The sequence below is a fragment of the Malus sylvestris genome, chromosome 17 (genome assembly GCF_916048215.2).
Source record: "Malus sylvestris chromosome 17, drMalSylv7.2, whole genome shotgun sequence".
Taxonomy (NCBI): Eukaryota; Viridiplantae; Streptophyta; class Magnoliopsida; order Rosales; family Rosaceae; genus Malus; species Malus sylvestris.
Genome location: NC_062276.1, coordinates 22,930,579 through 23,002,667, shown reverse-complemented (window position 1 = coordinate 23,002,667; position 72,089 = coordinate 22,930,579). Strand labels below are relative to the sequence as shown.

The 72,089-nt window shown below is 39.7% G+C and overlaps 3 protein-coding genes and 3 long non-coding RNA genes across 6 annotated transcripts in view; 4 read left to right on the top strand and 2 right to left on the bottom strand.

The window, feature by feature from the left end:
• Positions 1-110, top strand: part of LOC126611217 (uncharacterized) — a 5,950-nt gene extending 5,840 nt beyond the window's left edge. The window contains exon 2 of the long non-coding RNA XR_007618742.1: positions 1-110. This exon is cut by the window's left edge and continues 5,195 nt beyond it. This is a non-coding gene — a long non-coding RNA (uncharacterized LOC126611217).
• A 2,772-nt stretch (positions 111-2,882) lies between these two features.
• Positions 2,883-3,805, bottom strand: LOC126611216 (uncharacterized). Its single transcript, XR_007618741.1, has 2 exons — positions 3,528-3,805; positions 2,883-3,428 (listed from the first exon to the last, which is right to left on the bottom strand). It is a non-coding gene; the product is annotated as an uncharacterized LOC126611216 (long non-coding RNA).
• Positions 3,806-35,893: 32,088 nt separating this feature from the next.
• Positions 35,894-36,676, top strand: LOC126611215 (uncharacterized). Its single transcript, XM_050279411.1, has one exon. The coding sequence runs from the start codon at positions 35,981-35,983 to the stop codon at positions 36,488-36,490; it is 510 nt and encodes a 169-aa protein (XP_050135368.1). The 5' UTR covers positions 35,894-35,980; the 3' UTR covers positions 36,491-36,676.
• A 19,735-nt stretch (positions 36,677-56,411) lies between these two features.
• Positions 56,412-56,859, bottom strand: LOC126611218 (uncharacterized). The gene is made up of 2 exons (XR_007618743.1): positions 56,803-56,859; positions 56,412-56,706 (listed from the first exon to the last, which is right to left on the bottom strand). It is a non-coding gene; the product is annotated as an uncharacterized LOC126611218 (long non-coding RNA).
• Positions 56,860-56,873: 14 nt separating this feature from the next.
• Positions 56,874-58,386, top strand: LOC126611214 (uncharacterized). The gene has a single exon (XM_050279410.1). The coding sequence runs from the start codon at positions 57,808-57,810 to the stop codon at positions 58,354-58,356; it is 549 nt and encodes a 182-aa protein (XP_050135367.1). The 5' UTR covers positions 56,874-57,807; the 3' UTR covers positions 58,357-58,386.
• A 13,586-nt stretch (positions 58,387-71,972) lies between these two features.
• LOC126609858 (sulfite exporter TauE/SafE family protein 3-like) overlaps positions 71,973-72,089 on the top strand; it is a 12,031-nt gene continuing 11,914 nt past the window's right edge. The window contains exon 1 of the mRNA XM_050277789.1: positions 71,973-72,089. This exon is cut by the window's right edge and continues 284 nt beyond it. The gene's annotated coding sequence lies outside the window, so the exon portion shown is untranslated.

Below are 72,089 nucleotides of genomic sequence, written 5' to 3'. Positions count from 1 at the left end.
TTTTAGGGGAAATTTACACTTTTTTCGATTCCGTACGGGTTAGTAAACATGTATCAATTTAATGGGAGCTTAACCTATGGATACAAAAACAAAAAATACATTTCAAGAACTCCACTAGTTTTGAAGCATTTCGAAGAGAGACAAAAGTCGAAACCACAACAAATCTAGCTAAAAAATAATCAAATCAAATTTTAAAATTTCAATCGTGCCCTTAATAGACTTGTCCAAAACTACACCACTCATAAAAACGTCAATTGACTTTAGATTTGTCAAAATTAATTTTTGCAAGATCAATTTTATAATGTTTTTGCACATTTGCCAGAATAGTTTCACAATACATGCACTTCTGCAAGATTAGTTTAAAAATTCTAGCAATTCTACAAGATCAGTTTCAAAATTCATGCATCCAAATTATCAAACCTCAAAATCAAATACTTTAAGATAATACTAGAATAAAAGCTAAAATAATTCTCATAAAAAAAAACTCATAAATCTAGGTAACAATATGAAGAAGAAGAGAATGAGAGAGAGAGGTCAGAAGGAGGAGAGAAAAAGCGAGACAAGTATTGAAGAGAAAAGAGGAGAAGGAGGGAAATAAGGAGATATAAACTCATCTTCAACCATAGAGGGGTAAAATTGTGAATGAAAAGGCAATTAAAATAACAACTCTAACATCACCTAACACATGGATAATGTTGGAACCAAATTCACGCACTGTTGAGGACGAAGGAGTTATGCAAGTCCGACCACATGTAAGAAAGCAAACAATCGTAGTCAGACTTTGAGTACCAGCAGGATATCGGCCAAAGGCTTTTCGTAGTCAAGTTAGTAAGCAATATTAAAACTAAAGTAGGGGGCAAGAGAATAAGCAAAGATTATGCATTATGCAAATGAAGTGCTTTATATGCGTTACCAGAGTTATGCCCTAGATGACAATATTTATAATAGTCGGGAGAGAGAGCTTTTAGGATATGAAATCCGTATTGAACTGGGACAATCCATGAGGATATCTAGGATTTGATATAGGAGTGGTTACTTATGGCCATGCCAATATCTAGATTGCAGGAATCTCTAAGAATATAGGAAACCGGTCTGATCCCCAGTCAGATTAGGTTATCGTGTCTTGCAGAACAAAAATAGTTAACTCAATGAAGTCAACTGACTTTGCTTACTTTTCTAGAGTACAACAGAATGTGGTGGCATCGTTGGTCCGTTTTGAGCAGCTTAATTTGATTGGAGTCGTTGAATTTATGACTCGACGTCTAAGGTGCACATATTCCGATCCGCTCTACTTTGGCCCTTCAAAATTCATGGTCTAGTAAATACCCCTAACTATAGGATGTACACCTAAAGGCATTCTGAGCATCTCTATGAAAGCGAATATGCTGATTTCCCAGTAGAAAGCTAAAAGCCTCTCCCAGAAGTAACTGGAGAGTTTTCTCGTATATAATCATGTTGTCATTCGTGGGAAAAGCCATGAGATCTAGTATATGAAAACTAAAGCCGTCGTCGAGCTTTGCTCGAATGTGTATTAGATGACCGATCTTCTGACCAGGTTTTCTTCCTTTGATCCCCGCTTGCTCGTGCATTACGCTCCTCATTAAGGTCTGTTGTGCGTACACGATTGGCATATGAAGTCAATCACTAAACCGATAACTAATTTCAAATACTTGGCTTGAATCCTTTGGTTAGCTTCTTCATCATCTTCTCCTTAGAGAGAAGCTAAAAGAAGTGTTATAGTCTAGTGAAGCGGGCCATATACTTCACAACTGTATTAGTGCCCTACTCGATAGTAGCGTACTCCGCCTTGAGCTCATTTCGAAATGATTATGGGAAATCTTGCTTGTAAAATGTAGTATGAAAACGCTCCCAAGTAATGGATCTCACAGCTGCTAGTAAAGAACGAGTAATCTACCACTACTAATATGCTTTACTTGTCAATATATACACAGCAAGGTCCACCTACTCCTCAGATAAACAACACAAAACAGTGAAAATTCTAGCAATCTAGTTGATTGAAGACTCAGCTGCCCGTAAATCAGTAGTACCATTAAATGAAGGTGGCTTATGAATGTGGAACTCTCCATACAAAGACTTCCCTTTAGGAGAAGTTGCACAAACATGGGCCTGCATAAGCTATGACAAATCCTCAATGGCCCGGAAAGCCCCATCGGGTTTATCATAATCATGCCTAGCCTCCTAATCAGTACCAGAAGCTTTGTCATCGTTAGGAACATCATCCCCAATCGGCTGGGTTGCACCGTGTAAAGTCGTCTTCATATGTTTGAAGAATGAAAAAATTCAATGTAAGCAAATAAATAAAACTCGAGTCAACTCATGCCAGGTCTAGCTACCTATGACCTACCAAAGGCTTCCTTATTCTAATAAAAAGGTATAAGAATTCAATACCTAAGCTTTGATACCACTAAAAGTTGTCATACCCTGATCCCGACATATGTCTAGGATCGACACATGACGCTCGATTGTAGGGGGTGTGAGGAATACATACAAGCTACCCAAATACAAACTGAGATAGAAATTCATAATAAAAGTAAAGTGGTGGGGTCTTTATCATAATATACAACAATTGTACAACAAATGCAATCACTAGGGTAATATGCTCGCAACCTCTCAAAAAAGAAAATCCAAAAAAAGTACGAGGAAAGATATAGGGGTAACCTAAGTATTCCAAGCTCTCTAACCTCTAATTGCTACCCCAAAATCTCCTCGCATCTACTCAGACCTGTCTCATGTACAATCACCCCCTACACTATGGGAATGGTGCACCGGGCAAAGTAACAACAAGGATAAGCTGCGAAACTCGTATGATTGACAATAATCCGATGTATATGAGAACCATAAAACAAGTCCATAGATCACAGTTTACAAACATCAATCATAAAATCATATTTTATAAAACCATAAACAATCCGCTGACAATCCCGAAAGAATAACACATACATCCATCAGCCTTTCTAACTCAAACCACAAAGGTTCTTAATCTATAGTTCATAAAAGCACAGAGAACTAGGGCTAGAGGGATGCAGTTCGACTAAAGCATACTACTCTTAAGCTTCCACATTCTAGACCGACTTCAAGGAACAAACGGACCAACAAAGACAAAGGATGCGATTACAGACCACTTAACAAAATCTTACACAGATCAGGTTCCGGACTATTTAGCGAAATTCGACAAAGACAAAGGATGCGATGTCGGGCTATTGCCACACGTCACCGTAAGCCACTATTGGCCGACCACGAGCCGCCTTATGCCATCACTTGTTCTGCTAAGCGTGGGATAGTCTTGATGGGAATCTCAGAGTTTATACCTGAGGGTCCTAACAAAATATTCCCCTTCCTTCAACCTTCCTCCGTCATCGGTTGTGTGGACAGCAGCAGTCGGAATCTGGCAATTTTCGCTGGAATTTCTGAGAATTTTCAAATGCTTATAATTGTATCATTTTTCAACTAAATTTGACGATTCATATACCAAAATGAAGCTAGAGAAGGATAGAACACATTTATACCTATTTGAAGTCCAAAAATTGGCTGGAAACTATCTGAAATAGATGGGAAACTCTTGGCCCATTTTGAAGCTCACGGTTCCTTAGTTAGGTTGTTCACGAAACAAACCCCATAACTGGGTTTGTGGGGACAAGATTAGCACGATGTGATGTTTGTTCATTGATAAAACGTTTAGAAATGAAGGTGGTGTGGTGTGTTTTTCCACGGTAGAAAGGGAGAGAGTTCAACAGATTTTGAGAGAGTTTGAGAGAAGATATATGAGAGTGACCGAGAGAAAATGAGAAAGAGTGTTCAAGTTGTTTTTTGGGAGTAGGCCATACGTGGCTCACAATTTAAGATCAAAAAAGGATAACCACATGTGCCAAATAAATGGTAAATTACCAAAATGTCATTGATGTTCCAAGACTTGAGAATCTTCGTTCTAGCTTCGAATTACATTCCGCTTGCGCCTATGTATTCATATCGACATGTACTAACCAAATATGCCAAGAAATGTGGCAAAATATGGAAGGATCAAATACGTCCATGTAAAACTCTATCTAGCCCAACATAGGCATTTTCGTCATTTAGCATATTTCGATAAATGATACACTGAAAATAAAAATGCGTCGTGGCAACAAAGAGATACGAAATAGAAAATCTAAATAGTGAATGAATTTCACAGCAAGTATGTCTTCTAGTTTCTTAAACTGTGAGAGGATAAAATTCGGTTTTGACTCCTAGGCCAATATCAATCATCCAAAGAGATGATGTTGCATAAGATAAGCCTATGATGGGTAAACTAACGAGAAAAGTCCACCAAAAACATGATAACCATGTGTGTGCCATGACTCTTCATTCGCATATAGCAAGGAAAACGTGTCTGACATTGCACGAGGAACCACTAAGGAAGAAGGAGCGAAAGACATATCATTGTACTTGTTCTCTAAGTGTCAGAATCTTAAAAATAGGGAAACAAGTCAAAGAACAAGGTACGCAATCAAAACCCTTGGTTAAAGAACATGAATTTAATTGACTGACTTGAGCGTTGGAGTACCTTTTGCAGGTACCCCCACCTAAACGAAGTTTTAGAGAAAGCCTGTTCAAGGATGCCTCTGACGAGGGACTCGGCGAACATGTGGATTACGATCAACGAACCTGTGGAGGTATTTCTTCATGTAGGAAATTTCGCACAAACAGTTGGCGCCGTCTATGGGTAATCTCTCACAAAATCAAGTTACAAACATTACTAGATCCACACAAGAAGTTCTAAATCATTCTGGAGACGCAGGCACTCGATCAAGACACTCAAGGTCTCAATCCCAAAATTATGAACCCGGTCTCGCCATGGAACAATTTAGAAAGCTAATGGAGGAATTGCGTGAAACAAAATAGAAAGTAGAAGAACCTTTGAAGAAGGCTAAAGCGAAAAATGTAAATGAGGACATGATCGGGACCAAGAGACAACATGCAGAAGAAGAAGATAAGGATGGTAGCTCGAGTAGCTCGCCATCCAGCAATCGTGTTGAGGCACCAAAAAATCGGAGCGACGTTGATCATAAGGAAAAATGATCTAAGAAGGTAAACATGTTGATCTGCAAGAGTAAATTGAAAAATAATGAAAGGATATAAGCCATAAACCTCGACAGAAATTGCCTTGGAAATGGTCATCGCCATTCACAAAGGACATTCTGAAAGCTAAGATACCTGCTAAGTTCACCCAACCGAAGTTCAAGCTGTTTGAAGGTATGATCGACCTAGTTGAGAACACTTACCACTTATAACAGTAGATATGCTTGAAGAAACGATGAGGCCCTCCTATGCAAGTTATTCCCCTCAAGCATTTAGGGATCATCTTCAATTTGGTTCAGACAACTGAAACCGAAGTCTATATGTAGTTTCATGTAGCTTTGTGAAGCATTTATATCTTAATACGCCTACAATTGGAAGCCAAGAAAAGATGTTACGATCTTGTTCAACACCAAACAAAATGTTGGCAAAAGCCTTAAAAGCTACATGACAAGGTTCATGGAAGAAATGTCCACCCTAGAAAAATGTGATTCTCACACTGCGCCTTTGGCATTTTGAGATGGGGTGTTACCCGGAAAGAAGATGCATAGGTCATTAATCGAAACTCTACCCCTAGAATGAGGAAGGTGATGGCTCGAGCCGATGGAAACATTAGATTAGAGGAAGAAGAACTTATCCAGTCAAAGTGGGCCACCATCATTATTGCTACACCCCAGGTGAGTACTACTATGCCTATCTTGAAACCCACGACACAACCGAGGTAAGAAGGAAGATTTTCATGTGATTTGAAAGATGGTTTTGTTGATAGACCCATACCTAATTGCCCATACACCAAGCTCATGATGGGTTTGGCCAAAATCTTCTATAAGAATAAGGGAAGGGAATCTTTGTGCACTACAATCGAGTGCTACTAGAGAAGTAAGACATGAACAAGATGTGTGCTCTTCACAACGACTTTGGCCATACCACTAGCGATTGTCGAAGCCTGAGGAACCAAGTGGAAGCCATGCTGAAGAAGAGGATATTGTCACAGTATCGCTTAAAATTGAGAGATGAACGTAAAAACAACGAATGACTTAAAGTAATAATAGGAAACATTAGAGTAGATGAGGGGCTATTGAATATGAATGCTATACATGGCGGACCCTAATCCCCAAAAGGACGTATGGTACGCTCTTGGTAGTAAAGGTAAAAAGCCGAGAAGTCTAGGCGAGTGCACAACATAACATCAACCCCTAAAATGTCTACAGCACTAGAGAATCCGGGGTTATCTCCTTTAGCTAAAAAGACCTTGAAAGGATTCGATTCCCTCACAATGACATATTGGTTGTGACCCTACACGTTGCCAATTAAATAGTGAAAATGGTAATGATTGACGGGAGGAGTAGTATAGTTCATTCTGGAACACCATTAGGAGGATGAAATTTGACAAGAAAGAGATAAGCTAAATCCAACCCCCATCTATTAGTTTGAAGGAACTAAAGCCCGACCCATTAGAGATGTGATTCTTCCCGTCACTACAGCAGGTAGGACTATTTTCATCATTTTCATCGTTATCGATGCACCGAGTGTGTATAACGCTATTATGGGAAGGGATTGGATCCATCAAATGGATAAGGAAACATCAACTAGATGTCAAGTGATGATGTGTTTATCAACCGACGGGCAAACGACAATAGACATCAAAGGGGATCAGTTGGAGGCTCGAAAGTGCTACAACATGGCAATGGGCATCAAGGCAGCAATGAAAGCAGATCAAATCACAAGTTCGCATAAGAATAAATCTATAGCAATTAGTAGAGGGCTCACCACTACAGGAATAAGAAAGTGACGATCAAGAACCTCTGACTATAGAACCACTGAAGGCAGAGATTTTGGATCCAACCGATCTTGAGAAATGAATATGACAAGGATTGACCCAGAGGTGGCATGTCATTGGCTTAATGTTGATTTGAGTTATCCTGCACACCAACAAAAGTAGAGGAGATTAACGTTAAAGCAAAATCAAATTATCAGCGTAGGAGTTGATAAACTCCTTGAAGTTGGATTCATTCGTGATGTTTGGTGCCTAACTTGGGTTTCGAACGTCATGGTAGTGGGAAAGAAAGATAAGGGAAAATGGCGTGTGTGTGTAGACTACACTAATCTAAATAGGACATGCTTGAAAGGCTGTTTTCCAATTCCAAAAATTGACCAGACAGTGGATGCTATGACTGAGTATGCACTCTTGTCTTTCTTAGATGCTTATTCCAGTTATAACCAAATTCATATGGTAGTTATAGATAAAGAAAAAACTACTTTTATCACTGAGCATGGATTATATTGCTACACGGTAATGTCTTTCAGACTCAAGAACACTGGCTCAACTTATCAGACGCTAGTGAACAAGATGTTTAAAAATCAGATTGGAAATACAATGGAGGTCTAGATTGATGATATGGTCGTCAAAAGCAGCAAAAGTACCAACATATGGATCATTTACACAACACATTCAATGTAGTGAGAAGATATCGCATGCTGCATAACCTGGCAAAGTGTGCATTCGATGTATCTTTTAGGCTGTTCTTAAGGCACATAGTGAACAATCGAGGAATTGAACCAAATCTAGGGAAAGTTGAAGCCTTGTGAAACATGTCAGATCCAGTAATGTCTAAAGACATTCAAGTGTTAACTAGGCAAATCGTGGCCCTTAGCCGTTTCATCTCATGATCATCAAACCAATGCAAACCTTTCTTTTAAGCCATTCTAAACATGAAAGGAGATGTGTAGGGGCATAAGCAAAGGGAGGCTTTCGAACAGTTGAAGAAGTATCTCACAAGCCCGTTGGTGTTGACTATTCCAAAGAAAGAGGAGCCGTTGTGCTTATACCTAGCCATAAATGAAGGAGCAGAAGGTCCGGCTCAACGACCCATATTTTATGTGAGCATAAGTTTAATTAATGTAGCAAAGAGGTATTCAACCATTGAGAAATTGGTGTTGGCCTTAGTAATCGACCGATCATGGCTATTTTATCCAAACCATACTTATTAGGAAGAATTACTAAATGGGTCATCGAACTTAGTTCTTTTGGCATAAAATACCGACCTCAGACTGTAGCCAAAGGTTAGGTACCTTGTAGAGTGCTATCCTTGTGAAAGTTTACAGGGTGAGTGCGAGGAAATTACAAAAGTTAACCTAGAGAAACTAAGTGGGAGCTATATGTGGATGGCTTATCCAATCAAGTAGGAGTGGGGGCATGGATCATTTTAATTTCTCATGAAGGGATAGACCTGGAGTGTTCAATTCGGTTGGATTTTCTGGCATTTAACAATGTGGCAGAACATGAGGCCATGATATTGGGCCTTGAACTCGCGAAACAATTAAAGATAAGCCGCATCATCATGCACAGTGATTCGCAACTCATTATCGGCCAAACAACACAAGAGTACGCAACTAAAGATGCTAAGATGGAGACATATCAATAGTTGGTAAAAAGGCTGGCAAATGGATTCAAGTATTTCGAACTGAAGCAGATACCTAGGGAGATGAACGAAAGGGCGGACCACCTAGCATGCACTCTGTCTGTAACGCAAGAAAACCTAAGGGTAACTAAAGTGGAGTGTTTATACTCTCTGAGTATTGGAACTGTGGAACCAGATGTGATGTAGATAGATGAGCAAAAGTCAAGACTTGGCAAACCGTTGCTAAAGCAAGCTCAAGTTGAAGATGAGGACTGTTGGGTGTCGCCGATCATAAACTATATAAAGAAAGGAATCCAGCTAGAAGATTCAGTAATATATGCAATCATTAATGACACATTCTATAAACGGTAATTTTTGGGACCTTACCTGAGGTGCTTAAATCCAAGGCAATCTGAATGGGTTATAAGAAAATTACATGAATGAATGTGTGGGAACCACTTTGGAGGAAGAAGCTTAGCACATAGAGCATTAACTTAAGGCTACTTCTGGCCATACATGGCTTAGGATGCAAAGCAGTATGTAAGAAAATGTGATAAATGCCAAAAGTACACCTAGGTAGGACCTTTGCCACAAGCAAAGTGAGCCATGGACATCGTAAGCCCGTTGCCGAGGGCACTTGGGAATAACAGGTTCGTCCTTCTCGCCATAAACTATTCATTAAATGGGTATAAGTAGAAGTGTACATTTCTCTTACACAAGATGACGTAGTAAGATTCGAATAGCAAGACATTATATGCTGGTTCGGCATACCAAAGGCAATTGTGATGGACAATGAGACAAAGTTCAATAATCAAAATTTAGGAGTTATTGCACAAAGAAGGGGGTCATATTATAGTTCTCTTCCAGAGGTTACTGCAGGGCAATGGTTAGCTGAGAAGACAAATCGAATGATTTTCGCTTGCTTAAAGAAAAAATTGGAACAGTACAAAGGAAAATGGCATGAGAAGCTACCCAATGTATTGTGGGCTATCACACCATGAAATGGAAGCCAATAGGTGAAAGCCCATTCTTCCTCGCTTATGGCACTGAAGCGGTTATCCCCACGGAAGTTAGTCTGGTGATTCTACCTATGATTAGAACATTAGTTGTGGAAAATGGAAAGACTGATCAGCAGCTAGGCCATAGCCTCGATTTAGTCGAGGAACATAGAGAGATAGCCGTACTATGACTTGCGAACTACCAGAACCAAGTTGCCACTTACTTTAATAAACGGGTCAAATCAAGAAGGTTCAAGGTAGGTGAATGGGTATTGAGAAAGGTCATGGAAAACACAAAAGATTTGAATGCAAGAAAGCTTTGATGCATATGGGAAAGACCATACGAGGTGACCGAAGCCTTTGGAAAAGGGAGCTTACAAACTCAGGCATGTTGAAACTAGTTGATATGTGCCATGCCCTTGGAACACAATTCATTTGAGAAAGTGCTACATTTAGCTTTGCATATTTATATCTTCCATAGTTAAATTTCTATTTCCAACAATGTTGAAGGGTGAATCCCTTTTTGTCTTCATTGCATGTCAAAGGGTGTATCCTTAGATGTCTTTTGACATCTTCTTATTGTATGATAAATAAAGTTCGCATTTTGTTCGTATCTTCGACTAAAGTCCTAAGAACTAGCTGAGAACATAAACCTAAGATCAACGGTCAAATACCCTAGGCCAAAATTTGAGGCCAAGGACTGAAGATAAAAATAATCAAAGACCGAATCAAGATCGAAAATCCAAGATCGAATGGGCGAAGACCAAATCAAGAGAAAATCTAAGATCGAGCGAGATAAGAAAACCCAAGATCGAATGGGCAAAGATCCAATCAAGATCAAAAATCCAAGATTGAATAGGTAAAGACCCAATCAAGATCGAACGCCCAGGACCGATCAGGCAAAGGCCTAATCAAGATCGAAAATTCAAGGTCGAATGGGTAAATACCTATTCAAGATAAGAATTCAGGGTCAAATGGTTTAAGAACGATAACAATGGGGTGAATTGATAATTTTTGCAAAGAACAATTTTCCTCCACATATATGTCATGTGTTTGTGGAAGAAAAAAGGGCATTATGTGTGCAAAAATAAAGGCTCAAGTAGTGCTTGGGACGTATTCTTTTTCCCAACCGTACAGGGAAATATCTTTTATTAACAAGAGAAGAACCTCTTAAACGTTCGATACATAACGCAATAAAAGTCGAGAATGAAATAAGCACTAAACATACTAGTCATCTAGTCATCCTAGTAGAATGTGAAAACAAAGGTATCATCACTACTAGATATCCTAATAGCGGTTGGACCTAAGGGCCCAACTTATTACAAGCAAGATTAAATCTAATCTAACGAGATGGGGATATTATCCCAATTTATAGAAGAAAATGTCGCCTTAGCCTTGGAGTGGAAATAGCAAGTGCCATGTTTAGAACCATCATGTATGCCATCTGAGTGGGCAGCGAAAACGTAACGATTGGCAGCCATTAATTCCCCTGTATGATGATCCATCTGGTGTTTGGCATGCTGTAAGTATCCTTTTAGAATCTCACTTTCATCCAATAACAGGGAGTAATCAAAGCATCAGGGACAACATGGGTGGCGAGGGGGAGGTGCGCGAGAAGGACCCGCTTCATCTCTTACCTAAGGGCCAGAAGAATGAGCGATAGAGACAAGCTATGCCTGCTGAAGCTTCAGTCGTCGGAAAAAATGGAATTTTCTAGCCAAAACAAAAAATATGGTACAAAATCTAGCTCATTCTTCTCACCTCTCTTTCTCATCCCCTTGTTCGAAATCGAGGTATGAGGTCAACCCAAAACCCATCTCATCTCTTCTCACCTCTCTCTGGACTTTCATCTCTTCGAAATCAAAGCTTAGAGATCTGAGCTCAACCTAGAGCTCATAGAGCTCTTTCCACATCCTTCTCTTCCAAATGAGAAAAGTGATGCAATGGCCTAATGATTTTTAGTATTTATATGTGGGTATTTTAGTAAGGAGAAATTAGGATCCCATCCCTATTTTTTCTACTCCATTGATTAAGACCTTATTCATTTTCAATTTTTAATCAAGGTCCTTAAATTTTAATAAGGTCATTAATTATTTCAACTATATTATGTCAAGATAATTAAATTTTTTTTCTTTTCAACTAAATTGTATTTCTAAATATATTCATTTAGTGTTAGAAACGTTACATTTGGTATATTAATAGCTATGGCTAAACTTTGTATCATATATTTATATTTTTAGTTTGTACCCATTTTTAATTTGCAACCCTTTTTTTAAATTATACCAATTTTCTTTTCAGTTTTTATTTGTACCCATTTATTAATTTCTTTTTGTGCCCATATTTTAAACTTTTATTTGTACTCATAATTGTTTAACCTTTTATTTGTACCCATAATTTTTTTCTAATATATCCATTTTTATTTAAAAATTACCACTTTGTTAAATGCAAAATGTACCAATTTTTTTCGTTTTGTAAGTACCATTCCTATTATGTAAAATGTACCCATTTTTTAATGTACAATCTATTTATTTATTTTTTAAATCTAAAATGTACCCATTTTATTTTTTTATATAAAATGTACCCATTTAATTTATATAAAATGTGTCCCTTTTTTTGGTATAAAATGTACCGATTTTTTGTATGTGAAATGTATATACATTTTTATATAAATGTACCAATTTTTTATATGTAAAATGTACCCAAATTTTATTATATAAATGTACTCATATTATTAAAAACAAATATCTAGAATGCACCCATAAGCAATTTTTTTTATTTATTTTTTGTTGAAACCCATAAGCAAATTTCAATAATTAAATTGGTGGTGTAAATGAAAGAATAATAATGGTTTGAGTTATTACATCTCTTTTATTATTATGTTATTTATGTGGAGATGGACTTCAATCTAAAACCTAAAATGCATAAGGTTTGAGTCTATAACAATTAGTGACCAGGGACCGCAACTAAACTATCCCTTTTAGTAATTTCGGTTTTGTGCATGGTTGTGCATAACCGGTTTGTCCTATTTTTGTCCCAAGATTAAGAAAATATCTTATTTCTGGTTATTTCCCTTTAATATATCACTGCCTTGTTTGCAGCACATTAACACACAAATTCTCTAGCTGCGTGCAGGGAAGATGTTCGCTCAAGCTTGAGTTTATTCCTATTGACCAAGAACTTGAGCGTACTTTATGAGAACAACGGAGGTAGCAAGTGTTTCAAGAAAAACCATGGGTTCAATAATGGTGGAGATAATCCTCCACCACTGCCATGCCACTACTATAACCAAGGCTCATACGTGATTATATAAAACCAACGGAGTACAACGTACAGTCATGCGTTGTTTTGGCTCCAATTGCGCAATGATTTGAGATTTGCCCACAAATCTTTCAATTGTTGCCTATCTTATATGGGAAGGATAAGGAAAATCCATACCATCATATCAAGGCATTCATCAAACTATATTCCACATTCACTTTCACCAATGTTAGTGAAGAACAAATTTGACTTCATTTATTCCACTCTCTTTAAGGGATAAAGTGAGCAGCTGGTTGGATTCTCATAAAGAACCAATCCAATTATGAGGTTCTCTTAGACAAAGCGATTTGGACAAGCACTTCTTGGATAATTTTGTCCAAGCTGGTTGGATTCTCTTTAGACAAAGCCATTTGGTGTTGGAAACGAATCAATCCAATTTTGAGGTTCAATTACGGCAAATCGCTACTACTCTAAGTCCATTGGAGAGAGCACATAGTCAATTTCCCAGTCAAACGGAACCTATTCCAAGGACACAAAGGGAGCGCTAAGAACAAGTCAATGTGATTATAACTGTAGAGAGCGGATTTAAGATTGATACAAAGGAGGGTGACCCATTGGAACAAGAAGAAGATGGCAAGGTAAATAAGAAAATCATGAGCAACAATTCACTTCCAGTGAAAGAATGGATTCAAGTGACCAATAATCGAGAATATAATATTAAATACTCATTGCACTGTGATGGTAGTGTTGAACACACATATATTTGTAGAATTATCAAGGAGACGGGCCAAAGGCCCACTTTTAACAACACCAATGGTAGTGTTGAACACACATATATTTGTATAAGTATCAGAGAGACGGGCCAAGGGCCCACTTTCAACAACACCGATACTATTCCCAACTTGCTAACTACCACCTGCACAATCCCTCAGGTGTGGAGTTTTATCACAAAAGGCCTCGGTATTAGTTGGAGTGGAATTAGGGTATTTAAACTCTTCTTTTGCCATTGATACGGCCGATGTGAGACATTTCAACAATATTACAATTGAGGATTTGCCTTTCCCTCAATGTCTTATACAATTGATGAAGGTTGAACTAAACAAATGAGAACCCAATGATGATCATATTGAAGCTATCCACCACTTTAAGTAGTGGAAAGGTGAATGATAACAAGGCTGAAATCCAAAAATTAATGAAAAAGAAAATGAAGAAGTCACTGCAAAAAAAAGAAAGCAGCTTGATAGGCATTTTGGGAGCTCCCTAAAGCCTAAAGCAATGCCACAACCCTTGACACTGATAGGTTGATAGATATGCATAGTGTGTAAGATTGCATGACGTGTGTCTTATTGTAATTGGTTGGGATATAGAGTTAGTTAGAATTGTTGATATTGATATAAGCTATAAATACCATATTGGAATGTAATTATAAATATTGAGAAATAGAAAATACAAAGTGTGAAAATTCATCTCTCTCTCTCTAGTTTAACATTTTCTCTCTCTCACTACATTTTCTTTCTGCAATACACCATTGTTGACATGGTATCAATGCCAATCGTGGCTACCGCCATTGATTGACGACTTGGTTGCTTCCGCTCGTCTAGTTGCTTGTTTGCTGGTGTCGTCGTTTCTTTGCTTTGTTTGTCGATGTTGCTAAGTCGATGGTCGTTCGATTCACGTCAGTGCTAAAACCCTAAGATTTGAGGGTTTTTGTTGCATAATTGCGCGCTTACTTGGGTGTTCATCGCTGTCGATTGCAAGGTGTCTTTTTTCATCTTGTATTTGGTCACTGTGATCTTTTATTCTTTGATTCGATTCTGTCGTCCAATGATTTGTGCATTTGCTTGTGTTCAAGATTCATTGTTCTTCTGTGGTTCTCGACTCTGTGTTGTTGAAGTATTGATTCTTGTTGTCTTTTGCTTCACTTTTGCGATTTCTTCGTGGTTACGGAACTTGATTGTTTACAATGGTAAACCCTAATCAGTTAGCTCTTACTCAATCTCTGATTTCTTTATTAATTCCAAGTGTGGGAAATACAGTGACAATGAAATTAGATGATTCTAACTATGTTACCTGGAGCTTTCAACTCGACTTTCTCTTGGAAGGAAATGGCATCATTGGTTTCATTGATGGCTTCATTCTCTGTCCTTCGAAAACTGGAGAAGATAAATCTATGGATGATCTTGTTGATGCTACTACAGTCATTTCTGATGCATACAAGATATGGCAGATTCATGATAAAGCTCTTATGACTCTTATTGCTGCTACTTTATCACCTTCTGCTTTATCATGTGTAATTGGTTGTCAGAGTTCTAAGGAAATGTGGGATAATCTTCGTGAAAGATTTGCTAGTGTCACTCTCACTAGTATTGTACAAATGAAGATAGATCTATAGAACATTAAAAAGAGGCTTGAGTCTATTGATTAATATCTTCAACGGATCAAGGACTCTAGAGACCAATTGGCTGCTGTTGGAGTTACTATCTCTAATGAGGACATTGCTATTGTGGCTCTAAGACGTCTACCCTCTGAATATAACACTATAAAAGCTATCATTCATGGCAAGAAGAATTTAGTGTCTCCCAAGAAACTTAGGTCTCAATTAAAGGCTGAAGAGTCCATACTTGATGAAGTTCACAAGCAAATTCCCTTAATGTCTGCTATGTATGCTCAGAAAGCTCAGACTCAATATGATCAAGGACAATCGTCTGGTTCTATTGGGATGCAAGATGGCTCTTCTTTAGGGTATTCTCAGATGCCTATACCTGGATTTTCCCCTCTGCCAATGCCTGGATATCATAATCAAATGCCTGTACAGATTACTATGCCTGGTTATCAACCATTTGCTTTTCCTTCTCAGTATGCCTCTGATTCCTTTAACAACTTCCGAGCCAATAATTTCAAGTCTAAAGGAAAGGGTAAAAAGTTTTACTCAAGTTATCAGCCTTCTCAGCATAATTTCAAGTCTAAAGGAAAGGGTAAAAAGTTTTACTCAAGTCATCAGCCTTCTCAGCAATCTCAGTATGGTGCTAATATTCCTTAGAATGTTCCTTCTATTCAATCACATCCTGGTTTAGCTTACAACCCATTACAAATTTGTGACAAGAAAGGTCATTCAACTCTCAATTGTTTTTAGAATGGTTGTCAGATTTGTCATAGAAAATGACACACTGCAGCTACATGTGTTGATAGAAATGCTACTAGTTCTCAACAACTTCTAGTCACTTCTCAATAGTTTCCTATAACTGGTTCTTCTCAACACTCACCTAACTATTACTCTTCTGAACCTCCTCAATTTCAACAAGCTCCACGGTTTCAGCCTTATCAACTAGTTGTTATGCCAGCCAGGACAAACTTAGTTATTAATGCACCTCAACAAGAGTTTTGGCTACTTGATTCAGGTGCAAACAACCATATGACTTCTGACATCACTAATCTTTAACCTGCAACTCCTTATCCATTACATGCGACAATCACTGGTGCTGGGGGTGAAGGTTTGAGTATTGCTCATATTGGCAACACTTCATTTCCTACCCAATCACATACTTTTCACCTTAATTCAGTATTACATGTCCCTCAATTGCCTCAAGATTTGTTATCTATGTATCAATTGTGTAAAGATAACACTTGTTGATGTATTGTTGATAAGTATTCCATCTTTATACAGGACAAGGCCACAGGGAAAGTGTTATACCAAGGACTGAGTAACAATGCTGTCTACCCAATTCCAATTCTTAAGTTTTCCCGATCAAGAAGTCATACTCCAACTGCTTTTTTGGGTCAAAATGTGTCCTCTGAACTATGGCATTGTAGGCTAGGGCATCCTACAAATGCTATTACTACTGCAACACTTAGGAATTCCTCCATTTCTGTTTCTTGTAGTAAAGACTCCATTACTTGTATCCCTTTCTTACAAGGCAAGTTTTCCAAATTACCATTCCCTGGTAGTGCTTCAAAATCAATTTTTCCTTTTGAAGTCATCCACTCTGATGTATGGGGTCATGCTCCAGTAACATCTTTAGAAGGGTTTAGGTATTATGTGTCCTTTGTTGATGAATGTACAAGATATACATGGGTTTTCCCTATTATCAATAAAGCTGCAGTTTTATCTATCTTTGCTCAGTTTGTTTCTTATGTTCAAACTCAATTCAGTACTCATGTCAAAATATTCCAGAGTGATGGTGGGGTGAATATGTGGGTTTAGCTTTTAAAGCCTTTCTTAGAGCTAAGGGTATTGTTCATCAAATGTCTTGTCCATACACCCCGGAACAAAATGGATTAGTTGAGAGGAAAAACAGGCATTTGTTGGAAACTACTATTACCCTCCTTCAAAAAGTATCTCTACCTTCTCATTTCTGGTTCTATGCTTATGCCACTGCTTCATATCTATTCAATAGGATGCATACTCTTGTTCTTCAAATGCAATTTCCATTTGAGCTCCTGTTTAAATCTCCCCCTAAACTAGATCACTTGAGAGTTTTTAGGTGTGCCTTGTTATCCTTCCATGAGACCATATAGGAGCAACAAATTAGATCCCAAAACTACAACATGTATTTTTTTAGGGTATGCTTTACAGTACAAGGGGTATATATGTTTTTCTCTCAGAACAAATAAACTCATTGTGTCTCGACATGTTATATTTGATGAATACAGTTTTCCTGGTTCACTATTGTCCTCCTCTCCTTCCAATAGTGCTGCTTCATCCACCTTACATGCATTTAAACCTGTGGTGCATCCCAATACATTTACGCATTCCTTGGTTATTGCTATACCACTGCCTCAAGTGTCAACATTATTGCCCTCTGGACAGTCAACTCTTATTGTTACCCAGTCTACTTCTGCATCAACTGATAACACTTGTGGCCTTCTCTCTCCTTAAGCTCCATTCAATTCCAGTGCGTCTACTCAGTCACAGTCTCTCAGTAATACAGAGCTACATCCTGATGTTACTTCTTCTTAAGTTGATACTCTACAAGTAATACAGAGCTACATCCTGATGTTACTTCTTCTTAAGTTGATACTCAACAATCTGTGCTAGTCTCTACACTCAATACACATTTTATGCAAACTAGATCAACCTCGGGTATTGTAAAGAAGAAAGCTTTTTTAGTCTCTATTGCTGATGATCCTTCTCTTACAGAGCCTAAAACTTTTTTAGCTACTTCTAAGTCTGTGCCATGACAAGATACAATGAAAGAAGCAATGCAAGCTTTGGTTCAACAACATACTTGGTCACTTGTTCCTCTTCCCTCAAACAAAAATCTTGTAGGTTGTAAATGGATTTACAAGATTAAAAAGAACTTTGATGGCTCTATAGCTAGGTATAAAGCTAGATTGGTTACCAAGGGGTTTTCTCAGGAGGCTGGGTTGGATTATTATAAGACCTTTAGTCCAGTTGTGAAACCTACTACTGTGAGGTTAGTCTTATCTCTGCTGCTATAAATGGATGGAAACTTAAGCAATTGGATGTTAAAAATGTCTTTCTTCATGGTTTTCTTGAAGAAGAGGTTTATATGTCACAACCACAAGGTTTTCAGGATCAAGTACATCCAAACTATGTGTGTAAGCTAGAACGATCTTTGTATGGTCTCAAACAAGCCCATCGGGCATGAAATGAGAGGTTCACAAAGTTTTCATTTTCTTTGGGATTCAAGTCATCATATCAGATTCTTCTATCTTTGTTAAGTCTGTTGGTACTGAAGTGGTTGTCTTTCTTCTTTATGTTGATGACATCATACTCACAGAAAGTTATGACAGTTTGGTTCAATCTGTGATTGCTCAACTTATTCATGAGTTTGATATGAAGGATTTAGGTCTATTACATTTCTTCCTTGGACTACAAATTGAGTATCAGTCACACGGGTTGTTTGTTCATCAAACCAAGTACATCAAGGAGATTATACAAAAAGCTAATATGATATACTCTCTGTCATCCTAATCAAAAACTTTTAAATCATGGTAGCAATCATGTTGCAGTTCTTAGATATTATCGAAGTCTGGTGGGTGCTCTGCAATACTTAACATTCACTCAATCTGATATAGCCTTTTCTGTTAATCAGGTTTGTCAATATATACATTCTCTTATTGAGCAACATTTTGCTGCAGTTAAAAGGATCTTAAGATATCTCAAAGGCTCAATGCACTTGGGGTTATGTTTTACATCTGGTTCTATGTCTTTAAAAGCTTACACGGATGTAGATTGGGCTGGTGATCCCAATGAGACAATCCACTACAGGTTCTGTGATTTTTCTGGGTTTAAATCCTGTTTCTTGGAGTTCCAAAAAGCAACATACTGTTAGTCAATCTTCTACAGAGGCAGAGTATCAGGCAATGGCTACTACCATAGCTAAAGTGGTCTGGATTCAACAGTTACTCAGGGATTTACATGTTCCTTGTGCTGATACACCGTTGCTGCATTGTGACAACATTTTAGCCATGGCTCTTGCTATGAATCCTATTCTGCATTCTAAAGCTAAGCATATTGAAATTAACTGTCATTTTTTTCGAGAAAGGGTTCAAAATGGCTCTATTCAGTAACAGTTTGTAGCTTCTGCTGAGCAATATGCCGATATTTTGACAAAGGGCCTGTGTGCTCCACAGTTCAGTTCTTTCAGTTCCAATCTTATGCTTGGCTGCTCCTAGTATAGGATTGAGAGGGGATGATAGGTTGATAGATATGCTTAGTGTGTAAGATTGAATGACATGTGTCTTATTGTAATTGGTTGGGATATAGAGTTAGTTAGAATTGTTGATATTGATATAAGCTATAAATACCATATTGGAATGTAATTATAAATATTGAGAAATAGAAAATACAAAGTGTGAAAATTCATCCCTCTCTCTCTAGTTTAACACTTTCTCTCTCTCACTACATTTGCTTTCTACAATACACCATTGTTGACAGACACAACTACCAAATATGAGGTTCCTGTTCGTTCTTCTTCAACCGCAGAAATTCATAGTCCTTTACCTTTCACACAGCTTGCAAGACAAGCTAAAAAAGAGAAGCACATAAGAGGCATTATGGAGCTATTAAAAAAAGTGAAAATAATTATTCCTCTACTTGAAGTGATAAAAAAAACTCTATCATATGCAAATTTTTTAAAGAACTGTTGGAACCAAATTCGCGCACCGTCATAAATAATGGTTGAGCACAAATCTAAGCAATCTGCAAAACAGTAAAAAATTGTGAGCAAGCCTAAGACAGGGGGTTGTACTAGCCAAAGGCTTTCCGACGGTCAAATTAATGAATGATTTTAGACTCAAGTAGTGAGTAAGAGAATTCAAGTGTTTAGATTGCGTTATCATAATGGGGAGAGAGAACTTTTTAGGATAGAATCCTCTTTCTAAGCTAGGAGAGTCCTAGATGATATCTAGAAGTAGATATTGCATCCTCTTAGGAGTTATAATTACTTGCAGCATATACCAATTCCTAAATTGTAGAAACTCCAAGACTTATAGGATGATTATGTTTATATTCGAATCAGATCGCATGTCTTGTGGAACAAGCATGGCCCGCTGGGACTTCACCTATTGCCCTGAAGTAGAGTGATGGTAGTGTCGCTAGGTTATTTGCAGGAAGGTGGGGCACAAATTTTAAAAATACACTTTTAGTTTTAGATGGTTTTATGGAGTTGCAAATAAACACAATCTTAAGTAGACCAGGCATTCATGTCGTGTCTTCCGTGTACGTGTCGTATTCGTGACATACCCGATATTTTAATGGGTCGTGTCGTGTAACACCCGTTTACCCAAAATCGATCCGTTAATATTATCAGGTAATATGACCTAACTTGTGCCCGTTAAAGAAAATATAATTTGAATCAATAAATAATGAAAATGAAAAACATAATTTGACCCAAAAAAATGGAAAACATGATACTAAATTAGTATAGCATATCACGCGGTCACATAAATATTACTTCAAACCATTAAAAAAAACATTTGTCTTTCAAGTTATTACACACCCCAAAATAAGAGCCTAATGAAAAAAACATTAGTACATTACTACAAAAGGCCAAATGTTCAAGGATATGCAAAATGAAGGGAGTTGCGTTTCAAGGTTGAGGAACCACCTTGCACGTTTTTGACAATAAAACCTTTCAACTTTCACCAATCACCAAGGGAAATGGTATTGAAACTTCGGTTTGATATATTGTCTTTAAGAGTTATATTGATGATGTTTTCATTAAGGTTTTCCACATTCGCACTCTCTTCTATACAAACTAAAAATGTGTTTGGTATTTTTAAATTACTTGATATTTTTATTTTTAATGTGGTTTATAATTTTTTAATCTCACTCTTTGCCTACACTACACTATAAAAGTAAATAAATAAATAAAACTTAATTTTGATGCAGTCATATTTAGAATAGGAATGTGACTGTGTAAATCCTAGTGTATCTAGAGATATCTTTGAATATTCCCTTTAGTTAATATCCTATTAAAGTTGTAATCCTAAAAGGGTAAGGATTTAACATATCCTACTACTATAAATAAAGGCACAATGGGGTGATACAACACACACCTCATAATTAAATCTCTCTATTTTTTCTCTTATTGCCGCCGGCCTCCCCCTCTCTATTCCCTTAGAATAGTTCAATCAAATATGCCTACAACACGTTATCAGCATGCTTTTACCAAAAGCTAAGGAAATGAAGGATCGTAGGAGGTGGCTCTCTTCTACAAAAGTCAAAGGCTTTTATTTGTTTTCTGTTAATCAGGTACACTTAAAATAAAGTAAGATATTTGAAACGTCCACAAACCATGAAAACATTCCCCATGATGCATGAACCCCCTATATTTATATTTTCCTTCCAATATATATATATTGTAAATGATTCATATATTTGTCAATATATATATATATATATATATATATATGTTTCATGCATTACGCAATTATTTTGCTATGTGGAATTTGTGAGTCAAAGCATATAAATAAATTAGAAGCAATTTAGGGTTTTTCAACCCTAAAGATATCAAAAAAAAAAAAACAAATATGGGATTATGCGGCACCACAGCCGCATCACCGTGGCATCACCGTTGAACCACCGCACTGGCCTGCAACCTAGCCGCATGAAGAAAATCATGGAACGGTGTTGTTTTGACACCTTGGACCACACAGCAGCAGCCCTTTGGGCTTTGCTGCTCACGCACAGAGGCGCCAAGCCTTCGGCCTGGCAAGCTTACACGGGCCTAAAGTCTCTCAGCTAAAACCGAGAAGCCTACAGCCTTCCTGGGCATGTCCACATGTCCCTAGCCCATCTCCAGCAACCCTGAGCTGCTAGGCTTCCCTTAACCCATGACAGGTCTGCCCACAACAACCTATTGCTTGCTAGGCTTTATCCCAACATTCGGCCCACTCGCTCGCAGCTTTTGCTACTGGGCTTGACTCACCTCGACCCAATAACCTAAAACCCAGCTTCGGCTGGGCTTCCCTGCACCAATCCACAAGCCAACACACGTTGGGCCTGAACCCAAGCATGTTTTTTAGGCCCAAAGCCAGCAGCTTTTGCTGTTGGGCTCCCCAAGCCACACGGCCCAGAGGCTTGCAGCCCTCCCACTACCTAATAAGCCTACAGCTGAACTGTAAGGCCTATTCCCGTGTTATTTTTTTTTTCCGACCCAATGCCAATTTTTGGCATCCCCATATTATAAATCATGCCCAAATATTTTTTTAGGGCACTTTGGTTTACGCTAATTAATTCTAATTTAATTATCACTTGGTTTATCATCAACTAAAGCTAATATGACTCATCTATCATTATTGTGCTTCCACGATCGACCCCGTTTGGTCTTGATCTATTGAATTAATTAAAAGTGGCCTGCAGTCCATTAATTTGATAATTAATCCAAAATTATTGACCTAAAGATTACTTTTGGACATTAAAGATTCAATAATTTATTTTTATACTTTGAACCGTTGACGTAGTCCCGAAGCTCTCACACTTGAGTTCTCGAAGGAACTCAAATCCACTACACTTAAATCAACATATTGCATTTTGTGTTCTTGCAAGAACCTCTCATTTATGAACTAATCGTTCATAAAGCTAAATTGAACTTGTAGTTTCTTATTTAGTGCCTTTGAAACCCGAAGATTTCATTCAAAACTTACCACAGGAAACCTATAGCTTTACTGCTTAAATTAAACCAATACATGTCTATAGAACCTAAATGTTCTACGATGTATGTCTATGGATTACAATATGACTAACCACGTTTTGTTGTACCCTCCGTTTTAGGGACATGTCGAACTTGAACAAGCTCGATTACACCTATCTGGAAGAAACTACCTAAAGTAGGTTCAAGACGTGAAGCTTCATCTTACTACAAAGGGTATTAGAGCCATCATTAAGGCACCTACCGATGATAAACCTGTCAATGAAACTCAGAAAGCTACTGCAATGATCTTTATTCGAAGACATATCCATGATACACTGCAGACCGAGTACCTCGCTGAGGAAGACCCACTCACCCTCTGGCCTGCTCTAGCCGACCGTTTCGATCACCAGAAAAACATTTACTTACCTGAAGTAAGATATGACTGGCAGCATTTCCACTTCCAAGACTTTAAGTCCATAAATGAATACAACTCTGAAGTTTGTAGAATCTGATCACTGCTTAAGTTCTATAAAGTGGACTTAACCGAATCAGATCTCTTGGAGAATACCTATTCGACTTTCCATGCCACCAATATTGTCATGCAGCAACAATATAGGGCATAAAAGTTCACCAAATTTTTGGATTTGATCTTTGTTTTACTTATTGCTAAAAAGCAAAACCAGCTTTTGATGAAAAATCATCAAGCTCAACCCACTGGCTCGAACACCGCGCCTGAAGTGCATGCGACAAATTCTAGCAGCCATAAACTATGAAAAATCATTGTGACCGTGGTAATGGGTAACAAGCCTAACCATGCGCCCAAGGTCAACAGAGCCAAGGCCCATCCAATGGAGGAAATTTGACCCAGAAGCGCCAACCTCTGGCCCTTAAGGCCCCAAACTTTAAGAACAAGGGAAAACTATCGTTCAATCGGCTTCCACTAAAATGGACATGTGTTACCACTGTGGATCTAGATGATCATTGGTTATGCATATGCATAGCTACCCCTGAGGCTATTGCCAAATATCATTCCCATCATGAGTCTAACTTTGCCCATGTGGAACATCCCGAAGATGTTACTACATCTATGGAGATATCAAATTTTCAGGAAGCATCAGCTCCTATGGATGAATAAGTTTTATTCTTCTAGACATGCTTTTAGTGTTTTTTAACCCCTAATGGCCGAACCCACTAGAAGTGGCTGGACCCCCCTTAATATTTAGGTTTGTGGTTTAATTTTTGGACAATTTTTATAAGTATTTGGAATAATTTGTTTGGTTTTGGTTTGTTTTGAATTATGGATATTATTCTCGAATTGATTAATTGAATGAATGGAATTATATTTATGCATGTGACCAATTCAATCAATTTATTTCTAGGTATGTCTAGTAGGGAAGTTAGTTGTCTGGCTGATAGTGCTACCATGCACACCATATTGCGTGAGCGACCTTATTTTACTAACTTTGTACCTAAGAAATCACCTCTAACAACTCTCTCAAACTCATCCAACTTGATTGAAGGATACAGAAAGACCCGTAAAATGTTGTCTAATGGTATTGTCTTAACCATTAAAGAGGCCTTTTATTCTCCATGTTCCGGAAGAACGTTGCTAAGTTTTAGAGATATTCGAGATAATCAATATCATATTGAAACCACTGAAAAGAATGGTTCTAAATTTCTTTGTATCATTTCTTACGAGTATGGCCAGAAGCATATTCACGAGAAGTTCAAACATCTCCCGAGTGGGTTGTACATAACAACCATTCGCAACATAGAAGCCCACCATATGGCCGTCCTTGTGCATGAGTTACAGAGCATTTTGCTGCTTTGGCATGATCGTATGGGACATCTTGGACGTGACATAATGCGCCGTATCCTTAAATCATCACATGGGCATCATTTACCTCCCTACATTGGATTCCCACCATGCAAAGTTTGTCCTTTGGGGAAGTTGTATACTCAACCCTCAATTACAAAGATTATTCACAACCCTCATAAGTTTCTTCAAAGGATTCAAAGGGATATTTGTGGACCTATCCAACCAACATACAGACCATTTAGATATTTATGGTGTTGGTTGATGCATCGACACATTGGTCACATGTCTACTTACTGTCTACACGCAACGCTGCATTTACGAAACTCCTAGCACAAATTATTAAGCTAAGGGCTCACCACCTTGATTATCCGATCAAGTCGATTCGTCTGGATAATGCTAGAGAGTTTACGTCATAAACTTTCGACAATTATTGCATGTCAATAGGGATTGAAGTCGAATATCATGTACCTCATGTTCACACCCAAAATAGCCTGGCAGAAGCTTTCATAAAGTGCCTTCAATTGATAGCTTAAACTTTGGTTATACAAACCAAACTGCCAGTATATGTCAGGAGCTATGCAATATTGCATGCAGCCATGCTGGTCCACTTGAGGCCCATCGCTACCTAACCTCGTTCACTATTACAGTTGGTTACTGGATATAAGCCTAACGTCTCGCATTTACGTGTGTTTAGGTGAGCATTCTATGTGCCAATAGCGCTGCCACTACATACCAAAATAGGTCCTCAGATAAATATGGGAATCTATGTCGGTTATGATTCACCATTAATTATTTGCTCTTTAGAGCCCTTGACATGAGATATTTTTACTGCACGTTTTACAAATTGTCATTTTGATGAGATAGTCTTCTCGTTGTTAAGGGGAGATAAGCATGCTAACGTTCCTGGAGAATGCTGCGAATTATCGTGGTATGTTCCCACTATGTCTCATTTAGATCCCCACACTGCTAGTATGAAACTGAGGTGTGACAAATTATAGATTTTCAGAGCATTGCTCAAAGCATGTCGGATGCTTTTACAAATCTAGCTAAGGTGATAGGCTCCTATATACCTATTGCAAACACACTTGCAAGGATATGCGTACCTCGAGTATGCCGTAATACCACCTGGGAAGGCCGAACAGTTCTTGAAGATGGGAAGGCCGTACCTTCTATGCGGCTCGGTACATTGGCAGCTAACTAGTCATTAGCTCCAACCCTAAAGTATGGCAGACCCCTTGGTTCAAAGGATTCACAACCCCGAAAGAAGAAAACGACACAAACTAGTGACCATAGTCTGAATCGACCATCATTCACTCATCTATTCGAACGCATGAGGTTATTTTAGATTACGATGATGTCTTAGATGAGACAATCCGACCTCCTGATAATCGCTAGATTTCGATCCACTACGTAGTATTGGATGAGGTCTGGAATTGGAATGAGATGATCGTCAACGATGCATTTGTTTACACAATAGCTACTGACATCATGCTTAACGATGACATTGAACCACATTCCGTTGATGAATGCCGACGTAAAATAGATTAGTCAAACTGAAAACAAGCAATCCAGGTTGAACTCAATTCGCTTGCGAAACGTAAGGTGCTTGGACTTATAGCTCATACTCCATTACATGTGAAGCCCGTGGGTTATAAGTGGGTTTTCGTGAGAAAGCTCAATAAGAAGAATGAAATAGTGCAATATAAAGCATGCCTCATAGTGCAAGGCTTCTCTCAGTGCCCTGAGATTGATTACGATGAGACGTATTTCTCCGTAATGGATGCCACAACGTTCCGCTACCTTATCAATTTAGTAGTTTCTGAAAAACTGAATATGCAACTTATAGACGTGGTAACCGCGTATCTCTATGAAGATCTAGATACGGAAATCTACATGAAAGTTACAGAAGTACTTCCATTGACTGGTTCAAATACTTCTAGACCACAGAACACTCTCTTTATTAGATTGAGGAGATCACTCTACAGATTGAAACAATCTGGACGAATATGGTATAACAGTCTGAGTAAACATTTGACAAGTCAGGGTTACGTGAACAACGAATTATGCCCATGCGTGTTCATAAAGAAGTCACATTCTAGATTTACGATTGTTGCAGTTTATGTCGACAACATGAACCTCATCGGAACTCTCACAGAGCTTGAGAAAAATTGCCATTCACTTGAATTCGAAATTTAAGATGAAAGATCTTAGGAAACTCGATATTGTCTCGGCTTGGAGATCAAGCATTATTCGGATGGAATCCTAGTACATCAATCAAACTACACTCAAAAGGTGTTGTGACATTTTAATGAAGATAAAGCAAAGCCTTGGAGTACTCCTATGGTCGTTCAGACTCTAGATGCTAAACGAGATCCCTTCCGTCCAAAGGAGGATGAGGAAAATATTTTAGAGCTTGAAGTTCCATACCTAAGTGCAATTAGGGCTTTATTGTACTTGGTTCAATGCATTAAACCCAAAATATCCTTTGTTGTAAATCTTTTGGCTAGTTACAGCAATGCGCCCACACACAGACACTGGAATGGTGTTAAAGACATTTTCCATTACCTAAAGGGTACAACGGATTTGGGCTTGCTCTACACCCACGAATCCTCGAGATGAGACATCACCCCTTTCGATTCTTGGGTTGATTCCTGCCTTGTTGGTTACACAAATGCTGGATATCTGTCTTACCCATATAGAGCAGGTTCTCAAACGAGCTATGTCTTTACCATTGGAGACACTGCTATATCTTGGAGCTATGTCTTTACCAACGGTATGTGTAAATTATCTGAATTGAATTGCTTGTAGTTCTCTTATTTGGAAGTTATGTCTAACTTAGGGGGAATATCTTGAAACATACTCACTTGATCTTAATGTACTCTTTTTTCCTACGATTAGGAGCATTTTTCCCACTGGGTTTTGGCTACCTAAAGAGGTTTTGATGATACGCCCATCCGGGGATGATCATACTTCGTTAAGTTCACTACTTTCATCTTGTTTGATGTTTGTTTTAAACATTATGCATACTTCTCACTTTTCTCCTTAGTCTATGAGTTTTCACTTGCCTTAGGTTTTACCAAAGCGAGGTTTTGTGAGTTTTACTACCAATGCATACTTTCTTTAAATTTGAGACTCGCATTTGCCCGTTATGCTGCCAACTTCATCAACTGTTCTACCTTATCTGCTGAAGATCTGATGCGATATTTTTTTTGAGTATTTACACATTCAAGAGGGAGTGTTGCAATCATATTTAGAATATGAATGTGATTGTGTAAATCCTAGTGTATCTAGAGATATCTTAGAATATTCCCTTTAGTAGTTAATATCCTATTAAAGTTGCAATCCTAAAAAGGTAAGGAGTTAACCTATCCTACTACTATAAATAAAGGCACAATGGGGTGATACAACACATACCTCACAATTAAATATCTCTCTTTTCTTTCTTATTGCCGCCAGCCTCCCCCTCTCTATTCCATTAGAATAGTTCAATCAAATAGGCCTACAATAATTTTAAATTTATATAGAATAATAATACAATAATACATATTTTGTTGTAAACATTCATAGTTTAAGTGTGATTGTGTAAATCCTAGATTAGATTTGATTCTAGTTATCCTTTTCCTATTGTATCTTGTATTCCTTGGGGAAGAAGGAATATATTTTCTCCTTTTACTACTTTAAATAAAGGCACAATGTAGGAGGGATAACAACACACATTCCCCTACAATTCTACAAACACATCTCTCTTACTCTCTTCTCCTTGCCACCGGCCTTCTTTAACATTGTTAGATAAAATAAACCACAACACGTTATCAGCACGCTCCTACCGCTGTGCTTAGGAATCTGACGTTAGAGAATTATTCTGCATCAAACCGGTTCATCCATATCATCAAGCAATCAGGTTCTTTCAAAACAACGGTTTTTATCTTGATATTTTTGCAGCCCTGATAGCATGAACATTCACCTTGATGCATGACCCAACTTTACGTTTTACGAATTTTAGATTCTACATAAATTGTATATGCATCATAATCATAATTGTTGAATTATTTGAATTTGATATTGGTTATGAATTGCATATACATCAAATTGAATTATATATGAATTGAAAAAAAAAAAGAACCTAAGGTTCTTCGAACCCGTGACCCCAACAACACTGGGCTTACACGAGCCCACATAAGCTGCGAAGCACTAGAGCAAAACCCTTGCTCCATTTGAGAAGATGCTTTTTGCATCAAACCTTAACCCACAGCGTCGCCCGTAGTCGACCACGGCTTCACCGTCATTGTTCCTCGGAACTCACACTTGTAATTGTGATTAGGACCTCACCATCGTCGGAAACGATGGGTTTTTTTTTAGGAAAGCTAAAGAAAAGTCCAAAAAAACTTCACTTTTAATAAAAGCTCTTTTTAAAGGTATAGTGAATAGTACCAGGGAAAGGTATAAATGCGGTTTTTCTTAAAAGTGAACAGTACTATGAGTGTTTTGTTAAAACTCCTTTTTTTTTTCTCAGAAATCCGATGAACATCGAAAAAGCTCGTCAACGGATTCCTCGAATCTTAATCGGTCTCGGACCTCCCGGACATCGAAACCTAGGTTTCCATCCAAGATTTGGCTTCCCAATTGAACCTCCGTGCCTCGCCGTGCCATGAACCCCTCAGGACAGTCGCCTGAAGTGACATTGGCGTCCTCCCAGTCGCGTTCCGACACCCAGGGGTGTCTCAAACCTTCTCAACCCGAGCCCAATTGGGTCTCGACCCTTCAGCCCACATCAGCCCCCGTTGGGCTTGCTGCTGCTGTGTGTAGTCCTGGCCCAGATCCAACAAACCATTCCGTTTTCTGTTTGACCCAGCCCATGAAAGAAAAAAAAAACAAACAATTTTTTCTTGGGCTATCTGAAGTGGCTCGTATGAATGTTTTTGTTTTTTTGTTTTTGGGTATGGGTCTGCCTGCAGCAACCCATTCCCTTGCTCCTATTTGTCCCCGTAGGCCTACAACCTACACTCGATACCCCTAGCCCAATTTTTTAGGCCTAGGAAGCACGGACCAATTTTCTTAAGCCACCCGTAGGCTTAGTTTTTCTTTTGGGCCCTGAGTTTTATTTGCCTAATTATTTTAGGCGCAATGGGTTTGATATTTTTTCACCCACATTTTAATTTGGTCTGAAGTCCAAATAATTAAAATTAAAATCCTATTTTTGCATATTCAAGTTGCATTTTTCTGTGTATATATTTGTGTTTGCCTGCAGGAATATATGAACCTGAAGTTCATAATTATTTTGAAACTTGAAGTTTCTTATATACATGCCTTGTTTGGAAACCTGAAGTTTTCATTTAAAAACATCAACATGAAAACCAGAAGTTTTTTCATGAAACATTAAACCAATAAAATGTCTATTAGAACCTGTATATTCTACTCCTATGTGAATGGATTGATTTTTCTCCATTACACTAACCACATCTTATCCATCTATTTTGTGATAGGAACATGTCGAATTTGAACAAACTCGACTTCATCGCTTTGGAGGTTTCTAAAAGGAACTACCTCAAGTGGGTCCAAGATGTGAAGCTCCACCTCACTGCAAAGAACTTGTGTCCTGCTATTGAAGAATAGATGAACAATCCTGTTGGTGAAGCTGAAAAAACCACCGCTATGATCTTCATCCGAAGACATATTCATAACACTCTGCAAACTGAGTATCTTGCTGAGGAGGATCCACGTGCACTATGGGTCGCTTTGGCTAATCGTTTTGATTACCAGAATGACATGTTCTTGCCTGAAGTAAGACACGACTGGCAGCACTTGTGCTTCCAAGACTTTAAGTCTGTGAAAAAGCATAACCAGCTGTTGATGAAGAATCATCAAGCTCGACCTACTGGGGTGACAATTGTGCTTGAAACACATTATAGCACCAACCAATGCCCAAAACGCCAAAAGAGGCATGGTAGGGGCGGCCAGAAGCCATTCCACCTAGGTCAACTAAGTCAAGGCCTATCTAATGGAGGAAACAAAGCCCACAAGCGCCTAAACCTCGCTCCCAAGGCCCTAAACTTCAAGAATAAGGGCAAAGCACCTGAAACCATGGATGCGGATATGTGTTATCACTGTGGTTCAAAGGACCATTGGTCCCAAGTTTGCTGAGCTCCCAAGAAGGTTGTAGATGATTATCATTCTTATCCTAAGAAGTTTGAATCAAACTTTGGACGAATCAGAGATTACAAAGATAGAGGTTTCTGACTTTCAGGAGGATATCAACCCTATGGAAGATTAGAATCTTAGACATAGACTTATTTTTAGTCGAAATAAGACAATTGGGGCCGAATTCCACCTAGTGGCCGAACCCCCCCTTGTTTTTTGTTGATTTTTGAACAATTTTTCCTTTATGCTTGGATTATTTGTTGGTGGTTTGTTTTTCGGATATTAAACTTTAATTAAATACTATCCTTGAATAAATGAAATTATTTTGAATTGATATTTGTTTTTCAAAACTTTTATGCATATGATCGATTCAAAATTAATTTTTCATTCTAGGTATGACTAGTGGGAAAGTTAGTTGTCTGGCAGATAGTGCAACTACGCACACCATTTTGTGTAAACGCATCTATTTCACTAACTTCATACCTAAGAATGCACCTCTGACAACACTCTTAGGCCCATCCAACCTGATAGAAGGATACGGTAAGGCGCGTATAATGTTGTCCAATAGTACAATCTTGACCATTTCTGAGGCACTCTATTATCCACATTCCTGAATAACATTGTTGAGTTTCAAGGACATTAGAGATAACAATTACCACACTGAAACCGACATAGAAAACGGAGTTGAATTTATATGTATGACTTTCTACGAATATGGCCAGAAACGTATTCTAGAGAAGATGAAGAGTATCCTGAGTGGTCTGTATACTACGACTATACGCCCCATAGAATGCCACTTTGTGGCCGGCCCTACTATTGGGACTATGCATGAAATTACACTTTGGCATGATCGTTTGGGACATCCTAGTTGAATAGTAATGCGCCGTATCCTCAAATCTTCACACAGGCATCCACTAACCCGAAGTTTAGGTTTGATCGAAGGAATCGCATGTCAAACATGTTCCATGGGAAAGCTTATTACTAAGCCTTCTTATAACAAGATTCATTTGAATCCTCCCATTTTTCTACGACAAATTCAAGGGGACATTTGTGGATCGATTCACCTTCCCTGCGGACCATTTAGATACTTTATGGTTGTGGTTGACGCTTCCACATATTGGTCACACGTGTGTTTGTTGTCCACAAGGAACACTGCATTCTCCAAACTGTTGGCTCAGATTATCAAGCTCAGGGCTCACCACCTTGATTATTCGATCAAATCTATTCAATTGGATAATGTTGGAGAATTCGCATCTAACACTTTTGATGACTATTGCATGTCGATTGGGGTTGAAGTTGAACATTTTGTGCCTTATGTTCACACCCAGAATAGCCTGGCAGAGGCTTTTATTGAGCGCTTACGAATGATTACTCGATCGTTGGTCATACGTACCAAGCTCCCGATCGCTGCTTGGGGCCATGCAATATTGCACACAACAAAGTTGGTCCGCTTGAGGCCTGTTACGACACAACCATTTAGTGCCCTTCAGATAGTTACCAGATACGAACCTGACATATCACATCTGCACGTATTTGGTTATGCGGTATATGTGCCGATCTCGCCGCCCGCACGTACAAAAATGGGGCCTCAGTGAATGATGGGAATCTATGTCGAATATGATTCTCCTTCGATTATTCGTTACTTAGAACCTTTGACAGGCGATCTGTTTATCGCTCGTTTCTCGGATTGTCACTTCTATGAGACAATATTCCCGTCATTAGGGGGAGATAAGAACGACGCGAATTATCATGGACGACTCCCACTTTGTCTCATTTAGATCCCTGTATCGCTCAGTTTGAAACTGAAGTGCAGCGCATATTAGATCTTCAGAGCATAACTCAGAGCATGCCAGATGTTTTCACCGATCTAGCCCGCATGACAAGATCACACATTCCAGCTGCGAATACGCCTATAAAGATAGATGCACCAAATGTACGACGGACTACCTTCCTGAAAGCCCGGGACACCAATCTTAGTGATTCACGTACATTAGCGGCTAGCCAATCATCTGCCTCTACACAAAAACGTGGCAGACCCCTTAGTTCAAAGGATTCACGCCCCCGGAAAAGGAAACCCACAGCACAAGGTCTTGAATAACCTACCGTGAATCCGACTATCACTTACTCATTCTACGCAACTCATAAGGAAATTCTAGATTATGGAATGTCCTTGAAGAGACGAATGATCCTCTCGAGAATCGAGAGATTTCGGTCTATTATGCTAGCTTAGATGATGTGTGGCGTAGAAATGAGATGATTGTCAATGATGCATTAGCATATGCAGTAGCTACTGAGTTCATGTTGAGTGATGACATTGAACCGCGTTCCGTTGATGAATGTTGACGTAGAATTGATTGGTCAAACTGGAAATAAGCAATCCAAGTCGAACTCGATGCGCTTGCGAAACGTAAAGTGTTTAGACCTGTAACTCCTACTCATCCACATTTGAAGCTCGTTGGCTATAAGTGGGTTTTTGTTTAGAAGCGTAATGAGAAGAACGAAATTGTGAGTTACAAAGCTCCTCTTGTTGCACAAGGCTTCTCATAACGCCCCGGGATTGATTATGACGAAACTTATTCACCTTTTATGGATATGATTACTTTTCGCTACCTTATTAGTTTGGTAGTTTTTGAAAAACTGGATATGCAGTTGATGGATGTATTAACCGCGTATCTCTATGAGGATCTTGATACAAAAATCTATATGAAAGTTCCTGAAGGACTTACATTGACTGGTTCAAATATTTCCAAACCCTAGAACACGCTCTCAATTCGGCTGAGGCGTTCACTCTACGGTTTGAAACAATCCGGAATAATGTGGTATAACCGTCTGAGTGAGTATTGGACTAATCAGGGATATGTGAACAATGAACTATGCCCTATTGTGTTCATTAAGAAGTCACATTCCAGATTTATGATTGTTGCAATATATGTCGATGACATGAACCTCATCAGAACTCCTAAAGAGCTTGCAAGAACTACCGCACACCTGAAGTCGGAATTTGAGATGAAAGATCTAGGTAAGACTCGATACTATCTCGATCTTGAGATAGAGCATTGTTCGAATGGAATCCTAGTACATTAATCGAACTACGCCCAAAAGGTGTTACGCCGTTTTAATGAGAATAAAGCGAAACCTTCGAGTACTCTTATGGTTGTTCGATCGCTAGATGCAAAATAAGATCCCTTCCATCCGAAGAAGGATGATGAAGGGATTTTGGAGCCTGAAGTTCCTTATTTAAGTGCGATAGGCGCTTTATTGTACTTAGCTTAATGCACTAGACCCAACATCTCTTTCGCTGTTAATCTTTTGGCAAGATACAGTAATGCACCAACACGCAGACACTAGACTGGCGTGAAATACATCTTCTGTTACCTTAATGGTACTACGGATTTGGGCTTGTTCTATCCCTACGGATCCTCAAGTGATGCCGTACCCTATGCTCTTTAAGTTAATTCTCGCCTTGTTGGTTATGCCAACGCAGGATACTTGTCTAATCCGCACAAGCGGCGTTCTCAAACGGGTTATGTCTTTACCGTTTGAGGCACCGCAATCTCTTGGAGGTCTTTACCTTAGTTGCCATTTCGTCTAACCATGCTAAAATTCTCGCCTTACATAAAACAACTCGGGAATACTTTTGGTTGAGAGTTGTAATGGGTCATATTCGAAGCTCCTGCGATCTTTATCATGTCGTTGATGTCCCGACAACGATCTTTGAAGACAACGCAACATGCAGCGAACAGCTTAAGAAGGGTTATATCAAAAGAGACAACACCAAGCACATTGCGCCAAAGTTTTTCTTTTCACATCAACAACAAGAGCATCAGAAGATTGAAGTCATGCAAATCCGTTCACAAGGCAATTTGGCCGACCTCTTCACCAAATCATTACCGAAGACGACATTTCAGAAGCTTGTTCATGGAATTGGTATGCGTAAACTTTCTAAGTTGTAACTTTGCTATTTCTCTTTGGAATTATGTCAAACTCAGGGGGAGTATCCTGTAGATACTTACTTGATCTTAATGTACTCTTTTTCCCTACGATTATGAGCATTTTTCCCACTAGGTTTTAACTACCTAACTAGGTTTTAAGGAGGCACCCACCTTAGGCTAGTCATATCCCTCATCACATCCCGTGGATGTTTCTTTTGACTTTGCATTTCTCACACATTGTTCCTTAAACTATGGATTTTGTCCCTCCTGTGGTTTTTGCCATAGCCTTAGGGTTTTTTAGTGAGACATACTACTTAGGCAAGTTCCTACCTTATTGAGAATAAGCGTTGTTCCTTAGAATCAGTGCCGACAAGTCGACTTCCTCAACTTCTGCATGATGTTAAATCTATCTTGAGTATTTACACACTCAAGGGTGAGTGTTGTAAATATTCATAGTTTAAGTGTGATTGTGTAAATACTAAATTAGATATGATTCTAATTATCATTTCCTATTGTATCTTGTATTCCTTGGGGAAGAAGGAATATCTTCTCTCCTTTTACTACTATAAATAAAGGCACAATGTAGGAGGGATAACAACACACATTCCCCTACAATTCTACAAACACATCTTTCTCACTCTCTTCTCCTTATCGCCGGCCCCTCTTTAACATTGTTAGATAAAATAAACCACAACATATTTAATATACAATATAGACATATGCATTATGCTATTGTATTTTATAACAAGTTTTTTTAGTAGTTTAAAAAATTAGAATCATGAAAATAACGTTTTTCTTAACATGTCGAAACGGGTCACTCGTGTGTCACCCTCATGTAAACCTGTTAAGGACCCATTGTTAATAGGTTCTTATTGTGTGACCCGATAACGTCCCGATTAGTTATCGTGTTGATCTGAAACCCATTATTTTCGTGTCACTTACGTGTTGTATTAACAAGCCGTATAAGAAATTGTCAGACCTAATCTTAAGGGAACAAATTGTAAACTTACTATGTTTAGCAAACACTCCTCTTTATTTATTTCTCTTATTTAACCTTCTAGACTCTACATTGTTGAGCTATTGACACGTATGGTTACTCCTTTGACCCATGACACGTGTACAGCGGATAATATATCAGAGCTAAAAGGAAGCCGCAATTGCTTACTCAAGCAACCAAACAGACCCAATAGTTTCTAAATCGATCGCTGGCGTTGCACTTCCTCTTCTTCCTCGATGCTTTTCTTCCTCTCTGATTTCAACGATGAAGGCCACCGAGAATAAAGCAGCTGGGATACTGCACCACATCCTCCCTCCGCGTCTCGAAGACGCCGGCCTCGAAGACTGCGCCCTCCCGTTAGACTCCATCAAGGAAGCCTTCCTCAAAGCAGCAACGGCCGTCAAGTCGCCCGCCACCTCGATCTTTACCTCCGACGAAGACGAAGAATCGTTCGAAGATTGCGTCAATGACACCTGGCCGGACATGAGGGATCACACCGGCGAGCTGGTCGGAGCCGAGCCGGAGACTCGGTCGGCGGGATCGTGCGGCGGAGACAAGGGCGGGTCGGTGGAGGTCGGCGGAGATGAAGTGATGGTCGGCGGCGAGAAGGAGAAAGGGGATAAGGTGATCGTGGGAGGTGAGGACGTGAGAGGTGGTGGGGAGAGGGATTGTGTGGATGGATTGGCGGGATTAGAGATCGGAGAGAAGAAGAAGGGTGAGGAGGAGGAAGAGACAGATGGCGGAGGACCAATTTTGGTAGGAGGTTATGTTTGAATTTGAAATCCTAATTTTGATCTTTTGGGAATTTGTTTAATTTAGGTATGGATTTGTCTAAATTGATAGATTTTGATTGGAATCACTTTGTTAATCCTAGATTAAGGGATTAGTGGTTGTGATAAAAATGTCTAGTTTGTGATATGTGAGTTGCAATCTTGATTGACATTTGCCCCTGTGACTAAATTCGAGTTCGACATTGCTATCTGAAACTGAAAAATCGTCACTTTACCCCGTCTCTTTGCCTTGTTTGTGTCTATTATGTTCGATATCTGGTAAAGACTTGGGGGTAAGGGGAAGGAGGTAATCTAAAGCTTGAACAAGTTTGGTTGCTTGGCTTGATCTACCTACTATGGTCACCCATACCTAAATTAATTATCAAGAATGTGGTGTAGAAGGGGATGGGAATGAGAATGTAATGGAATTATAGTATTTGGTTGGAGCTTAGTATGGTCAGCTTGAGAGGAGAAACTTGCATGCAACGGGGATGCGTCCTTGTGTTGGTATAGTGCTCCTACAACTAGCGATGAAATATCTTCATATTACGTCGCGTGATTTATAGTGATCATACAATCAAAGATTACGCCGCGTAATGAGTGCTATAGAAATATAAACGTATCTCAGGGCACAAGAGAGGGTCGATACTTGTTGGTGAGTAGGTTTCCATGGTAATGGTACATTACAATTTGCTTCCCTCTAGCAAGTTAGAAGTGAAAACTGAATCTGAGGTGCCCCTTCCTCACGACATCAACTTAGCATAATCACATGGACAGTGTAGCCAATAAAACCACCAGTGAGATTTCCTGTTCAGAAACCCTCTTTCGGGGAGAAACTTTCTTGCAACAACAACAACAACAACAACAAAGCCTTTTCCCACTAAGTGGGGTCGGCTATATGAATCCTAGAACGCCATTGCGCTCATTTGTGTCATGTCCTCCGTTAAATCCAAGTACTCAAGTCTTTTCTTAGGGTCTCTTCCAAAGTTTTCCTAGGTCTTCCTCTACTCCTTCGGCCCCGAACCTCTGTCCCGTAGTCACATTTTCGAACCGGAGCGTCAGTAGGCCTTCTTTGCACATGTCCAAACCACCGGAACCGATTTTCTCTCATATTTCCTTCAATTTTGGCTACTCCTACTTTACCTCGGATATCCTAATTCCCAATCTTATTCTTTCTCGTGTGCCCATACATCCCACGAAGCATCCTCATCTCCGCTACACCCATTTTGTGTACGTTGATGCTTCACCGCCCAACATTCTATGCCATACAACATCGCAGGCCTTATTGCCGTCCTATAAAATTTTCCCTTGAGCTTCAGTGGCCTACGACGGTCACACAACACGCCGGATGCACTCTTACACTTCATCCATCCAGCTTGTATTCTATGGTTGAGATCTCCATCTAATTCTCCGTTCTCTTGCAAGATAGATCCTAGGTAGCGAAAACGGTCACTTTTTGTGATCTTCGCTAGATTGCTCCGGTCATTAGTGTGGATAAGTACATAAATGGATAGAGATAGGAAAGCAAACACAAGATGTACGTGGTTCACCCAGATTGGCTACGTCCACGGAATAGAGGAGTTCTCATTAATTGTGAAGGGTTTACACAAGTACATATGTTCAAGCTCTCCTTTAGTGAGTACAAGTGAATGATTTAGTACAAATGACATTAGGAAATATTGTGGGAGAATGATCTCGTAGCCACGAAACTTCTAAGTACCGGAGTGTGGTATCGTCTTGACTTGCCTTATCTGTCTCATAGGTATATGTGGCATCTTCTCTGGAAGTACTCTTCCTCCATCCAGGGGTGGTATCTGTAACTGGTGGAGATGCACAAGGTAATGTATCAATTTCACTTGAAGCTTACTTGTAGTTTCATGCTTGGTCAAGCGAGATACAAACCATGTAGTAGGAGTCCCCCAAGTCGCCGAGTTGGGGGATCTGCTGAAAGAGGTGACAGACAAGGTAAGCAATCAGAGCTCCGGCTGATTGTTCACATTCTCCCTATCTTGCAGGCAGCATGAAGGATAAAGAGAAGAAAAATGAGGAGAGATGATATGTGATACTTTTGCTTTTGAAGAAGTAACTTTCCACAGGCTTATTCTTGAACTGGGCTGGAGGGTTTTCTGGTTTCCTCCAGAGTATAAGGCCGACTGAAGAATTTGAGGGTCAAAACAAGTCCATCAAATCTAGAGTACGTTCGACCCTGCTGATATGGGATACTTTTGCTTTTGATAGAGTAGTGGATGTATCGGCACGTGTGCTGTTACGCTTGTCTCCACATGCTTCCTTGTATCCTTCTCACTTGCCCTATCTGTTCCTCAGGCAGATGCTGTATCTTCCCTGGAAACATAAGATGTTGAAGATGAGTACTCGAGAGCAATGCCAGGTAAGTAATCAGGTAAGGGGTTCCAGGCAGTCAGTTCCTGACTGGAAGCTTGATTCCAAGTGTTGACTGATTGCTCTCTTTCTCCTTGTCTTGCAGGTAAGAACAAGGCCAAAGGAAAAGACAGGGAAAAAGCATGATATGGGATACTCTTGCTTTTAACCCTGATGATATGAGATATTCTTGCTCTAGTATAGCTTGTTTACAGAGGTATTATCGGGGGGAAAGAAAGCTGAATATTTCGAAAGGCTTTGTTGGGAGTGCCCTCTCAGATAAGAGAAAGGGTTGAGCATTTTTGCAGGTCTGCCTGTCCGTTAGGGATGGAAGTCGACATATATAGGAGTCTCCCTAACATCAAGTAATAATGCTATTCCTTTACCCTGCTTGGTTATAGCACGGTAGTGGGAGCTGCCAGCTTCACATGTTTTAATTCTGTCAGAGCACTTTGAAAAAGTGGTTTTTGGTATCTGGAAAGCTGATGTTGCGTGTGAAGATTACAGACCTGTCGGGGGTCTGGCTCTCGAGATTCGGAGAACGATGCCTCTTCGATTTTTGAGAAAACAATCCTGCTGGGGGTCTGGCTCTCGAGATTCGGAGAGCGGTGTCTCTTCGATTTTTGAGAAAGTAATCATGTTGGGAGTCTGGCTCTCGAGATTCGGAGGGCCGTGCCTCTTCGATTTTGGAGCAAGCAATCTTGTTGGGAGTGTTTTCTCGAATGTGAGTAAAGGTTGGGCATGTTTGCTAGTCTACCTTGCCACGAAGCACAGAGGTTGACACACAGGGACTTTCCAATTATCCAGCAGTGGTACTGTTCCTTTACCCTCTCTTCGATTTTGAGAAAGTAATCATGTTGGGAGTCTGGCTCTCGAGATTCGGAGGGCGGTGCCTCTTCGATTTTGGAGCAAGCAATCTTGTTGGGAGTGTTTTCTTGAATGTGAGTAAAGGTTGGGCATGTTTGCTAGTCTACCTTGCCACGAAGCACAAAGGTTGACACACAGGGACTTTCCAATTATCCAGCAGTGGTACTGTTCCTTTACCCTCTCTTCGATTTTTGAGAAAGTAATCATGTTGGGAGTCTGGCTCTCGAGATTCGGAGGGCGGTGCCTCTTCGATTTTGGAGCAAGCAATCTTGTTAGGAGTGTTTTCTCGAATGTGAGTAAAGGTTGGGCATGTTTGCTAGTCTACCTTGCCACGAAGCACAGAGGTTGACACACCGGGACTTTCCAATTATCCAGCAGTGGTACTGTTCCTTTACCCTTGTGGGTAATAATATGGTAGCTAGACCTTCAAAATTTATGTGTCTAAACTTTGTTAGTGTTGTTTCTTTGCAATTCTTTTACCCTTCTTGGTCAGAGCGATGTAGTGGGAGCTGCAAGCTTCACGTGTCTCAACTTTGTCATAGAACTTTGGCAAAGTTATCTGTGGTACCCATGAGCTACTGTTGCGTGTGGGAAGTAGGTGATTGAACAGTACGATTCATGTGCTTTCTACTTCGCCAGAAATCTTCGACAGAATGCCCATAATTTCCGCAAAGCTGAGTGTGCGTGTGACAGGTGCTGACAAGGCTGGAAAAGTAGGTGCCTCTTCGATTTCTGAAATCGGCCCTCGTGGTCTCTGAGCAGCCCAGCTTTTGAGAAAGCAAGCCTCTTCGATTTATGAGATCGGCCTTTGTGGTCTTTGAGCAGCCCAGCTTTTGAGAAAGCAAACACCTCTTCGATTTCTGAGATCGACCCTCGTGGTCTCTGAGCAGCCCAGCTTTTGAGAAAGCAAACGCCTCTTCGATTTCTGAGCAGGCGCCTCTTCGATTTCTGAAGCTTCGTCGAGTGCAGATTTTTATAGGGGCTGACATTAAGTTCCAAAGCACACTTGAATATCCACCAGTAGAAGCTCCATTCTTGCACTTCTAAGATCTTGATTTGTCCGACCTCTTCTCTCTTCAACACCTTTGAAAATGTCTGGCCCCTCCGACCGTCGTTTTGACTTGAACCTTGTTGAAGAGGCAGCCCCGCCTTCTCTAGACAACATATGGCGCCCATCATTCGTCTCCCCTACTGGTCCTCTTACCGTTGGGGATTCCGTGATGAAGAATGATATGACCGCTGCGGTAGTGGCCAGGAACCTTCTTACTCCCAAAGATAACAAACTACTTTCCAAACGGTCTGATGAGTTGTCTGTTAAGGATTCTCTGGCTCTCAGTGTTCAATGTGCAGGTTCTGTGTCTAATATGGCCCAACGCCTATTTGCTCGAACCCGCCAAGTTGAATCATTGGCGGCTGAAGTGATGAGTCTCAAACAGGAGATTAGAGGGCTCAAGCATGAGAATAAACAGTTGCACCGGCTCGCACATGACTATGCTACAAACATGAAGAGGAAGCTTGACCAGATGAAGGAATCTGATGGTCAGGTTTTACTTGATCATCAGAGATTTGTGGGTTTGTTCCAAAGGCATTTATTGCCTTCGTCTTCTGGGGCTGTACCGCGTAATGAAGTTCCAAATGATCAATCTCTGATGCCTCCTCCTTCTAGGGTTTTGTCCAGTACTGAGGCTCCGAATGATCCCCCTCCGGTGCCTTCTCTTTCTGGGGCTCTACCGACTGCTGAGACTTCTCCTAAGCAACCTTTGTGAAGGCTCCCTCTTGTTTGTTTATTTTGACTCAAGTATATGTACATATTTGTAACTTATCGGGGATATCAATAAATAAGCTTTCCTTCATTTCAACGTATTGTGTTAAATACACCAAAGCCTTCTTCGCTAAGTTCTTTGAATTTTCTTTTGTTGAAGCTTGTATGTTGAAGTTTTGTGAGTGGAGCATATAGGTTGAGGTAGTGTTCCCTTAATTTCCCGAGTGAGGAAAACTTCTCGGTTGGAGACTTGGAAAATCCAAGTCACTGAGTGGGATCGGCTATATGAATCTTAGAACGCCATTGTGTTCTGTCCTGTGTCATGTCCTCCGTTAGATCCAAGTACTCTAAGTCTTTTCTTAGGGTCTCTTCCAAAGTTTTCCTAGGTCTTCCTCTGCCCCTTCGGCCCTGAACCTCTGTCCCATAGACTCAAGCGCGTCACTTGTCTGATAAATGTTTGTCATTTGTCACACGAGTTAGTTTAATGAAACACTTCCTGTTTCCTACAATTTAAAAGGCTAAGGCATCCTGCACTCGACCTTGTTTATGACATCTAGTGACGATCTGCAGGCACACCAGCTTGTTATTTTTTGTGGCGGTGGCATCACATAAATTCCCCTTAGTGTCTTAGTGATAAGTTGTACGTGATCCTTAAACTATATATGATACATCGACCCCTTCGCGTTGCGCATCAAGTTTGTTTTCCTTCTTCTTGCCTCGCTAGTTGATTATATATCGTTCTGCAGGTGTCAATTGCCACTGCCACATTTGCCATGACATTTTCCGCATCAATGTCCGTTGTCGAGTATTAGACCTGGCACTTGTGTTGTGTTTTTTTTGTTAGTGTTATTTTCGTGACATACGCGATATTTTAACAGGTCGTGTCCTATAACACCATTAAAATGACGGGTATTATAACCATACTCGAACTCGACCCGATATGACCTGACGCGTTACCCGGAGAGAAAAACTATATTAAATCAATAAATAACCAAATGAAAAACGTAATACTAAAACGTAAGTGAGATCAAAGAATCCAACGGTAAGGATTTAGTTAACGTGTAACCCGATCACTACCCGATTAGTTAATATGTTAACCCGAAATTCGTTTAAGAATGGCCAGGTCTATCGAGTACTACCATCCTTAAACGTTTTCCAGTTCCCTGCGGTAACTCCCTAGCCTTGCCATCAAGTTTCTGTTAAATAAAATGTTGAATGGTAGGAAGCCTTTTGGTCATTGCCAATTTCCATTGCAGCTCTGCATTTTGTTCTTGGGGCCAGCTTGTCTGTCTGCCCTGGTAGGCCAGAGACCATCTATAATTGTCTTCCTTCTAGCCACCACAATCTTTGCACTAGCTATGCATGTGTACCATAAAATACGTACCCAATCGGACCCTTACTTTTCATATTCGAATTCAGTTTCTTTTTATTTTCGGCTTCAAGGATTAGTGGATGATTGATTTGTTTTTGAAACAGGTGGGGTTGGGATAGCAAGTATGGTTGACAAGATTGAGAACAAAGAGAGATACCTAGTTTCAGTAACTTGTTCTACCTTCAGTTCCCCTGTCAAATTTTACTGCCATATACTCATCTCCAAGTTTTACACCAACAAATGTAAAACTTTTTTGTTGGAATGTTTTTAGATGTTGGGTGCTTCCACCAACTTTTTGGACCTACTAATTATGTTGGCGTTTTTTCTTGACTGTCCGTTTGGGTCTGAAATAATAGTTTAGGCCGAGAATAGGCTAAACCGAGTTGAAAAGCTGTAATCTTTGACCCAATAATCATCCATTAGGCCAATGGGCTTTTAGCTCACGAAAGGACTTGTTCGACCGAGTCCCCATGGAAGTAGGAATGTGAAAGGATAAAGTTCAAACGCGGCGTTATCCTTCTTCATTGTACCGACAGCTCTCTTGCACGCTCATGTCTTGAGCTCTCCTCTCCATACATACCCCTTGTAATCTTAATTAGTTAGTTATCATGAAGTTGTTGAGTTCATGATTGGACTTCTATAGTTTTCGTATCTAGAATTTTGTCGATACTTTTTACTCTATTAAAAAAAAATTTGCTTAGGTTTGGTCACCTAACTCCGATCCTTAAAAATCATGATCCCACATTCTTCATTTTACTAAGATTGTGAGCAATTGTAGTCCACCAGCACCACCAAGTGATTATTTTCGGATTAACATATATAGGGGTAAGATTTTTGTAAACATCAATCTTTTTCTTTTGGGTTTTCGTCAATGAAATTTCTTCTCTTCCTTTGATCGTGAATATCCTTTTGGTATCCTGCAGATGAATGCAAATTGCAAAGTTTCGACTAAGGAGTTTGCAAGCAGTGCCTTGCTTCTTCAGTAAAATCCCAATCAATAATATAACTTTCATATCTCACGTTATTGATTGTTTTCCCATGATTAATGATTAGGTCTGAATTTTACAACAAAGTCTCCAATTAAATTTATTCTTGAGTCAACCTTCAGTAAAATCCCAATCAATAATATAACTTTCATATCTCATGTTATTGATTGTTTTCCCATCTTCGTTAATTGGAATCAAATTGTAGTTTATAATATTCAGTCAATGAAAAATATGAATTTTACACGCCCTAACCCTCTTCAATTCTAGAGATCTCAATATGTATCTAAAATACCGGTGCTAATGCTATTGCTAAAAAGGCACTTTAGATAGTGGTTTATCATATTGCATGTTCCTTCTTTGTTCCTTTATGTTGATGATATTATCAAGGCTGTGAAACGTGAAATTTATAAAATAAAATAAAAATAATAATAATGTAACGCATGGTGACATAGCAAGATATTTTTGAAATGCAGGAAAAAGCAGCAAGATATTTTCAGTGCGATGGATTCTATGTATTCAGCACTTATATCTTCATGAGGGTACAAATTGCCTCATCACTGCAGCCAGTCGTGGCTATTGAGAGGAGGATAGTTTTTTACAGAGAAAGGGTAACTGGAACATTTCTCTTTACTTAACGAGTATGTACATGACTTTATCCTTTTTACACAACAATTTTTTTATAGAACTACTTAATTAGGTGCTATATATAGTAAATCATTTTAACAGCCTTGCAATGAAGAAAATTAATTAATAGAAATATAATAGGAATAGTGATGCATTTAGACACACAAAACTAGCACACTATTACACAAATATGTCATCAAGTATCTCGTTATTGTACATCTAAATAAGTTTATTGAAAAAGAAAAAAGAAAAAAAGATGGGCGTTACATTTTTTTTCATTTGCAAATTTGACGTCGTTTTGTTTGGACAAGGATTGTCTGCCCTCATTTTTTCCATGTCCTTCCATGCCCTCCTGTTTTGTGTGGTCACAGTTAAGCCATGTCAACATTTTATATTATTTTTTTTATAAAGGTAATAACACAAAAATGAATAGGAATATAAAATGTTGACATGATTTAACCGTGACCACACAAACAGGAAGGCATGGAAGGGCATGGAAAAAGAGAGGGCAGACAATCCTTGTCCGGTTTGTTTAGTTTATGATTGTTTGATTTCAATTATTAGGGTTTTGTCAATTTCTGAATTTAGAGGTGTTTGGGTGCATTTTTGCAGGTTGTTTACTTCATTTCTCTGCAGCTCAGTTTAGCTTGCTTATTTTTATTTTTATTTTTTTTTTGGAATTTCTGTTTCTTTTCTGTAACAATGCATAAAGCCTTTTCCTTTCGATTTCGGTGGCTGATTTCAGCTAAAGCATTGCGTTTTTCGGTTCGAATGGACGATTTTTATGTTAAATTAGTTTGCACCGAATCCCTTAACGTTTAAAATGCTGTAAAATTAGTTTCATTGAGAGACGGCATCTTTTCGATTGTTTGACTTCCCAATTGCATATTTGTCAACTCAGGACCATGTTACTTTATCTACCATCTCAAGTAATTATTTTGGCTATACAACAATTGGCGGTTCACAATTTTTTATATTCTTTTATTACATTTGTAGACGATAAACAATACTGAGAAGGGATGAATCTCTTTTTTTTTTTGGAGCTAGTCATATTGGAGTACATTTATACTAACTTGGTACGCAACATGGAAATTCATAGACTCTTTTACTTGTTCCTTTTGTATTAAGATTTCAGTTAGTATATTACCTGGATGTTACCATGATCTATATTTGGCTTTGTCACATGTATACTCCATGCAAGTGCTAATAAATTTGGTCGAATAAGCTCCATTAAATAACTTTTATGTGTTTGTGACCTTTTGCTCAAATTTTATATATTTTCTCTATCCTGATTTGTGTTTTTCGCTTTTCCAAAAAGTTAAATTTTTGGTATAAAATATAAATCTTAGGAAATAGAATTTTACGGGTTAATTTTCATATATTGCATTATTAGGAATATAATACATATAATCCTTGTTCTTTAAGGTAAACTAAATAAGGACACAAGAAATATCCTTCCTAATAAAGGACTCTAATATTTACACAATATTAACATTCCTATTCTAAACCAACTCACGCTACACTCCCCCTCAAGTTGGAGCATAGATGTCACACATGTCCAACTTGACAAGTGAGTCACCAAAAACTCTATTACACACGACATGAGTGAGGTTATCCGCTAGCTGCTCTTATGAGTTCACAAATGGTATTGACACAATCTTCTTCTCGAGCTTTTCCTTAATGAAATATCGATCAACCTCCACATGCTTCGTTTTGGCATGTTGTACCGGATTCTCTGCAATTTCTCGTGTCGACTTATTGTCACAATACAACTCTATAGCCTCCTTTGGTTTGAAACCAAGACCCCAAAGCAACTTACGTAACAAAGAACTTCACACACTCCATGCGTCATAGCTCTGAATTCGGCCTCCGCAGAAGACCTAGACACCACATTCTGTTTCTTGCTTAAGTAACCAAATTTCCACCAACGAACGTAAAATATCCAGAAGTAGAACGCCTATCAGTCACATCACCTGCCCAATCAGCACCAGTGAACCCCTCAATTTTTAGATGACCAGAATTTCTATACAAGATTCTTTTCCCTGGGGTCGACTTTAAATACACCAAGATACGCATAATAGCAGCCATATGATCCACACTTGCTGAGTGCATAAATTGACTTACCACACTCACTGCATAGGCTATATCTGGACGGGTATAAGCTAAATAAATTAGTCTTCCTACCAGCCTCTGATACTAGAAAATACTTTAAGTCACCCAAACTCTTCATCTCAAACTCGGCCGCAAGGTTCTTCTCCAATTTGACAATCTCATCTGAATCATCCCCTGTTATTATCATATCATCCACATAAATAATTAAAGCTGTTACTTTACCGTTCCTCAATTTCACAAATAGAGTATGATCAGAATGACTCTGATAATACCCATTCTTTCTCATGGTCTAAGTGAATCTTCCAAACCATGCACGAGGTGACTGCTTTAGCCCATAAAGAGACTTCCGCAATCGGCACACTCCCGTTTTCCCTCCATTATCATATCCTAGAGGAAAATCCATATACACTTCCTCCTCCAAATGTCCATGAAGAAACGCATTTTTTACATCAAACTGTTTCAATGGCCAATTCAAATTTGCAGCTAATGAGATAAGAATTCGTACCGTATTCATTTTAGCTACTGGAGAAAAAGTTTCCTGGTAATCAACACTATACATTTGGCAAGGTTCTAAAAGTCGCTAGGCTCTAGTCGGGTGGCGGGCTAGGGCCTAGTGCCTAGGCGGACTAGGCGGATTTAAGTAAATTTATCATATTTCATGTAAATAAGTGTCTGCCTCTACTTGAAATATATATAATTTCATCATAAACTACAAAATAGAATGCATATATATCATGAAGTATTGGAACATAATGAAAACATGTGAAATAAGGATATAATGTTTGTTCATTCAAGTATGCAACAAGTCTTTTACAATTTATTGGAAAAAAACAAAAAACAAAATGCAAAATGAAAGTTATGTATTTTCTGTCTAAGTGAGTTGCAACCTAGGCAGGTCTAGGTGGGTGCCTAGGTGGTCTAGGCAGTGGGCTGGGGCCTAGGCATTAATCGGGGCGGTGGGATGGGGCCTAGCGCATAGGCGGGGATTTTTAGAACAGTGCGTTTAAGTATATCCTTTTGCTACCAACCACGCCTTATATCGGTCGAGTGAACCGTCAGCTTTGTATTTCACTGTAAAAACCCATTAGCACCCAACTGGCTTCTTCCCTTTTGGCAACTTCACTACTTCCCATGTATAATTTTTCTGCAGTGCCTTCATCTCTTCATCCATTGCTTCCACCCATTCTCGACTTTTCAAAGCTTCCTCTACTTGAGTTAGCACTTGAATTGCCTCCACATTGTTCACCCAAGCTTGATGTTCAGGTGAAAGGTTTTCACACGACACATAATTTGCTATGGGATACTTTACTTTTCCTTCTAGAGAGAACCTGTTAGGAGGTACACCACGATTTTGCCTTAGTGGCAGTTTATATGTACTTATAACATCATTAGTTACATGAGCATAACTAGTACTTACCTTAGGGATATTCAGAGAAGATGTATTGGACGATGGCACGATCAAGCTAGAGAGAGGGGGAAGCTTCATCACAAATCTCATGGCTGCTAACTTCGGCAGATGCTTGCAATGAGGCTAGCTTAGCCTCGGTAGCAGCTAGCTAAACACTATCTGCAGCACATGGGCATTTGGTACAAGTTTCCTCGGTGACAATCAGTGGTTGCCCATTTATATCATCTTCAGCAGGAATAATAGAGACCCTGCTTCCTTCCTTGGCACGGTATTGTCATCCCCCCTAACGGACGCATGTTTTGGACATCCAACCACCCAAACACACCATCAAGATCAAAAATAACACTCTCTCCCTTAGGATTGGAGGGTGAGAATATGGGAGTATAAAAATACTCAGATTCAGAGAAAGTTACATCCATTGTGACATACATGTGGCGGGTTTCAGGGTGATAGCATTTATAACCTTTCTATTGGGATGCAAAGCCAAGAAAAACACATCGAGGAGCACAAGGATCCAATTTACTATGATGAATCTTGTGGATATGAACGTAAGCAACACAACCAAACACTTGAGGAGTAAGAGTGTTGGTACAGACAATCGGAACATGTTCTGTCAAAACTTGGAGTGAAGTACGAAATTCTACAACCTGAGACGGCATGCGATTGATGACATACACGGCATACGTAACGGCGTCCGGCCAAAAACTCTTAGGTATAGACGCACTAATAAGCAATGCACGTGAAATTTCCAAAATATGATGGTTTTTCCTTTCAACCACCTCATTTTGTTGCGGGGTATAAGGACAAGTGGTCTTATGGAGAATTCCTTGATCTGGGAAAAAAGAAGAAAGCTCATAGTTAACATATTCACCCCCGTTATTCGAATGAAGAACCTTAATAACGGAGGAATATTGTGTAACCACCATCTGAGAGAAAGACCGAATAATCATACTAACATCACTTTTATGTTTCAACAAATAAACATATGTCATACGAGTGCAATCATCAACAAATATAATAAACCATTTAATTCCCAAAGTAGTACTAATAGGGGAAGGCCTGCATATATCAGAGTGTACTAGCATAAATGGAGAAGATGTTTTATTCATACTTGGAAGGAATGAAGCACAATGACTTTTGGCTAAAATACATACTTCACATTTCAATTCTGAGTCTTCAATACCACTGAACAAATCAAGTAATATATGTTTCAAATAATCAAACAATGCATGCCCCAAACGACAATGCAATAACAATACCTTCTGTAGATTACTATTACGTGACGCACGAACCAAATTAGCTCTTCCAGGAACCACGTTATCCACATAATATAGCCCCTCTCTCTTAGTGCCACGCCCAATTATCTTAGTCTGAATATCCTAAAGCAAGCAAAATGAAGGATACATTAATACAACACAATCCAATTGTTCAGTGACTTGAGGTATAGACAATAAGTGATAGAACAATGATGGAATCAATAAACAATTATGTAAGGGAATAGAGGGTGTAAGAGACATTGTTCCTGCTCCAATAACAGCAGCAGTAGAACCATTGGCAGTTGCCACATACTTATGAGGACAAGTCATAAATTGAAATAAGATTTTATCATACGTCATATGATCTGTTGCACCGGAATCCAAAATCTAATTGATATTGACCATTGTAATAACTCACGAAATATTAATACACGGCAATCACAACACCACACCACAGCAGCCGATTTTTTTTCTACAGAGGAAATCGCAGTAAAAAACACACGGTTGCACAGTTTGAATTACTCATGGCAGCAGCAGAAAGATTCCATGTCTGTAACTCTTACACGGGCAGATATCCCAACAATTGCGAGTCACAATTACAAGCACTAGCAATTGTAGAACAAACACACACAGCACAATTTGTAATTTGAAGCATCAACAGGATCACAACCTGCAATACCAGGATACCTGGCCTGAATTGATTTCTGCAACAACTGCGCTGCAATAAAGAAACACATGTCACACACACAGCAACAAACTGCGCTGCAATAAGGAGACACACGACACACACGCAGTAGCAAGATAACGTGCTGCAATCCCAGGGTACAAGTCAACCGAAGGCAGCAGCAGTGGAAGATATAGTTTCTAGGGTTACAGTAGGGTTACGGCAACTTGGCTCTGATTCCAAATAAAATTTTACAGGTTAATTTTCATGTATTGCATAATTGGGAATATAATACCTATAATCCTTGGTCTCCGAGGTAAGCTAAATAAGGACACAAGAAATATCCTTCCTAATAAAGGACTCTAATATTTACACAATATTTACATTCCTATTCTAAACCAACTCACACAACACATTCTACCCATTGTTGAGTTTCTTTAATAAATTTCTGAAGTGTTAATTCTGCACCCTTTCTAATTTTAAGCTTTGCAATCATTATATGATTATTTTCCCCTTCAATTTCCCTTTGATTTAGATAAATAACAACACTGTATTTTTTTATTTGGACAAAAACAACACTATATATATGAATGGGCTAATAGCTAACTTGCAAATTTTCTCATATTTCTAAGTTATCTCTAAGCAGGATTATGGTGCCCTTTTTTCAGGGTTTTGAAGGCAGTGAGGACTTCATCGTGACAGAGAGATTGAAGACTTGGGTTGTGAATAAATTTCTACATGTATTTAAATACTATTGTCTATTGTATATATATTTAGAACTTTCCACATTGTTTGTACAATTTTAAAATCAGCTACAGCAACGTGCGGGCCCTCTTACTAGTTATAATTGAAAACAAATACTACAGGTAGATTATATATCGTATAAATAAGTATCTGTTTATACTTAAAAAATACATAATTTCTTTGGGATACATAAAGTACTAAATAGAATGACATATAGATTATAAAGTAGTAAAACATAATGAAAACATGGGGAACGAACATATAATGTGTGTTCATCTAAGTATTATACAAGTCTCCTTCAATTTATTAATAAAAATAAAATGCAAATTGAAAGCTATCTATTTGCATGTCTAACTGAGAGTCGCAACATGGGCAAGTGCCTGAACATGTCTGGGCGATCTAGGCTAGCGCCTAACCAAATATGCGCTCCTTCTTAATTTTGAAATGACTAGAGATTAACTGGAGCTAGGGGAGGCTAGCCGCCTAGCATCTAGGCGGCGCTAAGTTGTGACTTTTAGAACAATGGTTAAAATAGTTAATAAAAAGAAAAAGTGAAGAAAAAAATCACATTGAAAGTTGAAAAAACATATATACTTGTTGACTTTAAAAACTACCAAGCCTACATGTCGTGCAGGCCGAATAACTAATAAGCTAAATACGCCATTCAATTACATGGGGGTGTGCCAACTCGATGACCTAGCTCGGTCGGTGAGTAAATGAATGAAAAGAAAAGCCAGATTTTGATTCCAATGGAAAAGGACGGGAGAGAAAAATTAATTTAATTAGGACCACGTACGATTTTGATGTTCAACTACTAGCCCATTGCATTCGATGTTGAGTGGTAGGAGAGAATGGATATCATCCAATTAAGTAATTAAGCAGCCACACAGTTTATTGCTAAATTTCACAAAATTAAGGTGATAAATCTAATACTTCACAATCTTCTGCATTATCTATCTATAAGGGCTTTGGTCACTAATGATTTTTTTTTATCTCTCGTAGAGTAATCTATCTCATTATTTTTATTAATGACATTATTATCTCAGAGTTATTGGTCATTTTTGCACACCGAACAAGATTTTGCATCATCAGGTATGACCTTCCGTCAGAAGGGGACACAGATAAGTACTCAATTAATAGGTCTTGTTTAAATTGATTAACATAAACGAACAGAATATTTGTTAATTGCTATAGTCTAGATTCTGTCAATCAACTTAATCAACCATGCATGGAACTCTTGACACCGTGCCTCAGATGGGTTAATTGTCTGTATGCAAAACTTTATTTCCTTCAGGTAAAGCTATGGTTTAATTTGTAAAAGTTTATTTTATTTAAGCGAAGGCATGTATATACGTAGGAAAATGATTTCCGTACTTTATTTTGTTGGGTTAAATAATAGAGTGATTTGTATAAAATTAATATAAAGTTACCATATTGACAATAGATCAACAATATTTATGTTAATTATAAATAGGTCAATTATGTATTGTGACACTTAAATGCATTAAAAAATAGACAAAAATTGCAGAATTTGCCACTACAGCTGGCACCCCCTTCAACTGACACCCCTTTTCTCATATTTTTTATATTTTGGAATAGGTCAATACGGATCAGACACTGCACGCAATGTCTATTTTCTAAATTTGCTTTTTACATTTGGATTCAAACGTTGTGTTGCAGTGTCCAGTTCATAGTTTTATTTTTTTCCATCACTCACATGCCTCATACGTGCCTGTTTTTACATTTGGATTTAGACACTATAATGCAGTGTTTATTTCCTGGTATTGTTTTTTATTTTTCGATTCAGACACTGCGTTGAAGTGTCCATTTCCTGGTTCTATTTTTTTCATCACTCACATGCCTTCTATGCTTAACACCACACATGACTGCTAATTTCTACATTTGGATTCAGACACTGCAATGCAGTGTCCATTTCTTGTTTAGTTTTTTACATTTGGATTTAGACACTGCAATGATGCGTCATTTTTCTATTCTGTTTTTTACATTTGGATTCAGACACTTTAATGCAGTGTTCGTTTCCTGTATCTATTTTTTATATTTGAATTTAGACGTTGCAATGCAGTGTCCGTTTCCTGATATTTTTTTTTACGTTTGGATTCAGACACTACAACATAGTGTCTGTTTCCTATTTTTTTTTTTTTACATTTGGATTCTTGGTTCTACTTTTAACATTTTAATTCGGACGCTCCATCGCAATGTCTGTTTCTTAGTTCTTTACTAGTTGATATACACGTGCAACCACTCCTTCCCGAACCTTGCCACCATTATCCGCTTCAGGATTTTGTGGAGGTCGTTGATGGTTTGGAAGGAATCATGTCAATCACGATGTTGTAGTAAATTTTGACTCTGCATGGCAGTTTGCATTGTGAAACAGAAATTGCAATGCAGAGTTCCCACACTTTGCCACTTGAACTCCCCAAACCCCGTCAAAGGCTCTGCGTCCATCATTAAACTACCAACTTTGTCGTCCTTCTAGCTCGGATAGGCTTAAAAAAAAAAATTACAATTCGTGTGGCCCTTCCCACTTATCCCACAATAATTTTTCTTTTTTCCAGTAGTAAACTAGAACTATTGCCCGGTGTATCACAAGGAGAACCCATCAAACATGGTCACACATGAACAAGACAAAATCAAAATTAGAAATTTCCCATTGAAAGTATATAATGACACAAAATCCATTTGAAATTTCCTAAAAGCTTGATTTTGCTCTTTATCTTTCTCCTCCACAACAGCTTCAAAGGTCTCCCCAACCACAACCACAAGCTTGGCGACCTCATCATCCCCCTCCTCTTGTGCGGTGGCTCCACAAACACCATTCAATCTTTTGTACCTGAAATTGAAGAGACAATTTGTGTGGCCACCACCAGAACGTGATATAGCAGTGGTGGTGGAAGCAAACAGATCTCACAACAAATTAAAAGGATTCAAGATGAAATCGAGCAGATTTGAAACAAAATCGATTGGCGTTTGTGGTAGAGACCGTCTTCGAGTTCTTGTATATATGGAGTGCAAGTTCAGTGCAAATGGAAGCCAAAACGAGTTAGGGGTGAGGATCGGAGATCAAGAAATACCAAAGAGCGATCGTTTTCGTTACCTAGGATCTATCTTGCAAAAGAACGGAGAATTAGATGGAGATCTCAACCATAGAATACAAGCTGGATGGATGAAGTGGAAGAGTGCATCCGGCGTGTTGTGTGACCACCGTATGCCACTGAAGCTCAAGGGAAAATTTTATAGGACGGCAATAAGGTCGGCGATGCTGTATGGCACAGAATGTTGGGCGGTGAAGCATCAACACGTACACAAAATGGGTGTAGCGGAGATGAGGATGCTTCGTTGGATGTGTGGGCACACAAGAAATGATAAGATTAGGAATGAGGATATCCGGGGTAAAGTAGGAGTAGCCGAAATTGAAGGAAAGATGAGAGAAAATCGGTTACGGTGGTTTGGACATGTGCAAAGAAGGCCTACTGACGCTCCGATTAGAAGATGCGACTATGGGACAGAGGTTCAGGGCCGAAGGGGTAGAGGAAGACCTAGGAAAACTTTGGAAGAGACTCTAAGAAAAGACTTAGAGTACTTGGATCTAACGGAGGACATGACACAGGACCGAGCACAATGGCGTTCAAAGATTCATATAGCCGATCCCACTCAATGACTTGAATTTTCCAAGTCTCCAACCGAGAAGTTTTCCTCACTCGGGAAATTAAGGGAATACTACCTCAACCTACATGCTCCACTCACAAAGCTTCAACATACAAGCTTCAACAAAAGAAAATTCAGAGAACTTAGCGAAGAAGGCTTTGGTGTATTTAACACAATACGTTGAAATGAAGGAAAGCTATTTATTGATATCCCCGATAAGTCACAAATATGTACATATACATGAGTCAAAATAAACAAACAAGAGGGAGCCTTCACAAAGGTTTCTTAGGAGAAGTCTCAGCAGTCGGTAGAGCCCCAGAAAAAGCAGGCACTGGAGGGGGATCATTTGGAGCCTCAGTACTGGACAGAACCCTAGAAGGAGGAGGCAGCAGAGGTTGATCATTTGGAGCTTCATTACGCAGTACAGCCCCAGAAGACGAAGGCAATAAATGCCTTTGGAACAAACCCACAAATCTCTGATGATCAAGTAAAACCTAACCATCAGATTCCTTCATTTGGTCAAGCTTCCTCTTCATGTTTGTAGCATAGTCATGTGCGAGCCGGTGCAACTGTTTATTCTCATGCTTGAGCCCTCTAATCTCCTGTTTGAGACTCATCACTTCAGCCGCCAATGATTCAACTTGGCGGGTTCGAGCAAATAGGCGTTGGGCCATGTTAGACACAGAACCTGCACACTGAACACTGAGAGCCAGAGAATCCTTAACAGCCAACTCATCAGACCGTTTGGAAAGTAGTTTGTTATCTTTGGGAGTGAGAAGGTTCCTGGCCACTACCGCAGCGGTCATATTATTCTTCATCACGGAATCCCCAACGGTAAGAGGACCAGTAGGGGAGACGAAGGATGGGCGCCATATGTTGTCTGGAGAAGGCGTGGCTGCCTCTTCAACAAGGTTCAAGTCAAAACGACGGTCGGAGGGGCCAAACATTTTCAAAAGTGTTGAAGAGAGAAGAGGTCGGACAAATCAAGATCTTAGAAGTGCAAGAATGGAGCTTCTACTGGTGAAGATTCAAGTGTGCTTTGGAACTTAATGCCAGCCTCTATAAAAATCTGCACTCGACGGAGCTTCAGAAATCGAAAAGGCGTTTGCTTTCTCAAAAGCTGGGCTGCTCAGAGACCACGAGACGTTTGCTTTCTCAAAAGTTGGGCTGCTCAAAGACCACGAAGGCCGATATCAGAAATCGAAGAGGCGCTTGCTTTCTCAAAAGCTGGGCTGCTCAGAGACCACGAGGGCCGATCTCAGAAATCGAAGAGGCACCTACTTTTCCAGCCTTGTCAGCACCTGTCAGCTTTGCGGAAATTATGGGCATTATGTCGAAGATTTTTGGTGAAGTAGAAAGCACATGAATCTTACTGTTCAATCACCCACTTCCCACACGCAACATTAGCTCATGGGTACCACAGATAACTTTGCCAAAGTTCTCTGACAAAGTTGAGACACGTGAAGCTTGCAGCTCCCACTACACTGCTCTGACCAAGAAGGGTAAAAGAATAGCAAAGAAACAGCACTAACAAAGTTTAGACACATAAATTTTGAAGGTCTAGCTACCATATTATTACCCACAAGGGTAAAGGAACAGTACCACTGCTGGATAATTGGAAAGTCCCTATGTGTCAACCTCTGTGCTTCGTGGCAAGATAGACTAGCAAACATGCCCAACCTTTTCTCACATTCGAGAAAACACTCCCAATAAGATTGCTTGCTCCAAAATCGAAGAGGCATCGCCCTCCGAATCTCGAGAGCCAGATTCCCAACATGATTACTTTCTCAAAAATCGAAGAGACACCGCTCTCCGAATCTCGAGAGCCAGACCCCGAGCAGGATTGCTTTCTCAAAAATCGAAAAGGCATCATTCTCCGAATCTCGAGAGCCAGATCTCCGACATGATTGCTTGTTCGAAAACCGAAGAGGCACCACTTTCCCAACTTCAAGAGCCGGATCTCCTTGGATAAAGCTTGTCTGTAATCTTTACACGCAACATCAGCTTTCCAGATACCACAGACCATTTTTTCAAAGTGCTCTGACAGAGTTAAAACATGTGAAGCTGGCAGCTCCCACTACCGTGTTATGACCAAGCAGGGTAAAGGAATAGCATTACTACTTGTTGTTAGGGAGACTCCTATATATGTTGACCTCCATCCCCAACAGACAGGCAGACCTGCAAAAATGCTCAACCCTTCCTCATATCTGAGAGGGCACTCCCAAAGAAGCTTTTCGAAATATTCAGCTTTCTTTCCCCCCGATAATACCTCTGCAAACAAGCTATACTAGAGCAAGAATATCTCATATCATCAGGGTTAAAAGCAAGAGTATCCCATATCATGTTTTTTCCCTGTCTTTTCCTTTGGCCTTGTTCTTACCTCCAAGACAAGGAGAAAGAGAGCAATCAGTCAACACTTGGAATCAAGCTTCCAGTCAGGAACTGACTGCCTGGAACCCCTTACTTGATTACTTACCTGGCATTGCTCTCGAGTACTCATCTTCAACATCTTATGCTTCTAGGGAAGATACCGCATCTGCCAGAGGAACATATAGAGCAAGTGAGAAGGATACAAGGAAGCATGTGGAGACAAGCGTAACAGCACACGTGCCGATACATCCACTACTCTGTCAAAAGCAAAAGTATCTCATATCAGCAGGGTCGAACGTACTATAGATTTGATAGACTTGTTTTGACCCTCAAATTCTTCAGTTGGCCTTATACTCTGGAGGAAACCAGAAAACCCTCCAGCCCAGTTCAAGAATAAGCCTGTGGAAAGTTAATTCTTCAAAAGCAAAAGTATCCCATATCATCTCTTCTCATTTTTCTTCTCTTTATCCTTCATGCTGCCTGCAAGATAGGGAGAATGTGAACAATCAGCCGGAACTCGAAATCAAAGTTCTGATCTGGGACTGATTGCTTGGAGCTCTGATTGCTTACCTTGTCTGTCACCTCTTTCAGCAGATCCCCTAGCTCGGCGACTTGGAGGACTCCTACTACATGGTTTGTATCGCGCTTGACCAAGCCTGAAACTACAAGTAAGCTTCAAGTGAAATTGATACATTACCTTGTGCATCTCCACCAGTTAAAGATACCACCCCTGGATGGAGGAAGAGTACTTCCAGAGAAGATGCCACATCTACCTACGAGACAGATAAGGCAAGTCAAGACGATACCACACTCCAGAACTTAGAAGTTTCGTGATTACGAGATCATTCTCCCACAATATTTCCTAATGTCATTTGTACTAAATCATTCACTTGTACTCACTAAAAGAGAGCTTGAACCTATGTACTTGTGTAAACCCTTCACAATTAATGAGAACTCCTCTATTTCGTGGACGTAGCCAATATGGGTGAACCACGTACATCTGGTGTTTGCTTTCCTATCTCTATCCATTTATATACTTATCCACACTAATGACCGGAGCAATCTAGCGAAGATCACAAAAAGCGACCGTTTTCGCTACCTAGGATCTATCATGCAAGAGAACGGAGAATTAGATGGAGATCTCAACCATAGAATACAAGCTGGATGGATGAAGTGTAAGAGTGCATCCGGCGTGTTGTGTGACCGTCGTAGGTCACTGAAGCTCAAGGGAAAATTTTATAGGACGGCAATAAGGCCAGCGATGTTGTATGGCACAGAATGTTGGGCGGTGAAGCATCAACATGTACACAAAATGGGTGTAGCGGAGATAAGGATGCTTCGTCGGATGTGTGGACACACGAGAAAGGATAAGATTGTGAATGAGGATACCCGAGGTAAAGTAGGAGTAGCCGAAGTTGAAGGAAAGATGAGAGAAAATCGGTTACGGTGGTTTGGACATGTGCAAAGAAGGCCTACTGACGCTCCGGTTCGAAGATGTGACTACGGAACAGAGGTTCGGGGCCGAAGGGGTAGAGGAAGACCTAGGAAAACTTTGGAAGAGACCCTAAGAAAAGACTTAGAGTACTTGGATCTAACGGAGGACATGACACAAAACCGAGCGCAATGGCGTTCTAGGATTCATATAGCCGACCCCACTTAGTGGGAAAAGGCTTTGTTGTTGTTGTTGTTGTATCAAGAGCAAGCGTCAGACAAGTGAAGAAGAGAGAGTACAAAATATTCTTTTTATCTTAATATGGGTTAAATAGTACTCTTCATGCACAAACTAAGGAAGCACATAAAACACGAGCTCCATGCCATTAATCTTACACTAATTAATAAAAATAATCCATTGATCTAGCCAAAAAACGAAATTTACTCTTGATATATCCCTAAATACAAAAGAATCTATGGACTTTAACAGTAAAAAACCTTAAATAATAAATAAAGTGTATAAATAAAAGGAGGAGTGCAGAAGGAGAAAACGAATATACAAAAATTATTTCTCATACATTTAACGTGAAATTTCACTTACCTAACAAAACAGGTTGAATGCCGTTGAGAATGATAAACTTGAAGTTACCATCACAACTGCTAATGCAGCCGCTTTTGGATGCCCAGCCCTAAACTCATTCCCGATCCTCACACTGCATATAAATCAAGGGAATTATAATTTATGTTTAGTTAGTTTGAGTAAATAATTAAGTAATCCCCAAATAATTATGTAATTAAGTAACTGACGTTTTAAATGCTATTTTTAAGGTCCCCCCTCCCTCCAAAAAAAAAAAAAAAAAAACTAAATTCAATCCATGCTAAATGTGTGGGCTAAAAGCTAAAAGCCAAATTCCCCATAGGATTTAGCCCCAAAAATGGTATGGGCACCAACAGCAGGACCACGGCTCAAATTTAAATCCAACGGCTAAAATAATTTATTTAACTCAAAATTCACCCAAATTTAATGATTTTTCAATATTTATCAAAATTTAAATATTTTTAGGTTAAAATGTTCATAAAATTAAATTATGATAGTGTACGTAATTACTTTAAAAGAAAAAATTAGCCTAAATTTATTCTTTAATAATCTTGGGCTAAAAAATTTAGACCAGAAGAGTTGGAGCATAAAAACTATTTCTGGACTAAAACCTAAATTTTGTGAGTTAAAAATTTTAGGTTTTAACTCAAGGGTTGGAGATGGTTTTAAGAAAAAAAAAACAGCAACAAAATTGGTTGCAAATAAATTGAGGGTCCTGTAAAAACGAACACTATTGTCATTAAAAAAGGCAACAACTGCCACTAAAAATGAACCGTACCGAATGCGAAACAAATTAATCCCAGTCCTCCATCTCCCCTTTTTTTGGGAAGAGGCGAATGTTGACCATTTGGTAAAGTTTTAAGTTGCATTTTTATTTTTGGGTACCAATATCTAATAGATAGAGGACTTGTCAACTATTTTTCCTGAAGCATTAGTTATGCCCTTCTAATTTTTAAGCAATTTAACAAGTTTTTAAGAATTTAAGGGTTGTTCGTGGCAGGAATTTCCGTCGGGGATGTTTCCTAGCCGACGAGCACACAGCTCCCCTGGAGGTTGGCGCCGATTGAGGGCTGCTGTCGGGCTTCTACTTCGCTGTCGGGCGTTGTCAGGCAAGTCTCGTCGGGCAAGTCTCATCGGGCAAGACTCTTCGGGCAAGGTTGAAAGAGAAGGACAGCATTAACTTTGAGAGGTGCCTTTGTGGGGCCTTAGGTGTAGGCCTTGAGGCTCACAATCAAGTTTAACATTTAGGTGCTCAGGCGTGCCACTGCCATCTTTAGTATGACAGATGTAAAATAACAGTCGTGCTTTAATTGTATGTATGTATGTATCCAAGAAACCGTGTTAGTTATAGCAAGTGCCTTTGTGGGGCCTTAGGTGTAGGCCTTGAGGCTTCCCATAAATAACTAAACCAGTGCTCGAACGCATCATATTCATTCTCGTGATTGTAGGAGTTTTCTAACTATTATACTTCTGATTACGCGAATCCAAGAAGTAGGATGAACCCAAATAGGTGCCTTTGTGGGGCCTTAGGTGTAGGCCTTGAGGCTTCCCATCAGAGTTCATTCTTATAATTAGACTCTTTAGGTCGCTGAACAGAATGAATCCAAATGGATGCCTTTGTGGGGCCTTAGGTGTAGGCCTTGAGGCTTTCCATTAGAATCCATCCATGCTCAAGCGTTCTATGATAATCATGGCATAATAGAAAGAAAACTAGAAGGTAGGTTGATTACTTGCGCCCCAAGTAACTTCGGACTTCTCGTTTATCAAGGACTGTCGTGGATGGGTTAAGTCCACATAAGGTTCTTTTTTATGCCTTGAGGCCAAGGACTTTTAACTGATCAGATTTACATGCCCGAGGGCTTAGGACTTAGATCTGGTTTGAACACTGACGATATATTCAAATCGGATTCAAGTACTGAGAAAGCCTCTTAATAATCATGTTGCTAGAAATAACTTGCATATAACTGGAAGTATACAACATATTGAAAAGACAAAACTAAAGCAAAGAAGGTCGGGCAAGGTTAAACCTTATCGGGTAAGGTTGCTCGTCTTGCAGGTCCCTATCTTTGTAGTTTTGTCAAAGGTCTGAAAGCTTAGAGGGGTAGAGAGAGAGAGATTACAAAAGATGAATCAGTACTACAGCAAGGTTGAACAAGGTAGCAGAGCTATTACAAAAGGTTGAAGAGACGGTTATCCCGAAAGGGATGGAGGTTTATCCCGAAAGGGATGAAGGCTAACTACAACTTTGTTTTGAAGGCAGATCTGGCTTTGAGTAGAGTTTGTGCTTGCATTTGTTTGTTTGATTGAGTGTCCTTAATCCTTGATTTTCTTTCTTCTTATATAGACAACTCGGCTTGGCCTTTGGTAGCAGCAGCTTTGCCCGAATGCGGTTTGAGGGTGATGACTCATCAGCTATTTTACATGTAATGCCACCATAAAGTACTTTATGGGCTGTGTAGCTGACCAGCCTACACCACTTGGCCTTTGGGTAGGTAAGCAAGTGGTCTTCATGAGCTGCATCAAGTCAGAAAAGGCCTTCTCCTGCCTTCTGGGCTTCGACTGGGCTTCGGCTATCTTCCCTTTCGGGCCTCCTTTTGGGCCAACTCCTTTCTTGAGCCCAAAGTTCAAGTTTTGATCCAAACAGTGCCCCCTTCAATTAATGTTAAGGTTGGAATCCCAAGTGCCAACATTAATTGAATACCCGCATGCGTGTATCTCAATCTTTTGGAACTTCGTGTTCCTTCGACAGGATGAAGGCAACCCCGTGTCCCTTGAGCTTCTCACGACCTCTGAACTACCCTCTGGTTTTCTATAAATTCTGGCTCGGAAACTCTTCTATCAAGCCATCAAATCCTCTTCATTCTTTTCTTCCATCTTCCTCAAGTATTTTGAGAAATGGGTTCTTTAAGCTTTGAGTGGGGTTTCCTAAAACTTCATTTCCGTGAGAAAAAAGGCTTTCATCAAAGAACTGCTATCTCCAACACCCTTGGTCGAACTCCCCGCTATCTCCAACACCCTTGGTCAGGCGGTTTCCTCTTGACGGTTTGTCTCCCTGCTTGCTGCGGTGATAAATCGGGCTTGACCATTACATATGTTGATGGTCCTGTCGGAGGAACCTCTACTAGGCTCATGTTGGCCGCACAACCCAATCACCTGATTGGGTTCCATCCATGAAGTCATTGGAAGACCAACTGAAGATACCATTGCATCCAGGAAGAGAATTGATTGTAATACGTTGGCCTTGAATCTTTTGTAAATTTCATCAATTTGTCGAAATGAAATATACATTATCTCAGCAACTCTTGTCTTTCCATCTTGAATGTTTGATAAATACGCATTGCATAATGATATCCCGAAGCTCGCTTTACTTCGCATCCTCTTCGATATAACAATCTCTGACATCCCACAACGTAGGACAATATTTCTTTAAGAATTTAACGTTAATGGGATGTTTATGCTTGTTTCCTTCAAGGTCCGCCAGGTAGTATCCCCCTCTATCTAGAACACGACCAATAATGAAAGGACCTTCCCATGTCGGGCTCCATTTTCCAAAACCCCTGAGCTGAGCTCCTAGAGGGATGATTGTCTTCCATACTAAATCCCCTTCCTTGAAAGATTTCATCTTCACCTTCTTGTTGTAAGCTCAGGCAATAGCTCGTTTCCCTTCTTGAATCTGGTTCAAAGCTTCAATTCGGGCGGTATCCAAGTCTTCAATTCCTTGACACATGGCTTCGACATACTCTTCGCTATGCAATCCAAATTGATTTTGAATTCTTAAAGAACTCACATTGATTTCCACGGGGAGCACTGCATCCTGCCCGAAAGTTAAAGCATAAGGAGTTGTCCCTGTTCCTGCTCTCTTAGAAGTTCTGTATGCCCACAAAGTGTTCCCCAGATTCTCATGCCATCTTTCTGGACTATCCATCACCATCCTTTTGATAATGTTGACCAGGATCTTGTTGCTAGCTTCTGCCTGACCATTTGATTAAGGATAGTACGGACTGGACTGGATCATCTTTATTTTGTACTTGCCTGCAAATTCCTCAACTTCTTTTGAAATAAAAGATGGCCCACGATCCGTTACTATGGTCTCGGGCACTCCATATCTGTGCAGGATTTTGGTCTCGATAAAATTCTTGACTGTGGCTGAATTTATGGATTTTACTGCTGATGCTTCCACCCACTTGGTAAAGTAATCCGTTGCCACAATTATGAAGGTATGCCCTTTGCTAGAAGCTGGATAGATTTGCCCGATGAAGTCCATTGCCCATCCTCTGAAAGGCCAAGGCTTGACCACTGGATTTAAAGGTACTGAGGGCACATGCTGGAGAGGTCCGTGCCTCTGACATTCTTCACATCCTCGGGCATAAGACTTACAATCTTTTTCCATGTCGGGCCAGAAATAACCATACCTCCTAAGCAACCATCTCATCTTTGTTCCAGCCTGATGTGCTCCACAAACTCCTTCATGTACTTCGGCCATTACCCTCATGGATTCTTCTTGGCCCAAGCATTTCAATAGTAACCCGTCTGGAGTTTTCCTTAGCAAGTTCTTTGCCCATAAGACATACTTAGTTGCTTGCTGTCAATCCTTCTTGCTGGTAGGCGAGGAAGGATCCTTCAAATGGTGAATAATAGGTGACCTCCAATCTTCTATCTCGGCCTCTAGCACCATTATATCTAGACTGAATCCCCTTTCTAAGATGGAAGGGAGGTTTCTTCTTTGGATTTCAACATCTACCCCATGTTTCCTTTCCTGTATTGGCACTCCTGCAGCTAGTTGTGCCATCTCGTTGCCCGCTAAATTGGATTCCCTGGGAACATGACTGACCGATATCTCAGAATCCCAGAAATTCAATAATTGCGTAGCTGCCAAGTAATACCCCGCCATGGTAATATATCAGCACTTGAACTCCCCATTTAACTAGTTTATTACCAACTCTGAATCTCCAAAGACCTCTACCTCTTCTGCCCCTAGATCCATCAAGATTTCCAGACCAATAATTAAGGCCTCATACTCTGCCCGATTATTAGTATTCCCCTGGTAATCCAAGAGAAATGGATAATAATGATAAACTCCCTGAGGGTTTACAATTACAATTCCTGCTCCTGAAGCCTTCTGAGTGTGGGATCCATCGAAATACAACTTCCAAGGAGTGATCCAGAGACCAGCCACTCTTCTTATCTCTTGCTGGACCCAGTCTTCTTTGCCCGAAATATCTTTTCTCGGCGGGATCCAAATGCTAGTAACTTCTAAGCTTCCAGGGATATTGATCGCCTCACTTGAAGATTCTTGATGCTCAGTCAGGAAGTCGGCAATTGCTTGACCTTTGACTACCCTTTGGGGTACGTATTGAAAACTGAATTATGATAAAGCTAGAATCCATTTCCCAATCCTTCCTGTGAGCATTGGCTTTGACAACATGTACTTTATCACATCTGTCTTGGCGATGATGTGCACGTGACAAGGTAACATGTAATGCCTTAATTTACTGGCAGTGAAATATAAAGCCAAGCATAATCTCTCTACCGGGGAATACCTTGTTTCTACCTCGGTCAGAATTCTACTGAGGTAGTACACTGCATGCTCCTTCCCGCCCTCATTATTTTGGGCTAGCAAGCTTCCGATTGATTTTTCAGAGGCAGAGATATACAGCTTCAAGGGTTTTCCCCTTTGTGGTGGCACCAACACTGGTGGAGAAGTTAAATAGGCCTTGATGCTGTCAAAGGCCTGTTGGTGCGGTGGCTCCCATTCAAACTTTTCTTTATCTTTCAACCTTAGTAAAGGAGTCAGCGGCTGGATCTTGCCTGCTAAATTAGCAATGAATCTCCTTAAAAAGTTGATTTTGCCCAGTAACCTCTGGAGTTGCACCTTGTTGGTAGGTGAAGGTGACTCCATTATTGCCCGAGATTTGTTCTTATCCACTTCTACACCTCTTTGATGCACCAGGAATCCCAAGAAGTTGCCTGCTCTTACTCCAAATGCACACTTCTTTGGATTCATCTTCAATTTGTGGATCCTCATCCTTGCTAATGTCTGTATGAGATCTTCCAGATGCTGTTCTTCTGTTTTGGACTTGACCACTATGTCATCAATGTATACCTCCATGCTCTGGCCAATTAGATCATGAAAGATGGCATTCATTGCCCTCTGGTAAGTTGCACCAGCGTTCTTGAGCCCGAATGGCATGACCAGATATTCATATGCCCCCACATGACCGAGACACCTAAAAGCTGTTTTATGTATATCTTCTGGAGCCATCTTTATCTGATTGTAACCGGCATTCCCATCCATAAAAGATAGGACTTTATGTTTTGCCACTGCATCTATGGATAAGTCGGCCATGGGCATGGGATACTCATCATTTGGTGTAACGCCATTAATATTTATGTAATCCACACAACATCATACCGCTTTTGTTACAGCTTTTAAAACGGGTACGATGTTGGCCAACCACTCCACATATTTGGCTGGTCTGATAAAGCCAGCTTTCACTAGCCTTTCAATCTCTTCTTTGACCTTTTTTTCTATCTCCTTTGACATCCTCCGTGGTGCTTGCTTGACAGGCTTATATCCTTCCTTGATGGGCATTCTATGTTCCACTAAGGTTGGATCTAACCCTGGCATCTCGGTATAATGCCAAGCAAAGCAATCTTTGAATTCTTGCAAAAGACAAACAATCCTTGCCCGATCATCAACCCCTAATAAACCACTGATCTGTATTGGCCTTGGGTCCTCCTCTGTTCCTAAATTAATGACTTCCAGAGGATCCTGGACTTCTGGTGGTGGCTTATCTGGTTCTGTACAAAAAAATTCGACCAACTTCGGGCTCTCGGGCAAGTCGTCTGGCCCATCCAGATCATATATGCACTCGACCATTCGAATGGCCCCATCCAGTTCTTCACTGCAAGATTCCTCCTTGCTTTCATGCTGGCTGGTTGAAGTTTCCTCCTGCCATTCACGCTCTTCTCTGTCCAAGAGCTCCCTTTCTTGTCTTCTTCCATTCCCGTATATCAGCAGTCTTTTAATCAGGGATCTAACTGCCATTACCTGATCTCTCTTCTTTTGTCCACTCATTGATGGTGTAGGGGATTTGGGAGGATACAAGGTATATCCCACTCCTCTCTAGTAAGGAGCATTCCTTGTTTTGAAAGCTTTTGGGCCGTCACCTTGGTAGGGCTGCCGTTCTCGTCAGCTCCTGAGCACTTCAAGATTCCTACATTGGGGTTGTAGAAACTTGCTTCTGCAATATTGGCTGTGGGGAGAAATGGCCGTGATTCGGCCTCTACCATCTCCCAAAAGCTTGGTCCTTCTACGCCCGCCTCATGATAGACAACCACTTGTTGATGAAGAGTGGAGGGTATAGCCAAACCTTGGTGGATCCAATCTCTTCCGAGTAAGGCCCCATAAGTGGAGGTGCAGTCCACCACAAAGAACGCCAGCATTATCTTTTTAGATCCCAGATCCACCTCTAGAGGCAATATTCCATGAGTCTTAGTGATAGCGCCTGAGAAGCTAGAGACTGTGAGGTCTGTAGGAATAAGATCCTCCGTACCTCTTCCCATTTTCTTCATCTGCTTGGCTGGTAACACATTAACAGCTGCTCCTCTATCAATTAGAATTCTTTTGAAGGGCACACCTTCCAAGTGGGCTGTAACGTATATAAGTTTCAGATGATTGGCCAACGAGCTGTTCGGGCGGCTAGCCACCATCTCGTCCATGTAAATCCTTAGAGGACCACCTTTGGATGCTTCTGAGGATTCAGCCTTGCCTGAGCTTTCTTTTTCAACTACCTCTATATTAACATGTGCCATCATTGGCTCAGTTGTCAAGTAATCACCCTCCATAGTAGCGGGTTGATCAGGTCTGGCACCAAACGTGGCGGACAACACATATGTCATGTTGATATGGAAATTATTAGGCTCGGGCGGACCTTCTTTATTGTCCCCAATCTGGTTCATAAATTCATCCAACCAGGCCATCGCATCAGCTGGAAGTAATGGTTCTGATGCCCCCTCCTGTTGCTGTTGATTCATGCCCGCATACAGTGTTTGTTTTAGGACTTCACCAAAAGGATCCACCAATGGCAGAGAAGGTGGTCTCCTTTCAGATGAAATATTTTCAGCATGGTTAGGACCTGGCTTCCACCCAGGAGTTGGCATCATGATTAGATCTTTTTGAGCTCTCCTCAAGATCCTGTACTTCCCGAGGTGTTGGCTCTGCGGCACGTGATTCCCCTCGCCTTCCGTCTTGCTGTCGGCTTTTTCCACCTCTTTCTTACTTCTCCAACGGAGCTGACCACTTCCTCCACATGCTATTTTCTCCAGCTTTTGATTTTTGGAGGCTTCAGATGTTGTGGGGGTCTTTAAGGAATTCATGTAGGCTTTGTGCTGCCCTTGAACCCTCCTGATCATAGAGGCTCCCATTGGTTTAGCAGGCTGTCCGTTCTTCCCGACTACATACCATTTTCGCCCGAGGTGGGCAGGATTTCCTTTTCTACTAGGATTGATCATGCTATCAATCTTCTTGATTTCCCTCCCCCTCTGGCCACATTGAGGATGATCTGCATTCCGTCGTATTTTGGCTTCCATGTCTTCCGCTTCATCAGAAACCTCATGGTTTCGAAATACCTCTGACAAAGCTTTGGGTTGGGAATCACCTCCTAGTCGTTGAAAGACGCTTCGGGAAGTGTCTTTTTTCGTTGCCTGCTTAATCTTTTCGCGGGCTTCTCTTCTGACGTCTTCTTCATTTCTCCTGATTAATTCACGGTCAATGAGTACTCAAGCCGGGGGAATTTCAAGCTCACACTCGCACTGGCACTTACTGCACATGACCATCCCCTTGATTATGGCTGCTTTTGGATATTCGGGTGTTTTAATCACCCCTCCTGTAGGTTTTTCAGCCAATCTCTTCTCTTCTGGTTCCTTTGTAATTCTTTCTTTTCCTTTCTCAGCCCATGTCATATTGATCATATTTACAGGGACTTCTGAAAAGGGAACTGCAGGTTTGTCTACCACCAGCTTTTCAGGCGGGCTGGTTTTAAGTCTCTTTCCCTCGGGAGGGACCAGGTCTGTTTCTTCTCTGAAGCCTGTGGAAGCTTTCTCCAACCTTTGCAACATTTGTAGTAACTTAGTTTGTAAACCTTCTGGCATCTTTACATATATCTTCTGATCAAGGGGTCTCACTGGGCGTGCCAAAACTATGTTCGTGGCAGGAATTTCCATCGGGGATGTTTCCTGGCCGACGAGCACACAGCTCCCCTGGAGGTTGGCTCCGGTTGAGGGCTGCTGTCGGGCTTCTGCTTTGCTGTCGGGCGTTGTCGGGCAAGTCTCGTCGGGCAAGACTCTTCGGGCAAGACTCTTCGGGCAAGGCTGAAAGAGAAGGACAACGTTAACTTTGAGAGGTGCCTTTGTGGGGCCTTAGGTGTAGGCCTTGAGGCTCACAATCAAGGTTAACATTTAGGTGCTCAGGCGTGCCACTGCCATCTTTAGCATGGCAGATGTAAAATAACAGTCGTGCTTTAGTTGTATGTATGTATGTATCCAAGAAACCTTGTTAGTTATAACAAGTGCCTTTGTGGGGCTTTAGGTGTAGGCCTTGAGGCTTCCCATAAATAACTAAACCAGTGCTCGAACGCATCATATTCATTCTCGTGATTGTAGGAGTTTTCTAACTATTATACTTCTGATTACCCGAATCCAAAAAGTAGGATGAACCCAAATAGGTGCCTTTGTGGGGCCTTAGGTGTAGGCCTTGAGGCTTCCCATCAGAGTTCATTCTTATAATTAGACTCTTTAGGTCGCTGAACGGAATGAATCCAAATGGATGCCTTTGTGGGGCCTTAGGTGTAGGCCTTGAGGCTTTCCATTAGAATCCATCCATGCTCAAGTGTTCTATGATAATCATGGCATAATAGAAAGAAAACTAGAAGGTAGGTTGATTACTTGCGCCCCAAGTAACTTCGGACTTCTCGTTTATCAAGGACTGTCATGGATGGGTTAAGTCCACATAAGGTTCTTTTTTATGCCTTGAGGCCAAGGACTTTTAACTGATCAGATTTACATGCCCGAGGGCTTAGGACTTAGATCTGGTTTAAACACTGACGATATATTCAAATCGGATTCAAGTACTGAGAAAGCCTCTTAATAATCATGTTGCTAGAAATAACTTGCATATAACTGGAAGTATACAACATATTGAAAAGACAAAACTAAAGCAAAGAAGGTCGGGCAAGGTTAAACCTTATCGGGTAAGGTTGCTCGTCTTGCAGGTCCCTATCTTTGTAGTTTTGTCAAAGGTCTGAAAGCTTAGAGGGGTAGAGAGAGAGATTACAAAAGATGAATCGATACTACAGCAAGGTTGAACAAGGTAGCAGAGCTATTACAAAAGGTTGAAGAGAGGGTTATCCCGAAAGGGATGGAGGTTTATCCCGAAAGGGATGAAGGCTAACTACAGCTTTGTTTTGAAGGCAGATCTGGCTTTGAGCAGAGTTTGTGCTTGCATTTGTTTGTTTGATTGAGTGTCCTTAATCCTTGATTTTCTTTCTTTTTATATAGACAACTCGGCTTGGCCTTTGGTAGCAGCAGCTTTGCCCGAATGCGGTTTGAGGGTGATGACTCATCAGCTATTTTACATGTAATGCCACCATAAAGTACTTTATGGGCTGTGTAGCTGACCAGCCTACACCACTTGGCCTTTGGGTAGGTAAGCAAGTGGTCTTCATGAGCTGCATCAAGTCAGAAAAGGCCTTCTCCTGCCTTCTGGGCTTCGACTGGGCTTCGACTATCTTCCCTTTCGGGCCTCCTTTTGGGCCAACTCCTTTCTTGAGCCCAAAGTTCAAGTTTTGATCCAAACAGGTGTGTTAATAGAAGACTCTATAGCTCTTGATGCAAATGAGGTTGCCAATCGTTTTACTTGCTTTGGGTTGTCCGGTGTTACAAAGAGGATTTGGTTTGAGGAACCACCAAACTTTCTTATTCAGCTTTATTTGAGGAATGTAACTACTTCAATATAATTCACAGGGTTTCTTGGTTCACTTCAACGGAAGCGCTCTATCAGGGCCCTAGCCTTTTTCAATTTCTTTGAGCACATGACGAGGTCGGTTACTTGTGCACTAAGTCATAGTTTGGGTTCTCATATGTAGTCTGTCTTGCTTAATTTTCTATGTTTCAGCCCTTATTTTCTCTCTTCCACTAGTGACCTCTCATGTCATTAGTATATTACTTTTTTAAGAAAACCTCGATAGTACAAGCTAGGAGGTGTTTATCATTAGTATAATATATATATATATATATATATATATATATATAATTATGAAATGTTCCATTTACGTATATTTCCATATGGGAAAATTGGAGCAATAATATTTTGAGCTTTGGCCCAATTAATACCCAAGTTTGTTTTTATGTGGAACAATGTGTCATTTTGAATAATTCTGTTAGAAATTTCATTCAAAATAAAGAGTTTAAAGGGACAACAAATAGATGGAAGTTCTAACTAAATTAGAACAAAGCATATATATCAAATGTTATTACTACCAGTTTTGAATTTGATTCACCTTTTTGTAATTTTAGCAATCAATAGCATTTCCCCCTAATAAAAATAACGTGCATTTCGTTCACCAAATAAACATGTGGAGTTTCCCAAACAAAAAAAAGTGGATGTCCTTGAAAATAGAGAATTTTGTGGCTTGTATCTTGTCGTTCACTGAGATCAAACAATGGAGCTTCTCAAAGAAGGATGAGGATCCTCTCCTGAGCTAAGGATGAGGATCCTCCTCATCAATCAGTGTGGACCGTTGGATGAAAATTCAACGACTACAAACAGAAAGGTTTCTTTAAAATTATAATAATTGTAACCGTTTGATTTTCATTCAACGACCTACATCTCTTGATAAGGAGGATCCTCATCCTTAGCTCATGAGAGGATCCTGGTCCCTCAAACAATACCATCTCCCATCAAAAGCTGTCAAATAAAATTGGTAAAATTATTAATTGAGAAACAGACAGACCCTTGCATGAATTATCATTTTCATTAAAAAAGAATGAAAAGACTGATTTGTCGTTTGACTCCTCAGGCCAGCTTCTCTGTCACTTATGATAATAACTAGCGTTCATGCGCGTACTTACGTGCTTTCAGAAAATATTTTTTGAATCATAACATGTTATATGTGATTTATACTTTTTAAATATATTTATATGAATAAATTGATAAAAGGAAAGTTAAATATTTGAAGTAAAAGAATAATTTTAGATCATACTAGAAAAAATCCCTAATAAACCAATTAAAGCAGCCGAATTTAGATAATAAAATCGATCTTTATAGAATTTACATTAAGAATAGAGAAAATAATATTTAATAAACGATTGATTAAATCACATTATTGCTAACTCATTGTGAGGCTAAGCCCACACCCTCCCTCTTAGTGTAGATAATATCGTTTGTAAAAAAAAAACAATCATTTGACTATTAATTTAATCATATTACTATCCGCGTACAGAAGCCTTTTTTTATAACCCGCATTACACGCCTCTTAAGATGTTTTGAACGTGTTTGAAAATAGAGAAAATAATATTTAATAAACAACTGATTGAATCACATTATTGCTAGCCCATTATGAGGCTAAGCCCACCCCCTAATGTAGATAATATCGTTTGTTAAAAAAATAAACATTTGACAATTAATTTAATCACATTATTATACGTGTGCGAGAGGCTTTTTTTATAACTGACACTACGCACCTCTTAAGTGTTTAAAAATTGAGAAATAATATTTAATAAACAGCCGCTTGCAAAAGGTATTTTTTGAATCACAACGCGTTACGAGCGACTTAGACATTTTAAATGTATTTATATGCGTGAATTGCCTCAATATTTTTTTATTTCATTATTTTCTTTTTTTTACCACCAGCGCGTAATGCTTCTTAAAATGTTTTGAACACAGCATTTATGATTTTTCTTATTTTTTATTTTATTTTTCTTCCCCATCATGTGGGCACCATCAACTTTGTCATTTGTTTATTCTTTTCTCTTCCTATTTATATTTATATTATATTTTATGATGATCAAATTACCAACTTACCCTTGCATGATTTGATATATTATTTTGGACAAATTTTGATTTTTTTTGGTTGAGGGGCAGTTTGGTCCAATTACTTATTGTCGAAGCCCTGGACACCAAAATGGAGCTCTGGCTTTATATATAAGAGATATATAGAAGAAAATTCAGTTCTTTGTTTGTGTTGGTGATAATATCATGCAAAAAAAAAAAATATATATATATATGTATGCTTGCATCAATTATCTCTTGGTATTTTTTAGTCTTTCAGATTTTTAAATCGCTCGATCGATCCAAGAGGTTTTGG

Coding starts and splice junctions, on each gene's coding strand:
- LOC126611214 (XM_050279410.1), top strand. CDS start 57,808: ATGCAAGAGAACGGAGAATTAGATGGAGATCTCAACCATAGAATACAA.
- LOC126611215 (XM_050279411.1), top strand. CDS start 35,981: ATGAAGGCCACCGAGAATAAAGCAGCTGGGATACTGCACCACATCCTC.